Raw genomic sequence first — 70,342 nt, forward strand, 5'->3', positions numbered from 1 at the left:
TGAAAAGAGGGGTTTGGGCAAAGAAAGTGAGGTTTTGGCTGTTAAAAATGAAGCTTTGAGCATAAAAGAGGGCTTTGGACCCTAGCATTGTGGTTTGCGGCCCTAACTATAAGGCTTTGAGCATTAAAAGAGGGGTTTGGGTGCTTTAAAGTAAGTCCTTGGGACGTGAAAATGAGGGTATGTCCCTAAAAAGGAGGGGTTTGGACCCTAAAAGTGAGGTTTGCAGTCCTAACTATAAGTCTTTGATGTTAAAAGAGGTGTTTGGGTGTTTTAAAGTGAGATTTGGGGACCTGAAAATGAGGCACTGAGCGTTAAAAGAGGGGTTTGGACCCTGAAAGTTTGGCTTTGAGTGTTAAAACTGAGGCTTTGAGTGTTAAAAGAGGGCTTTAGGTCCTAAAAGTGAGGGTTTGGCTGTTAGAAATGAGGCATTGAATTTTAAAACCAAGGTTTGGACCCTAGCAGTGAGGTTTGCGGCCCTAACTATAAGGCTTTGAGCATTAAAAGAGGGGTTTGCGTGCTTTAAAGTATGTCTTTGGGTGCTGAAAATGAGGCTTTGAGCCTTAAAAGAGGGCTTTGGGCATTAATAATGATGTTTTGGTACCTGAAAGTGAAGGCCTGGATGCTAAAAGCAGGGGGTTTCTGACCTAAAAATGAGGCACTGAGCATTAAAAGAGGGGTTTGGACCCTGAAAGTGAAGGTTTGGATGATAAAAATGAGTTTTTGAAGCTTAATAGAGGGGTTTGGACTCTAAGAATTACTATTTGGAACAAAACAATGATGGTTTGACCATAAAAAGTCCAAGTTCGATGCTAAAAATGAGGGTTTGGGACCTAAAAAAAAGGCAGTGAGCGTTAAAAGAGGGGTTTGGGTAATAGAAGTAAGGGTTTGGAATTTAAAAAAGAGGGTTTGTCCCTGAAAAGGAGGGGTTTGGACCCTAAAAGTGAGGTTTGCAGTCCTAACTCTAAGTCTTTGATGTTAAAAGAGGTGTTTGGGTGTTTTAAAGTGAGTTTTGGGGACCTGGAAATGAGGCACTGAGCGTTAAGAGAGGCGTTTGGACCCTGAAAGTGCGGTTTTGGGTGTTAAAACTGAGGCTTTGAGTGTTAAAAGAGGGCTTTAGGTCCTAAAAGTGAGGGTTTGGCTGTTAAAAATGAGGCACTGAGCTTTGAGAGGTTTGGACCCTAGCAGTGAGGTTTGTGGTCCTAACTATAAGGCTTTGAGCATTAAAAGAGGGGTTTGGGTGCTTTAAAGTAAGTCCTTGGGACGTGAAAATGAGGGTATGTCCCTAAAAAGGAGGGGTTTGGACCCTGAAAGTGAGGGTTTGGCATCTAAAATAGAGGCTTTGAGCCTTAAAAGAGGGATTTGGACGTTAAAAATGAGATTTTGCTCCATAAAAGTAAGGGGTTTGGATGCTAAAAATGAGGGTTTGGGAACTAAAAGTGAGGCTTTGAGCCTTGAAAGAGGGGTTTGGACGCTGAAAGTGAGGTTTGCGGTCCCAACTCTAAGTCTTTGGTGTTAAAAGAGGGGTTTGGGTGTTTTAAAGTGAGTCTTTGGGTGCTGAAAATGAGGCTTTGAGCCTTAAAAGAGGGCTTTGGGCATTAATAATGATGGTTTGGTTCCTGAAAGTGAAGGCCTGGATGCTAAAAGCAAGGGTTTCTGACCTAAAAATGAGGCACTGAGCATTAAAAGAGGGGTTTGGACCCTGAAAGTGAAGGTTTGGATGATAAAAATGAGGCTTTGAGACTTAAAATCGAGGGGCTGGACTCTAAAAGTCATGATTTGTACTAGAACGAGAGTTTGACAATTACAAGTCCGGGTTCAGTGCTAAGAGTGAGGGTTTGGGACCTAAAAATGAGGCACTGAGCGTTAAAAGAGAGGTTTGGACCCTGAAAGTGCGGCTTTGGGTGTTAAAACCGAGGCTTTGGGAGTTAAAAGAGGGCTTTAGGTCCTAAAAGTGAGGGTTTGCTGTTAAAAATGAGGCTTTGAGCGTTAAAACCGGTTTGGCCCCTACAAGTGAGATTTGCAGTCTTACTCTAAAAGGCTTTGAGGTTAAAAGAGGCTTTGGGTGCTTTAAAGTGCGTCTTTGGGAGGTATAAATGAGGCATTGAGCATTAAAAGAGGGGTTTGGGCAAAGAAAGTGAGGTTTTGGCTGTTAAAAATGAAGCTTTGAGCATAAAAGAGGGCTTTGGAGCCTAGCATTGTGGTTTGCGGCCCTAACTATAAGGCTTTGAGCATTAAAAGAGGGGTTTGGGTGCTTTAAAGTAAGTCCTTGGGACATGAAAATGAGGGTATGTCCCTAAAAAGGAGGGGTTTGGACCCTAAAAGTGAGGTTTGCAGTCCTAACTCTAAGTCTTTGATGTTAAAAGAGGTGTTTGGGTGTTTTAAAGTGAGTTTTGGGGACCTGGAAATGAGGCACTGAGCATTAAAAGAGGGGTTTGGACCCTGAAAGTTTGGCTTTGAGTGTTAAAACTGAGGCTTTGAGTGTTAAAAGAGGGCTTTAGGTCCTAAAAGTGAGGGTTTGGCTGTTAGAAATGAGGCACTGAATTTTAAAACCAAGGTTTGGACCCTAGCAGTGAGGTTTGTGGTCCTAACTATAAGGCTTTGAGCATTAAAAGAGGGGTTTGGGTGTTTTAAAGTGAGTCTTTGGGTGCTGAAAATGAGGCTTTGAGCCTTAAAAGAGGGCTTTGGGCATTAATAATGATGGTTTGGTACCTGAAAGTGAAGGCCTGGATGCTAAAAGCAGGGGGTTTCTGACCTAAAAATGAGGCACTGAGCATTAAAAGAGGGGTTTGGACCCTGAAAGTGAAGGTTTGGATGATAAAAATGAGTTTTTGAAGCTTAATAGAGGGGTTTGGACTCTAAAAATTACTATTTGGAACAAAACAATGATGGTTTGACCATAAAAAGTCCAAGTTCGATGCTAGAAGCAGAGGGTTTGGGACCTAAAAATGAGGCAGTGAGCGTTAAAAGAGGGGTTTGGGTAATAGAAGTAAGGGTTTGGAATTTAAAAAAGAGGGTTTGTCCCTGAAAAGGAGGGGTTTGGACCCTAAAAGTGAGGTTTGCAGTCCTAACTCTAAGTCTTTGATGTTAAAAGAGGTGTTTGGGTGTTTTAAAGTGAGTTTTGGGGACCTGAAAATGAGGCACTGAGCGTTAAGAGAGGCGTTTGGACCCTGAAAGTGCGGTTTTGGGTGTTAAAACTGAGGCTTTGAGTGTTAAAAGAGGGCTTTAGGTCCTAAAAGTGAGGGTTTGGCTGTTAGAAATGAGGCACTGAGCTTTAAGAGAGAGGTTTGGACCCTAGCAGTGAGGTTTGTGGTCCTAACTATAAGGCTTTGAGCATTAAAAGAGGGGTTTGGGTGCTTTAAAGTGCGTCTTTGGGACGTGAAAATGAGGGTATGTCCCTAAAAAGGAGGGGTTTGGACCCTGAAAGTGAGGGTTTGGCATCTAAAATAGAGGCTTTGAGCCTTAAAAGAGGGATTTGGACGTTAAAAATGAGATTTTGCTCCATAAAAGTAAGGGGTTTGGATGCTAAAAATGAGGGTTTGGGAACTAAAAGTGAGGCTTTGAGCCTTGAAAGAGGGGTTTGGACGCTGAAAGTGAGGTTTGCGGTCCCAACTCTAAGTCTTTGATGTTAAAAGAGGGGTTTGGGTGTTTTAAAGTGAGCCTTTGGGTGCTGAAAATGAGGCTTTGAGCCTTAAAAGAGGGCTTTGGCCATTAATAATGATGGTTTGGTTCCTGAAAGTGAAGGCCTGGATGCTAAAAGCAAGGGTTTCTGACCTAAAAATGAGGCACTGAGCATTAAAAGAGGGGTTTGGACCCTGAAAGTGAAGGTGTGAGAAACTGAACTAAGGTATTGTTTATTAAGACTTATGTTAAGCTCAATGTAAAGCATGCGAAGAATACCTCCCAGGCGTGCTTATGCAAGATAACCATCAGATGTCCAAACTTATCGACAGAGATAAGACAAGCAACCCCATATCACCAGGAAGCAGGAAACGACCCCCTAACAACAACTGAAGCATGCGAAAAGTACCTCCACTATCTCATTGAACATGGAAGTAAAGATGTATAAAGAGAGACTGTTTGAACTGCTCAGTACGGCAGTTGGCGGAGCGCAGACTCCCCTGCCGTCCAGCGCTGTATTTGCTCATATTCTACTTGCTACAATTAATAAAATTCTAATTGGATTATGATCCATTGTGGTCTCAATTTATGACAAAGGTTTGGATGATAAAAATGAGGCTTTGAGGCTTAAAATCGAGGGGCTGGACTCTAAAAGTCATGATTTGTACTAGAACGAGAGTTTGACAATTACAAGTCCGGGTTCAGTGCTAAGAGTGAGGGTTTGGGACCTAAAAATGAGGCACTGAGCGTTAAAAGAGAGGTTTGGACCCTGAAAGTGCGGCTTTGGGTGTTAAAACCGAGGCTTTGGGAGTTAAAAGAGGGCTTTAGGTCCTAAAAGTGAGGGTTTGCTGTTAAAAATGAGGCTTTGAGCGTTAAAACCGTTTTGGCCCCTACAAGTGAGATTTGCAGTCTTACTCTAAAAGGCTTTGAGGTTAAAAGAGGCTTTGGGTGCTTTAAAGTGCGTCTTTGGGAGGTATAAATGAGGCATTGAGCATTAAAAGAGGGGTTTGGGCAAAGAAAGTGAGGTTTTGGCTGTTAAAAATGAAGCTTTGAGCATAAAAGAGGGCTTTGGAGCCTAGCATTGTGGTTTGCGGCCCTAACTATAAGGCTTTGAGCATTAAAAGAGGGGTTTGGGTGCTTTAAAGTAAGTCCTTGGGACATGAAAATGAGGGTATGTCCCTAAAAAGGAGGGGTTTGGACCCTAAAAGTGAGGTTTGCAGTCCTAACTCTAAGTCTTTGATGTTAAAAGAGGTGTTTGGGTGTTTTAAAGTGAGTTTTGGGGACCTGAAATTGAGGCACTGAGCGTTAAAAGAGGGGTTTGGACCCTGAAAGTGCGGTTTTGGGTGTTAAAACTGAGGCTTTGAGTGTTAAAAGAGGGCTTTAGGTCCTAAAAGTGAGGGTTTGGCTGTTAGAAATGAGGCACTGAGCTTTAAGAGAGAGGTTTGGACCCTAGCAGTGAGGTTTGCTGTCCTAACTATAAGGCTTTGAGCATTAAAAGAGGGGTTTGGGTGCTTTAAAGTGCGTCTTTGGGACGTGAAAATGAGGGTATGTCCCTAAAAAGGAGGGGTTTGGACCCTGAAAGTGAGGGTTTGGGATCTAAAATAGAGGCTTTGAGCCTTAAAAGAGGGATTTGGACGTTAAAAATGAGATTTTGCTCCATAAAAGTAAGGGGTTTGGATGCTAAAAATGAGGGTTTGGGAACTAAAAGTGAGGCTTTGAGCCTTGAAAGAGGGGTTTGGACGCTGAAAGTGAGGTTTGCGGTCCCAACTCTAAGTCTTTGGTGTTAAAAGAGGGGTTTGGGTGTTTTAAAGTGAGCCTTTGGGTGCTGAAAATGAGGCTTTGAGCCTTAAAAGAGGGCTTTGGGCATTAATAATGATGGTTTGGTTCCTGAAAGTGAAGGCCTGGATGCTAAAAGCAAGGGTTTCTGACCTAAAAATGAGGCACTGAGCATTAAAAGAGGGGTTTGGACCCTGAAAGTGAAGGTTTGGATGATAAAAATGAGGCTTTGAGACTTAAAATCGAGGGGCTGGACTCTAAAAGTCATGATTTGTACTAGAACGAGAGTTTGACAATTACAAGTCCGGGTTCAGTGCTAAGAGTGAGGGTTTGGGACCTAAAAATGAGGCACTGAGCGTTAAAAGAGAGGTTTGGACCCTGAAAGTGCGGCTTTGGGTGTTAAAACCGAGGCTTTGGGAGTTAAAAGAGGGCTTTAGGTCCTAAAAGTGAGGGTTTGCTGTTAAAAATGAGGCTTTGAGCGTTAAAACCGGTTTGGCCCCTACAAGTGAGATTTGCAGTCTTACTCTAAAAGGCTTTGAGGTTAAAAGAGGCTTTGGGTGCTTTAAAGTGCGTCTTTGGGAGGTATAAATGAGGCATTGAGCATGAAAAGAGGGGTTTGGGCAAAGAAAGTGAGGTTTTGGCTGTTAAAAATGAAGCTTTGAGCATAAAAGAGGGCTTTGGAGCCTAGCATTGTGGTTTGCGGCCCTAACTATAAGGCTTTGAGCATTAAAAGAGGGGTTTGGGTGCTTTAAAGTAAGTCCTTGGGACGTGAAAATGAGGGTATGTCCCTAAAAAGGAGGGGTTTGGACCCTAAAAGTGAGGTTTGCAGTCCTAACTATAAGTCTTTGATGTTAAAAGAGGTGTTTGGGTGTTTTAAAGTGAGATTTGGGGACCTGAAAATGAGGCACTGAGCGTTAAAAGAGGGGTTTGGACCCTGAAAGTTTGGCTTTGAGTGTTAAAACTGAGGCTTTGAGTGTTAAAAGAGGGCTTTAGGTCCTAAAAGTGAGGGTTTGGCTGTTAGAAATGAGGCATTGAATTTTAAAACCAAGGTTTGGACCCTAGCAGTGAGGTTTGCGGCCCTAACTATAAGGCTTTGAGCATTAAAAGAGGGGTTTGCGTGCTTTAAAGTATGTCTTTGGGTGCTGAAAATGAGGCTTTGAGCCTTAAAAGAGGGCTTTGGGCATTAATAATGATGTTTTGGTACCTGAAAGTGAAGGCCTGGATGCTAAAAGCAGGGGGTTTCTGACCTAAAAATGAGGCACTGAGCATTAAAAGAGGGGTTTGGACCCTGAAAGTGAAGGTTTGGATGATAAAAATGAGTTTTTGAAGCTTAATAGAGGGGTTTGGACTCTAAGAATTACTATTTGGAACAAAACAATGATGGTTTGACCATAAAAAGTCCAAGTTCGATGCTAAAAATGAGGGTTTGGGACCTAAAAAAAAGGCAGTGAGCGTTAAAAGAGGGGTTTGGGTAATAGAAGTAAGGGTTTGGAATTTAAAAAAGAGGGTTTGTCCCTGAAAAGGAGGGGTTTGGACCCTAAAAGTGAGGTTTGCAGTCCTAACTCTAAGTCTTTGATGTTAAAAGAGGTGTTTGGGTGTTTTAAAGTGAGTTTTGGGGACCTGGAAATGAGGCACTGAGCGTTAAGAGAGGCGTTTGGACCCTGAAAGTGCGGTTTTGGGTGTTAAAACTGAGGCTTTGAGTGTTAAAAGAGGGCTTTAGGTCCTAAAAGTGAGGGTTTGGCTGTTAAAAATGAGGCACTGAGCTTTGAGAGGTTTGGACCCTAGCAGTGAGGTTTGTGGTCCTAACTATAAGGCTTTGAGCATTAAAAGAGGGGTTTGGGTGCTTTAAAGTAAGTCCTTGGGACGTGAAAATGAGGGTATGTCCCTAAAAAGGAGGGGTTTGGACCCTGAAAGTGAGGGTTTGGCATCTAAAATAGAGGCTTTGAGCCTTAAAAGAGGGATTTGGACGTTAAAAATGAGATTTTGCTCCATAAAAGTAAGGGGTTTGGATGCTAAAAATGAGGGTTTGGGAACTAAAAGTGAGGCTTTGAGCCTTGAAAGAGGGGTTTGGACGCTGAAAGTGAGGTTTGCGGTCCCAACTCTAAGTCTTTGATGTTAAAAGAGGGGTTTGGGTGTTTTAAAGTGAGTCTTTGGGTGCTGAAAATGAGACTTTGAGCCTTAAAAGAGGGCTTTGGCCATTAATAATGATGGTTTGGTTCCTGAAAGTGAAGGCCTGGATGCTAAAAGCAAGGGTTTCTGACCTAAAAATGAGGCACTGAGCATTAAAAGAGGGGTTTGGACCCTGAAAGTGAAGGTGTGAGAAACTGAACTAAGGTATTGTTTATTAAGACTTATGTTAAGCTCAATGTAAAGCATGCGAAGAATACCTCCCAGGCGTGCTTATGCAAGATAACCATCAGATGTCCAAACTTATCGACAGAGATAAGACAAGCAACCCCATATCACCAGGAAGCAGGAAACGACCCCCTAACAACAACTGAAGCATGCGAAAAGTACCTCCACTATCTCATTGAACATGGAAGTAAAGATGTATAAAGAGAGACTGTTTGAACTGCTCAGTACGGCAGTTGGCGGAGCGCAGACTCCCCTGCCGTCCAGCGCTGTATTTGCTCATATTCTACTTGCTACAATTAATAAAATTCTAATTGGATTATGATCCATTGTGGTCTCAATTTATGACAATTTGGTGCCGTGACTCGGATAAGGAACGGTGAGCTTCTGTCCTCCGGGGAGGCGCCCCGCGGCAATCCGCGGCCCCGCGACCGACAGCTTACATCAACCTTACCGACGAACCTAAATTCTAGAATGATGAGCAAAGGAGAAACCGGTAAAATCCCATAAAAATTCTGTGCACGGGAGTCCGGACGAAGACGCAGGGCGCGTAAGTATATGGCGAATTTGTTCGCGGGTTTACCGTTCGGGCGGGATTGGGTTTCCTGGAATATAACGAGTGAGAGGTTCGCTATATTGAACCAGGCGAGTGCGGACCCTTAAGTACTGCGTTTCCCATCTCCCGCGAGGGACTGGGCCAGGAACAAGGGGAACGAGTGAGTGCACGCTTGTGGATATTCCAGAAGATGGGGGCGAAGGGCAGCAAGCCTTCGACTCCCATGGGAAGGGTACCCACTGTACCTAAGAATACCCCTCTGGCATATATCCTAGACAATTGGAGATATTTCCCTGGAACCCTAGGGAAAGATAAACAGAAAATGATAAAATATTGTACTAGGATATGGGGAGGGAAGAAGATTTCTAAAGATGTCGTTTGGCCAGTCTATGGGTCAGAAGAGGATTGGGTCAGACAACAATTAAACCTCTGGGTTAACAATAAAAAAACCCCTTAACCCAGAAGAGAGTCAGTATGCGGAAGTGTGGCTAGAAAGACCGGGAGCTAGACTTTATCCACTGAATGAAGTAAAAACTGAACAAAAGAAAAAGAAGGAAGAGTTAGACGAAACCCTTCTAACCCCCCCTCCTTATATTTCTCCTCCTGCTCCCGCAGCCCCTTCAGAGGTCCCCAGAGCGCCCACTCCCCCACCAGAATCGGAACAAGGGTCTCCCCCTCCTCCTAGACGCGTAACTAGGAGTCAAAAAGGGGCAGCTCAGATGTATCCTTTAAGGGAAATGCCCATGGGGGGACCCCAACCTGTGATTGGATATATTTTTGTGCCCCTAAGTTCGGCTGACCTACGAGATTTTAAAAGAACCGAGATGGGAAACCTAATTGAAGACCCACTCGGAGTGGCAGAAAGATTAGATCAATTTTTGGGACCAAACCTTTATACTTGAGATGAGATGCAATCTATCCTTGGTCAATTATTTACTACCGAGGAAAGAGATATGATTAGACGAGCAGGAATGAGACTGTGGAATGCTCAGCATGCCCAGGGACCCCAAGCAGATATTAAATGGCCACTCCAAAGACCTAATTGGGATAATCAGGATCCGGTGCATAGAACTCATATGCAGGACCTGAGAACTATAGTAATTCAAGGGATTAGAGAAGCAGTACCCCGTGGCCAGAATATCAATAAAGCATTTAATGAAATACAAAAGAAAGATGAGAGCCCTACTGAGTGGCTGGAACGACTGAGGAAAGCCCTTCAGCTGTATTCTGGGGTAAATCCAGACGACCCTTTAGGGCAAGCGCTCCTCAAAACTCCGTTTGTGGCAAAATCATGGGAAGATATCAGAAAGAAGATTGAAAAGTTAGAGGACTGGCAGAATAGAGGGTTGGATGAATTATTGAGGGAAGCTCAGAAAGTCTACGTAAAGCGGGAAGAAGAGAGCAGCAAGCGACAAGTAAAAATGATGGTAGCAGCAGTCAGAGAGGATCGCAAAGGGCGGACTGGTGAACACAGATCTGCTGGAACGAAACAAGGGAACGTGGAAGTAAAGAAGGAACAGAGATGTTGTTTTTACTGTGGAAAGAAGGGACATATAAAGACGAATTGCAGAGAAAGGATCAGGGATGAGGAAATATTAAAAACGGAATAGGAGAGTCAGGGGCTCTATATCTTAGGGGACCGGAGTCATCATGAGCCCTTGATAAAATTAAAAATAGGTCCCCATAAACAAGAGTTCACCTTTTTAGTAGACACTGGGGCTGAGAAATCGACTATTAGGCAAATACCTGAGGGATGTAAAGTTTCCCCTGAAAAAGTACAAGTAATTGGGGCAAAAGGAGAATTTAAGACAATAGAATCGGGCCCCCTGAGTGCCAGCTGGTCGGCTCAAGCCTGTGAGCTGTACGCATTGTGGAAAGCCTTAGTGTCACTGAAGGGAAAGGATGGAACTATATATACAGACTCACGCTATGCGTTCGGAGTAGTACATACCTTTGGGAAAATATGGGAGGAAAGAGGATTTGTTAACTCACAGGGAAAAGAACTGATACACCCAGAATTAATTCGGCGAGTTCTGGGGGCATTGAAAATACCAAATAAAATAGCAGTTGTACATATAAAGGGACACCAGCGAGGCACGAGTTATCAAGTTAGAGGAAATAATGCAGCTGATACAGAAGCAAAACGAGTAGCAGGCAATTATAGTACGATTTTGACTATGCAACAAGTACCTGTTAGTAATAATTTGAGTTTTGAGTCTGCAGAAAAGGAAAAACTAGAACAAATGGGAGCTAAGGAACAAGATGAAACAGCTGTCCGGACTGCTGAGCGTGGATGGACTCATGCTAGTCGCATTAAAGGCCCAGTGACGAGACCCCACTGGAAAGTAATCAGTACTCCAGGTGACACCGAGATAACTCTGAAAAGATAACGTAATGATAAGAACTTTAGTTGATTATTTTGCCGCATTACCTTTTGGTATAAAGTGTATATTGCTGTTTATATTTGCTATAATTATCTTTTTTTAATCTATTATATATGGAAGCGTACAAAGTGTGTTGAAGGAAATTGCTAAACTTATGTAGTAACACAATATTGAATATAGAGGAAAAGCTAATAAGCACTTTAGATATACAAATTAGATGCAATCATTTGAACTGCGATTGTTATCCATTTGCTCGTTGCAAGTGTAAGGTATGCCAGGATAAATGGTGGACACACTGTGAATATGGATACCCTCCGATAGGAGTTTGCACACAGTGTTGGAAAACCCAAAGAACTCTCACTGAGTGGAAATTAAAAACAATTAGAGTCGGAACAAGAAATTATTCGAGGATCCCATGAATGGTGGAAAGTTTTGCCAAAGGAATAAACCCTTAGTATTATTGTTACCATTCCAACGAATCAATCCCCTTTGTGGTTGAAATTTTGGCTACAAAGTGCAGAAGGGAAGTACTAGCTGTGTCTTGCTTAGTCCCATTAGTTAAAGCTGCAAAGTGGGAGGCCTATATAAACAGGCAGAAAGCCTGAAACAGCTGTTCTCCTGAAGATTTCCCTTGCTGCCAAGAAGATGGTACACCCCGTGGCTCGAAGCAACCGAGTCGACGGGCGAGGCAGAGGAGGAACAAACTGTGGAGAAAAGAACCAGAACAATGAGACGCAAAAGCAGCTATGGTCGAACTTCCCCAAGACTGGTAAAAGTGTACTTAAATTGGAAAAATTGACAGACACCCTTTTTCCTGGTATATCGTTAGTTTTATTATCGATAATAGCCCAAACTCCGGAAAAGGTTAGATCAACGTAAAAAAGATCGTGAAGCGGGCAAGTTATGGTATGAAAGCTGGTTTAATGTTTCACCTTGGCTAACCACTTTGTTGTCTGCTTTAGCAGGACCGCTTATTATGTTGATTCTGGGACTTATATTTGGACCTTGTATATTACGCTGTATTTTACATTTTATTAAAGAACGGTTTGACCCAGCTAAATTGCTTATTTTGACTACAAGGTCTGAAGCAAAATATAAGAGTGTATCTATTAATGAAGATGATGATTGTTGTGAATGCATTATGCCACATAAGAACTATGATTGTAATTGTGAGATATTACCTTGTGAGTGTTATGATAAATGTCGGAATTGTGGAAGAAGATTTGCCTGCAGTGCCGAAAATGAAAGTAGTGTCTAATAAACAATAATAGGATAAAAAGAAAAAGGGGGGATTGTGAGAAACTGAACTAAGGTATTGTTTATTAAGACTTATGTTAAGCTCAATGTAAAGCATGCGAAGAATACCTCCCAGGCGTGCTTATGCAAGATAACCATCAGATGTCCAAACTTATCGACAGAGATAAGACAAGCAACCCCATATCACCAGGAAGCAGGAAACGACCCCCTAACAACAACTGAAGCATGCGAAAAGTACCTCCACTATCTCATTGAACATGGAAGTAAAGATGTATAAAGAGAGACTGTTTGAACTGCTCAGTACGGCAGTTGGCGGAGCGCAGACTCCCCTGCCGTCCAGCGCTGTATTTGCTCATATTCTACTTGCTACAATTAATAAAATTCTAATTGGATTATGATCCATTGTGGTCTCAATTTATGACAAAGGTTTGGATGATAAAAATGAGGCTTTGAGGCTTAAAATCGAGGGGCTGGACTCTAAAAGTCATGATTTGTACTAGAACGAGAGTTTGACAATTACAAGTCCGGGTTCAGTGCTAAGAGTGAGGGTTTGGGACCTAAAAATGAGGCACTGAGCGTTAAAAGAGAGGTTTGGACCCTGAAAGTGCGGCTTTGGGTGTTAAAACCGAGGCTTTGGGAGTTAAAAGAGGGCTTTAGGTCCTAAAAGTGAGGGTTTGCTGTTAAAAATGAGGCTTTGAGCGTTAAAACCGGTTTGGCCCCTACAAGTGAGATTTGCAGTCTTACTCTAAAAGGCTTTGAGGTTAAAAGAGGCTTTGGGTGCTTTAAAGTGCGTCTTTGGGAGGTATAAATGAGGCATTGAGCATTAAAAGAGGGGTTTGGGCAAAGAAAGTGAGGTTTTGGCTGTTAAAAATGAAGCTTTGAGCATAAAAGAGGGCTTTGGAGCCTAGCATTGTGGTTTGCGGCCCTAACTATAAGGCTTTGAGCATTAAAAGAGGGGTTTGGGTGCTTTAAAGTAAGTCCTTGGGACATGAAAATGAGGGTATGTCCCTAAAAAGGAGGGGTTTGGACCCTAAAAGTGAGGTTTGCAGTCCTAACTCTAAGTCTTTGATGTTAAAAGAGGTGTTTGGGTGTTTTAAAGTGAGTTTTGGGGACCTGAAAATGAGGCACTGAGCGTTAAAAGAGGGGTTTGGACCCTGAAAGTTTGGCTTTGAGTGTTAAAACTGAGGCTTTGAGTGTTAAAAGAGGGCTTTAGGTCCTAAAAGTGAGGGTTTGGCTGTTAAAAATGAGGCACTGAGCTTTAAGAGAGAGGTTTGGACCCTAGCAGTGAGGTTTGTGGTCCTAACTATAAGGCTTTGAGCATTAAAAGAGGGGTTTGGGTGCTTTAAAGTGCGTCTTTGGGACGTGAAAATGAGGGTATGTCCCTAAAAAGGAGGGGTTTGGACCCTGAAAGTGAGGGTTTGGCATCTAAAATAGAGGCTTTGAGCCTTAAAAGAGGGATTTGGACGTTAAAAATGAGATTTTGCTCCATAAAAGTAAGGGGTTTGGATGCTAAAAATGAGGGTTTGGGAACTAAAAGTGAGGCTTTGAGCCTTGAAAGAGGGGTTTGGACGCTGAAAGTGAGGTTTGCGGTCCCAACTCTAAGTCTTTGGTGTTAAAAGAGGGGTTTGGGTGTTTTAAAGTGAGCCTTTGGGTGCTGAAAATGAGGCTTTGAGCCTTAAAAGAGGGCTTTGGGCATTAATAATGATGGTTTGGTTCCTGAAAGTGAAGGCCTGGATGCTAAAAGCAAGAGTTTCTGACCTAAAAATGAGGCACTGAGCATTAAAAGAGGGGTTTGGACCCTGAAAGTGAAGGTTTGGATGATAAAAATGAGGCTTTGAGACTTAAAATCGAGGGGCTGGACTCTAAAAGTCATGATTTGTACTAGAACGAGAGTTTGACAATTACAAGTCCGGGTTCAGTGCTAAGAGTGAGGGTTTGGGACCTAAAAATGAGGCACTGAGCGTTAAAAGAGAGGTTTGGACCCTGAAAGTGCGGCTTTGGGTGTTAAAACCGAGGCTTTGGGAGTTAAAAGAGGGCTTTAGGTCCTAAAAGTGAGGGTTTGCTGTTAAAAATGAGGCTTTGAGCGTTAAAACCGGTTTGGCCCCTACAAGTGAGATTTGCAGTCTTACTCTAAAAGGCTTTGAGGTTAAAAGAGGCTTTGGGTGCTTTAAAGTGCGTCTTTGGGAGGTATAAATGAGGCATTGAGCATGAAAAGAGGGGTTTGGGCAAAGAAAGTGAGGTTTTGGCTGTTAAAAATGAAGCTTTGAGCATAAAAGAGGGCTTTGGACCCTAGCATTGTGGTTTGCGGCCCTAACTATAAGGCTTTGAGCATTAAAAGAGGGGTTTGGGTGCTTTAAAGTAAGTCCTTGGGACGTGAAAATGAGGGTATGTCCCTAAAAAGGAGGGGTTTGGACCCTAAAAGTGAGGTTTGCAGTCCTAACTATAAGTCTTTGATGTTAAAAGAGGTGTTTGGGTGTTTTAAAGTGAGATTTGGGGACCTGAAAATGAGGCACTGAGCGTTAAAAGAGGGGTTTGGACCCTGAAAGTTTGGCTTTGAGTGTTAAAACTGAGGCTTTGAGTGTTAAAAGAGGGCTTTAGGTCCTAAAAGTGAGGGTTTGGCTGTTAGAAATGAGGCATTGAATTTTAAAACCAAGGTTTGGACCCTAGCAGTGAGGTTTGCGGCCCTAACTATAAGGCTTTGAGCATTAAAAGAGGGGTTTGCGTGCTTTAAAGTATGTCTTTGGGTGCTGAAAATGAGGCTTTGAGCCTTAAAAGAGGGCTTTGGGCATTAATAATGATGTTTTGGTACCTGAAAGTGAAGGCCTGGATGCTAAAAGCAGGGGGTTTCTGACCTAAAAATGAGGCACTGAGCATTAAAAGAGGGGTTTGGACCCTGAAAGTGAAGGTTTGGATGATAAAAATGAGTTTTTGAAGCTTAATAGAGGGGTTTGGACTCTAAGAATTACTATTTGGAACAAAACAATGATGGTTTGACCATAAAAAGTCCAAGTTCGATGCTAAAAATGAGGGTTTGGGACCTAAAAAAAAGGCAGTGAGCGTTAAAAGAGGGGTTTGGGTAATAGAAGTAAGGGTTTGGAATTTAAAAAAGAGGGTTTGTCCCTGAAAAGGAGGGGTTTGGACCCTAAAAGTGAGGTTTGCAGTCCTAACTCTAAGTCTTTGATGTTAAAAGAGGGGTTTGGGTGTTTTAAAGTGAGTTTTGGGGACCTGGAAATGAGGCACTGAGCGTTAAGAGAGGCGTTTGGACCCTGAAAGTGCGGTTTTGGGTGTTAAAACTGAGGCTTTGAGTGTTAAAAGAGGGCTTTAGGTCCTAAAAGTGAGGGTTTGGCTGTTAAAAATGAGGCACTGAGCTTTGAGAGGTTTGGACCCTAGCAGTGAGGTTTGTGGTCCTAACTATAAGGCTTTGAGCATTAAAAGAGGGGTTTGGGTGCTTTAAAGTAAGTCCTTGGGACGTGAAAATGAGGGTATGTCCCTAAAAAGGGTTTGGACCCTGAAAGTGAGGGTTTGGCATCTAAAATAGAGGCTTTGAGCCTTAAAAGAGGGATTTGGACGTTAAAAATGAGATTTTGCTCCATAAAAGTAAGGGGTTTGGATGCTAAAAATGAGGGTTTGGGAACTAAAAGTGAGGCTTTGAGCCTTGAAAGAGGGGTTTGGACGCTGAAAGTGAGGTTTGCGGTCCCAACTCTAAGTCTTTGGTGTTAAAAGAGGGGTTTGGGTGTTTTAAAGTGAGCCTTTGGGTGCTGAAAATGAGGCTTTGAGCCTTAAAAGAGGGCTTTGGGCATTAATAATGATGGTTTGGTTCCTGAAAGTGAAGGCCTGGATGCTAAAAGCAAGGGTTTCTGACCTAAAAATGAGGCACTGAGCATTAAAAGAGGGGTTTGGACCCTGAAAGTGAAGGTTTGGATGATAAAAATGAGGCTTTGAGACTTAAAATCGAGGGGCTGGACTCTAAAAGTCATGATTTGTACTAGAACGAGAGTTTGACAATTACAAGTCCGGGTTCAGTGCTAAGAGTGAGGGTTTGGGACCTAAAAATGAGGCACTGAGCGTTAAAAGAGAGGTTTGTACCCTGAAAGTGCGGCTTTGGGTGTTAAAACCGAGGCTTTGGGAGTTAAAAGAGGGCTTTAGGTCCTAAAAGTGAGGGTTTGCTGTTAAAAATGAGGCTTTGAGCGTTAAAACCGGTTTGGCCCCTAAAAGTGAGATTTGCAGTCTTACTCTAAAAGGCTTTGAGGTTAAAAGAGGCTTTGGGTGCTTTAAAGTGCGTCTTTGGGAGGTATAAATGAGGCATTGAGCATGAAAAGAGGGGTTTGGGCAAAGAAAGTGAGGTTTTGGCTGTTAAAAATGAAGCTTTGAGCATAAAAGAGGGCTTTGGAGCCTAGCATTGTGGTTTGCGGCCCTAACTATAAGGCTTTGAGCATTAAAAGAGGGGTTTGGGTGCTTTAAAGTAAGTCCTTGGGACATGAAAATGAGGGTATGTCCCTAAAAAGGAGGGGTTTGGACCCTAAAAGTGAGGTTTGCAGTCCTAACTATAAGGCTTTGATGTTAAAAGAGGTGTTTGGGTGTTTTAAAGTGAGATTTGGGGACCTGAAATTGAGGCACTGAGCGTTAAAAGAGGGGTTTGGACCCTGAAAGTGCGGGTTTGGGTGTTAAAACTGAGGCTTTGAGTGTTAAAAGAGGGCTTTAGGTCCTAAAAGTGAGGGTTTGGCTGTTAAAAATGAGGCACTGAGCTTTAAGAGAGAGGTTTGGACCCTAGCAGTGAGGTTTGTGGTCCTAACTATAAGGCTTTGAGCATTAAAAGAGGGGTTTGGGTGCTTTAAAGTGCGTCTTTGGGACGTGAAAATGAGGGTATGTCCCTAAAAAGGAGGGGTTTGGACCCTGAAAGTGAGGGTTTGGCATCTAAAATAGAGGCTTTGAGCCTTAAAAGAGGGATTTGGACGTTAAAAATGAGATTTTGCTCCATAAAAGTAAGGGGTTTGGATGCTAAAAATGAGGGTTTGGGAACTAAAAGTGAGGCTTTGAGCCTTGAAAGAGGGGTTTGGACGCTGAAAGTGAGGTTTGCGGTCCCAACTCTAAGTCTTTGGTGTTAAAAGAGGGGTTTGGGTGTTTTAAAGTGAGTCTTTGGGTGCTGAAAATGAGGCTTTGAGCCTTAAAAGAGGGCTTTGGGCATTAATAATGATGGATTGGTACCTGAAAGTGAAGGCCTGGATGCTAAAAGCAAGGGTTTCTGACCTAAAAATGAGGCACTGAGCATTAAAAGAGGGGTTTGGACCCTGAAAGTGAAGGTTTGGATGATAAAAATGAGGCTTTGAGACTTAAAATCGAGGGGCTGGACTCTAAAAGTCATGATTTGTACTAGAACGAGAGTTTGACAATTAAAAGTCCGGGTTCAGTGCTAAGAGTGAGGGTTTGGGACCTAAAAATGAGGCACTGAGCGTTAAAAGAGAGGTTTGGACCCTGAAAGTGCGGCTTTGGGTGTTAAAACCGAGGCTTTGGGAGTTAAAAGAGGGCTTTAGGTCCTAAAAGTGAGGGTTTGCTGTTAAAAATGAGGCTTTGAGCGTTAAAACCGGTTTGGCCCCTACAAGTGAGATTTGCAGTCTTACTCTAAAAGGCTTTGAGGTTAAAAGAGGCTTTGGGTGCTTTAAAGTGCGTCTTTGGGAGGTATAAATGAGGCATTGAGCATGAAAAGAGGGGTTTGGGCAAAGAAAGTGAGGTTTTGGCTGTTAAAAATGAAGCTTTGAGCATAAAAGAGGGCTTTGGAGCCTAGCATTGTGGTTTGCGGCCCTAACTATAAGGCTTTGAGCATTAAAAGAGGGGTTTGGGTGCTTTAAAGTAAGTCCTTGGGACATGAAAATGAGGGTATGTCCCTAAAAAGGAGGGGTTTGGACCCTAAAAGTGAGGTTTGCAGTCCTAACTATAAGTCTTTGATGTTAAAAGAGGTGTTTGGGTGTTTTAAAGTGAGATTTGGGGACCTGAAAATGAGGCACTGAGCGTTAAAAGAGGGGTTTGGACCCTGAAAGTTTGGCTTTGAGTGTTAAAACTGAGGCTTTGAGTGTTAAAAGAGGGCTTTAGGTCCTAAAAGTGAGGGTTTGGCTGTTAGAAATGAGGCATTGAATTTTAAAACCAAGGTTTGGACCCTAGCAGTGAGGTTTGCGGCCCTAACTATAAGGCTTTGAGCATTAAAAGAGGGGTTTGCGTGCTTTAAAGTATGTCTTTGGGTGCTGAAAATGAGGCTTTGAGCCTTAAAAGAGGGCTTTGGGCATTAATAATGATGTTTTGGTACCTGAAAGTGAAGGCCTGGATGCTAAAAGCAGGGGGTTTCTGACCTAAAAATGAGGCACTGAGCATTAAAAGAGGGGTTTGGACCCTGAAAGTGAAGGTTTGGATGATAAAAATGAGTTTTTGAAGCTTAATAGAGGGGTTTGGACTCTAAGAATTACTATTTGGAACAAAACAATGATGGTTTGACCATAAAAAGTCCAAGTTCGATGCTAAAAATGAGGGTTTGGGACCTAAAAAAAAGGCAGTGAGCGTTAAAAGAGGGGTTTGGGTAATAGAAGTAAGGGTTTGGAATTTAAAAAAGAGGGTTTGTCCCTGAAAAGGAGGGGTTTGGACCCTAAAAGTGAGGTTTGCAGTCCTAACTCTAAGTCTTTGATGTTAAAAGAGGTGTTTGGGTGTTTTAAAGTGAGTTTTGGGGACCTGGAAATGAGGCACTGAGCATTAAAAGAGGCGTTTGGACCCTGAAAGTGCGGTTTTGGGTGTTAAAACCGAGGCTTTGAGTGTTAAAAGAGGGCTTTAGGTCCTAAAAGTGAGGGTTTGGCTGTTAAAAATGAGGCACTGAGCTTTGAGAGTTTTGGACCCTAGCAGTGAGGTTTGCAGTCCTAACTATAAGGCTTTGAGCATTAAAAGAGGGGTTTGGGTGCTTTAAAGTGCGTCTTTGGGTGCTGAAAATGAGGGTATGTCCCTAAAAAGGAGGGGTTTGGACCCTGAAAGTGAGGGTTTGGCATCTAAAATAGAGGCTTTGAGCCTTAAAAGAGGGATTTGGACGTTAAAAATGAGATTTTGCTCCATAAAAGTAAGGGGTTTGGATGCTAAAAATGAGGGTTTGGGAACTAAAAGTGAGGCTTTGAGCCTTGAAAGAGGGGTTTGGACGCTGAAAGTGAGGTTTGCGGTCCCAACTCTAAGTCTTTGGTGTTAAAAGAGGGGTTTGGGTGTTTTAAAGTGAGTCTTTGGGTGCTGAAAATGAGGCTTTGAGCCTTAAAAGAGGGCTTTGGGCATTAATAATGATGGTTTGGTTCCTGAAAGTGAAGGCCTGGATGCTAAAAGCAGGGGGTTTCTGACCTAAAAATGAGGCACTGAGCATTAAAAGAGGGGTTTGGACCCTGAAAGTGAAGGTTTGGATGATAAAAATGAGGCTTTGAGACTTAAAATCGAGGGGCTGGACTCTAAAAGTCATGATTTGTACTAGAACGAGAGTTTGACAATTACAAGTCCGGGTTCAGTGCTAAGAGTGAGGGTTTGGGACCTAAAAATGAGGCACTGAGCGTTAAAAGAGAGGTTTGGACCCTGAAAGTGCGGCTTTGGGTGTTAAAACCGAGGCTTTGGGAGTTAAAGGAGGGCTTTAGGTCCTAAAAGTGAGGGTTTGCTGTTAAAAATGAGGCTTTGAGCGTTAAAACCGGTTTGGCCCCTACAAGTGAGATTTGCAGTCTTACTCTAAAAGGCTTTGAGGTTAAAAGAGGCTTTGGGTGCTTTAAAGTGCGTCTTTGGGAGGTATAAATGAGGCATTGAGCATGAAAAGAGGGGTTTGGGCAAAGAAAGTGAGGTTTTGGCTGTTAAAAATGAAGCTTTGAGCATAAAAGAGGGCTTTGGAGCCTAGCATTGTGGTTTGCGGCCCTAACTATAAGGCTTTGAGCATTAAAAGAGGGGTTTGGGTGCTTTAAAGTAAGTCCTTGGGACATGAAAATGAGGGTATGTCCCTAAAAAGGAGGGGTTTGGACCCTAAAAGTGAGGTTTGCAGTCCTAACTCTAAGTCTTTGATGTTAAAAGAGGTGTTTGGGTGTTTTAAAGTGAGTTTTGGGGACCTGGAAATGAGGCACTGAGCATTAAAAGAGGGGTTTGGACCCTGGAAGTTTGGCTTTGAGTGTTAAAACTGAGGCTTTGAGTGTTAAAAGAGGGCTTTAGGTCCTAAAAGTGAGGGTTTGGCTGTTAGAAATGAGGCACTGAATTTTAAAACCAAGGTTTGGACCCTAGCAGTGAGGTTTGTGGTCCTAACTATAAGGCTTTGAGCATTAAAAGAGGGGTTTGGGTGTTTTAAAGTGAGTCTTTGGGTGCTGAAAATGAGGCTTTGAGCCTTAAAAGAGGGCTTTGGGCATTAATAATGATGGTTTGGTACCTGAAAGTGAAGGCCTGGATGCTAAAAGCAGGGGGTTTCTGACCTAAAAATGAGGCACTGAGCATTAAAAGAGGGGTTTGGACCCTGAAAGTGAAGGTTTGGATGATAAAAATGACTTTTTGAAGCTTAATAGAGGGGTTTGGACTCTAAAAATTACTATTTGGAACAAAACAATGATGGTTTGACCATAAAAAGTCCAAGTTCGATGCTAGAAGCAGAGGGTTTGGGACCTAAAAATGAGGCAGTGAGCGTTAAAAGAGGGGTTTGGGTAATAGAAGTAAGGGTTTGGAATTTAAAAAAGAGGGTTTGTCCCTGAAAAGGAGGGGTTTGGACCCTAAAAGTGAGGTTTGCAGTCCTAACTCTAAGTCTTTGATGTTAAAAGAGGTGTTTGGGTGTTTTAAAGTGAGTTTTGGGGACCTGAAAATGAGGCACTGAGCGTTAAGAGAGGCGTTTGGACCCTGAAAGTGCGGTTTTGGGTGTTAAAACTGAGGCTTTGAGTGTTAAAAGAGGGCTTTAGGTCCTAAAAGTGAGGGTTTGGCTGTTAGAAATGAGGCACTGAGCTTTAAGAGAGAGGTTTGGACCCTAGCAGTGAGGTTTGTGGTCCTAACTATAAGGCTTTGAGCATTAAAAGAGGGGTTTGGGTGCTTTAAAGTGCGTCTTTGGGACGTGAAAATGAGGGTATGTCCCTAAAAAGGAGGGGTTTGGACCCTGAAAGTGAGGGTTTGGCATCTAAAATAGAGGCTTTGAGCCTTAAAAGAGGGATTTGGACGTTAAAAATGAGATTTTGCTCCATAAAAGTAAGGGGTTTGGATGCTAAAAATGAGGGTTTGGGAACTAAAAGTGAGGCTTTGAGCCTTGAAAGAGGGGTTTGGACGCTGAAAGTGAGGTTTGCGGTCCCAACTCTAAGTCTTTGATGTTAAAAGAGGGGTTTGGGTGTTTTAAAGTGAGTCTTTGGGTGCTGAAAATGAGACTTTGAGCCTTAAAAGAGGGCTTTGGCCATTAATAATGATGGTTTGGTTCCTGAAAGTGAAGGCCTGGATGCTAAAAGCAAGGGTTTCTGACCTAAAAATGAGGCACTGAGCATTAAAAGAGGGGTTTGGACCCTGAAAGTGAAGGTGTGAGAAACTGAACTAAGGTATTGTTTATTAAGACTTATGTTAAGCTCAATGTAAAGCATGCGAAGAATACCTCCCAGGCGTGCTTATGCAAGATAACCATCAGATGTCCAAACTTATCGACAGAGATAAGACAAGCAACCCCATATCACCAGGAAGCAGGAAACGACCCCCTAACAACAACTGAAGCATGCGAAAAGTACCTCCACTATCTCATTGAACATGGAAGTAAAGATGTATAAAGAGAGACTGTTTGAACTGCTCAGTACGGCAGTTGGCGGAGCGCAGACTCCCCTGCCGTCCAGCGCTGTATTTGCTCATATTCTACTTGCTACAATTAATAAAATTCTAATTGGATTATGATCCATTGTGGTCTCAATTTATGACAATTTGGTGCCGTGACTCGGATAAGGAACGGTGAGCTTCTGTCCTCCGGGGAGGCGCCCCGCGGCAATCCGCGGCCCCGCGACCGACAGCTTACCTCAACCTTACCGACGAACCTAAATTCTAGAATGATGAGCAAAGGAGAAACCGGTAAAATCCCATAAAAATTCTGTGCACGGGAGTCCGGACGAAGACGCAGGGTGCGTAAGTATATTGCGAATTTGGTCGCAGGTTTACCGTTCGGGCGGGATTGGGTTTCCTGGAATATAACGAGTGAGAGGTTCGCTATATTGAACCAGGCGAGTGCGGACCCTTAAGTACTGCGTTTCCCATCTCCCGCGAGGGACTGGGCCAGGAACAAGGGGAACGAGTGAGTGCACACTTGTGGATATTCCAGAAGATGGGGGCGAAGGGCAGCAAGCCTTCGACTCCCATGGGAAGGGTACCCACTGTACCTAAGAATACCCCTCTGGCATATATCCTAGACAATTGGAGATATTTCCCTGGAACCCTAGGGAAAGATAAACAGAAAATGATAAAATATTGTACTAGGATATGGGGAGGGAAGAAGATTTCTAAAGATGTCGTTTGGCCAGTCTATGGGTCAGAAGAGGATTGGGTCAGACAACAATTAAACCTCTGGGTTAACAATAAAAAAACCCCTTAACCCAGAAGAGAGTCAGTATGCGGAAGTGTGGCTAGAAAGACCGGGAGCTAGACTTTATCCACTGAATGAAGTAAAAACTGAACAAAAGAAAAAGAAGGAAGAGTTAGACGAAACCCTTCTAACCCCCCCTCCTTATATTTCTCCTCCTGCTCCCGCAGCCCCTTCAGAGGTCCCCAGAGTGCCCACTCCCCCACCAGAATCGGAACAAGGGTCTCCCCCTCCTCCTAGACGCGTAACTAGGAGTCAAAAAGGGGCAGCTCAGATGTATCCTTTAAGGGAAATGCCCATGGGGGGACCCCAACCTGTGATTGGATATATTTTTGTGCCCCTAAGTTCGGCTGACCTACGAGATTTTAAAAGAACCGAGATGGGAAACCTAATTGAAGACCCACTCGGAGTGGCAGAAAGATTAGATCAATTTTTGGGACCAAACCTTTATACTTGGGATGAGATGCAATCTATCCTTGGTCAATTATTTACTACCGAGGAAAGAGATATGATTAGACGAGCAGGAATGAGACTGTGGAATGCTCAGCATGCCCAGGGACCCCAAGCAGATATTAAATGGCCACTCCAAAGACCTAATTGGGATAATCAGGATCCGGTGCATAGAACTCATATGCAGGACCTGAGAACTATAGTAATTCAAGGGATTAGAGAAGCAGTACCCCGTGGCCAGAATATCAATAAAGCATTTAATGAAATACAAAAGAAAGATGAGAGCCCTACTGAGTGGCTGGAACGACTGAGGAAAGCCCTTCAGCTGTATTCTGGGGTAAATCCAGACGACCCTTTAGGGCAAGCGCTCCTCAAAACTCCGTTTGTGGCAAAATCATGGGAAGATATCAGAAAGAAGATTGAAAAGTTAGAGGACTGGCAGAATAGAGGGTTGGATGAATTATTGAGGGAAGCTCAGAAAGTCTACGTAAAGCGGGAAGAAGAGAGCAGCAAGCGACAAGTAAAAATGATGGTAGCAGCAGTCAGAGAGGATCGCAAAGGGCGGACTGGTGAACACAGATCTGCTGGAACGAAACAAGGGAACGTGGAAGTAAAGAAGGAACAGAGATGTTGTTTTTACTGTGGAAAGAAGGGACATATAAAGACGAATTGCAGAGAAAGGATCAGGGATGAGGAAATATTAAAAACGGAATAGGAGAGTCAGGGGCTCTATATCTTAGGGGACCGGAGTCATCATGAGCCCTTGATAAAATTAAAAATAGGTCCCCATAAACAAGAGTTCACCTTTTTAGTAGACACTGGGGCTGAGAAATCGACTATTAGGCAAATACCTGAGGGATGTAAAGTTTCCCCTGAAAAAGTACAAGTAATTGGGGCAAAAGGAGAATTTAAGACAATAGAATCGGGCCCCCTGAGTGCCAGCTGGTCGGCTCAAGCCTGTGAGCTGTACGCATTGTGGAAAGCCTTAGTGTCACTGAAGGGAAAGGATGGAACTATATATACAGACTCACGCTATGCGTTCGGAGTAGTACATACCTTTGGGAAAATATGGGAGGAAAGAGGATTTGTTAACTCACAGGGAAAAGAACTGATACACCCAGAATTAATTCGGCGAGTTCTGGGGGCATTGAAAATACCAAATAAAATAGCAGTTGTACATATAAAGGGACACCAGCGAGGCACGAGTTATCAAGTTAGAGGAAATAATGCAGCTGATACAGAAGCAAAACGAGTAGCAGGCAATTATAGTACGATTTTGACTATGCAACAAGTACCTGTTAGTAATAATTTGAGTTTTGAGTCTGCAGAAAAGGAAAAACTAGAACAAATGGGAGCTAAGGAACAAGATGAAACAGCTGTCCGGACTGCTGAGCGTGGATGGACTCATGCTAGTCGCATTAAAGGCCCAGTGACGAGACCCCACTGGAAAGTAATCAGTACTCCAGGTGACACCAAGATAACTCTGAAAAGATAACGTAATGATAAGAACTTTAGTTGATTATTTTGCCGCATTACCTTTTGGTATAAAGTGTATATTGCTGTTTATATTTGCTATAATTATCTTTTTTTAATCTATTATATATGGAAGCGTACAAAGTGTGTTGAAGGAAATTGCTAAACTTATGTAGTAACACAATATTGAATATAGAGGAAAAGCTAATAAGCACTTTAGATATACAAATTAGATGCAATCATTTGAACTGCGATTGTTATCCATTTGCTCGTTGCAAGTGTAAGGTATGCCAGGATAAATGGTGGACACACTGTGAATATGGATACCCTCCGATAGGAGTTTGCACACAGTGTTGGAAAACCCAAAGAACTCTCACTGAGTGGAAATTAAAAACAATTAGAGTCGGAACAAGAAATTATTCGAGGATCCCATGAATGGTGGAAAGTTTTGCCAAAGGAATAAACCCTTAGTATTATTGTTACCATTCCAACGAATCAATCCCCTTTGTGGTTGAAATTTTGGCTACAAAGTGCAGAAGGGAAGTACTAGCTGTGTCTTGCTTAGTCCCATTAGTTAAAGCTGCAAAGTGGGAGGCCTATATAAACAGGCAGAAAGCCTGAAACAGCTGTTCTCCTGAAGATTTCCCTTGCTGCCGAGAAGATGGTACACCCCGTGGCTCGAAGCAACCGAGTCGACGGGCGAGGCAGAGGAGGAACAAACTGTGGAGAAAAGAACCAGAACAATGAGACGCAAAAGCAGCTATGGTCGAACTTCCCCAAGACTGGTAAAAGTGTACTTAAATTGGAAAAATTGACAGACACCCTTTTTCCTGGTATATCGTTAGTTTTATTATCGATAATAGCCCAAACTCCGGAAAAGGTTAGATCAACGTAAAAAAGATCGTGAAGCGGGCAAGTTATGGTATGAAAGCTGGTTTAATGTTTCACCTTGGCTAACCACTTTGTTGTCTGCTTTAGCAGGACCGCTTATTATGTTGATTCTGGGACTTATATTTGGACCTTGTATATTACGCTGTATTTTACATTTTATTAAAGAACGGTTTGACCCAGCTAAATTGCTTATTTTGACTACAAGGTCTGAAGCAAAATATAAGAGTGTATCTATTAATGAAGATGACGATTGTTGTGAATGCATTATGCCACATAAGAACTATGATTGTAATTGTGAGATATTACCTTGTGAGTGTTATGATAAATGTCGGAATTGTGGAAGAAGATTTGCCTGCAGTGCCGAAAATGAAAGTAGTGTCTAATAAACAATAATAGGATAAAAAGAAAAAGGGGGGATTGTGAGAAACTGAACTAAGGTATTGTTTATTAAGACTTATGTTAAGCTCAATGTAAAGCATGCGAAGAATACCTCCCAGGCGTGCTTATGCAAGATAACCATCAGATGTCCAAACTTATCGACAGAGATAAGACAAGCAACCCCATATCACCAGGAAGCAGGAAACGACCCCCTAACAACAACTGAAGCATGCGAAAAGTACCTCCACTATCTCATTGAACATGGAAGTAAAGATGTATAAAGAGAGACTGTTTGAACTGCTCAGTACGGCAGTTGGCGGAGCGCAGACTCCCCTGCCGTCCAGCGCTGTATTTGCTCATATTCTACTTGCTACAATTAATAAAATTCTAATTGGATTATGATCCATTGTGGTCTCAATTTATGACAAAGGTTTGGATGATAAAAATGAGGCTTTGAGACTTAAAATCGAGGGGCTGGACTCTAAAAGTCATGATTTGTACTAGAACGAGAGTTTGACAATTACAAGTCCGGGTTCAGTGCTAAGAGTGAGGGTTTGGGACCTAAAAATGAGGCACTGAGCGTTAAAAGAGAGGTTTGGACCCTGAAAGTGCGGCTTTGGGTGTTAAAACCGAGGCTTTGGGAGTTAAAAGAGGGCTTTAGGTCCTAAAAGTGAGGGTTTGCTGTTAAAAATGAGGCTTTGAGCGTTAAAACCGGTTTGGCCCCTACAAGTGAGATTTGCAGTCTTACTCTAAAAGGCTTTGAGGTTAAAAGAGGCTTTGGGTGCTTTAAAGTGCGTCTTTGGGAGGTATAAATGAGGCATTGAGCATTAAAAGAGGGGTTTGGGCAAAGAAAGTGAGGTTTTGGCTGTTAAAAATGAAGCTTTGAGCATAAAAGAGGGCTTTGGAGCCTAGCATTGTGGTTTGCGGCCCTAACTATAAGGCTTTGAGCATTAAAAGAGGGGTTTGGGTGCTTTAAAGTAAGTCCTTGGGACATGAAAATGAGGGTATGTCCCTAAAAAGGAGGGGTTTGGACCCTAAAAGTGAGGTTTGCAGTCCTAACTATAAGTCTTTGATGTTAAAAGAGGTGTTTGGGTGTTTTAATGTGAGATTTGGGGACCTGAAATTGAGGCACTGAGCGTTAAAAGAGGGGTTTGGACCCTGAAAGTGCGGTTTTGGGTGTTAAAACTGAGGCTTTGAGTGTTAAAAGAGGGCTTTAGGTCCTAAAAGTGAGGGTTTCGCTGTTAAAAATGAGGCACTGAGCTTTAAGAGAGAGGTTTGGACCCTAGCAGTGAGGTTTGTGGTCCTAACTATAAGGCTTTGAGCATTAAAAGAGGGGTTTGGGTGCTTTAAAGTGCGTCTTTGGGACGTGAAAATGAGGGTATGTCCCTAAAAAGGAGGGGTTTGGACCCTGAAAGTGAGGGTTTGGCATCTAAAATAGAGGCTTTGAGCCTTAAAAGAGGGATTTGGACGTTAAAAATGAGATTTTGCTCCATAAAAGTAAGGGGTTTGGATGCTAAAAATGAGGGTTTGGGAACTAAAAGTGAGGCTTTGAGCCTTGAAAGAGGGGTTTGGATGCTGAAAGTGAGGTTTGCGGTCCCAACTCTAAGTCTTTGGTGTTAAAAGAGGGGTTTGGGTGTTTTAAAGTGAGCCTTTGGGTGCTGAAAATGAGGCTTTGAGCCTTAAAAGAGGGCTTTGGGCATTAATAATGATGGTTTGGTTCCTGAAAGTGAAGGCCTGGATGCTAAAAGCAAGGGTTTCTGACCTAAAAATGAGGCACTGAGCATTAAAAGAGGGGTTTGGACCCTGAAAGTGAAGGTTTGGATGATAAAAATGAGGCTTTGAGACTTAAAATCGAGGGGCTGGACTCTAAAAGTCATGATTTGTACTAGAACGAGAGTTTGACAATTACAAGTCCGGGTTCAGTGCTAAGAGTGAGGGTTTGGGACCTAAAAATGAGGCACTGAGCGTTAAAAGAGAGGTTTGGACCCTGAAAGTGCGGCTTTGGGTGTTAAAACCGAGGCTTTGGGAGTTAAAAGAGGGCTTTAGGTCCTAAAAGTGAGGGTTTGCTGTTAAAAATGAGGCTTTGAGCGTTAAAACCGGTTTGGCCCCTACAAGTGAGATTTGCAGTCTTACTCTAAAAGGCTTTGAGGTTAAAAGAGGCTTTGGGTGCTTTAAAGTGCGTCTTTGGGAGGTATAAATGAGGCATTGAGCATGAAAAGAGGGGTTTGGGCAAAGAAAGTGAGGTTTTGGCTGTTAAAAATGAAGCTTTGAGCATAAAAGAGGGCTTTGGAGCCTAGCATTGTGGTTTGCGGCCCTAACTATAAGGCTTTGAGCATTAAAAGAGGGGTTTGGGTGCTTTAAAGTAAGTCCTTGGGACGTGAAAATGAGGGTATGTCCCTAAAAAGGAGGGGTTTGGACCCTAAAAGTGAGGTTTGCAGTCCTAACTCTAAGTCTTTGATGTTAAAAGAGGTGTTTGGGTGTTTTAAAGTGAGATTTGGGGACCTGAAAATGAGGCACTGAGCGTTAAAAGAGGGGTTTGGACCCTGAAAGTTTGGCTTTGAGTGTTAAAACTGAGGCTTTGAGTGTTAAAAGAGGGCTTTAGGTCCTAAAAGTGAGGGTTTGGCTGTTAGAAATGAGGCATTGAATTTTAAAACCAAGGTTTGGACCCTAGCAGTGAGGTTTGCGGCCCTAACTATAAGGCTTTGAGCATTAAAAGAGGGGTTTGCGTGCTTTAAAGTATGTCTTTGGGTGCTGAAAATGAGGCTTTGAGCCTTAAAAGAGGGCTTTGGGCATTAATAATGATGTTTTGGTACCTGAAAGTGAAGGCCTGGATGCTAAAAGCAGGGGGTTTCTGACCTAAAAATGAGGCACTGAGCATTAAAAGAGGGGTTTGGACCCTGAAAGTGAAGGTTTGGATGATAAAAATGAGTTTTTGAAGCTTAATAGAGGGGTTTGGACTCTAAGAATTACTATTTGGAACAAAACAATGATGGTTTGACCATAAAAAGTCCAAGTTCGATGCTAAAAATGAGGGTTTGGGACCTAAAAAAAAGGCAGTGAGCGTTAAAAGAGGGGTTTGGGTAATAGAAGTAAGGGTTTGGAATTTAAAAAAGAGGGTTTGTCCCTGAAAAGGAGGGGTTTGGACCCTAAAAGTGAGGTTTGCAGTCCTAACTCTAAGTCTTTGATGTTAAAAGAGGTGTTTGGGTGTTTTAAAGTGAGTTTTGGGGACCTGGAAATGAGGCACTGAGCGTTAAGAGAGGCGTTTGGACCCTGAAAGTGCGGTTTTGGGTGTTAAAACTGAGGCTTTGAGTGTTAAAAGAGGGCTTTAGGTCCTAAAAGTGAGGGTTTGGCTGTTAAAAATGAGGCACTGAGCTTTGAGAGGTTTGGACCCTAGCAGTGAGGTTTGTGGTCCTAACTATAAGGCTTTGAGCATTAAAAGAGGGGTTTGGGTGCTTTAAAGTAAGTCCTTGGGACGTGAAAATGCGGGTATGTCCCTAAAAAGGAGGGGTTTGGACCCTGAAAGTGAGGGTTTGGCATCTAAAATAGAGGCTTTGAGCCTTAAAAGAGGGATTTGGACGTTAAAAATGAGATTTTGCTCCATAAAAGTAAGGGGTTTGGATGCTAAAAATGAGGGTTTGGGAACTAAAAGTGAGGCTTTGAGCCTTGAAAGAGGGGTTTGGACGCTGAAAGTGAGGTTTGCGGTCCCAACTCTAAGTCTTTGATGTTAAAAGAGGGGTTTGGGTGTTTTAAAGTGAGTCTTTGGGTGCTGAAAATGAGGCTTTGAGCCTTAAAAGAGGGCTTTGGCCATTAATAATGATGGTTTGGTTCCTGAAAGTGAAGGCCTGGATGCTAAAAGCAAGGGTTTCTGACCTAAAAATGAGGCACTGAGCATTAAAAGAGGGGTTTGGACCCTGAAAGTGAAGGTTTGGATGATAAAAATGAGGCTTTGAGACTTAAAATCGAGGGGCTGGACTCTAAAAGTCATGATTTGTACTAGAACGAGAGTTTGACAATTAAAAGTCCGGGTTCAGTGCTAAGAGTGAGGGTTTGGGACCTAAAAATGAGGCACTGAGCGTTAAAAGAGAGGTTTGGACCCTGAAAGTGCGGCTTTGGGTGTTAAAACCGAGGCTTTGGGAGTTAAAAGAGGGCTTTAGGTCCTAAAAGTGAGGGTTTGCTGTTAAAAATGAGGCTTTGAGCGTTAAAACCGGTTTGGCCCCTACAAGTGAGATTTGCAGTCTTACTCTAAAAGGCTTTGAGGTTAAAAGAGGCTTTGGGTGCTTTAAAGTGCGTCTTTGGGAGGTATAAATGAGGCATTGAGCATGAAAAGAGGGGTTTGGGCAAAGAAAGTGAGGTTTTGGCTGTTAAAAATGAAGCTTTGAGCATAAAAGAGGGCTTTGGAGCCTAGCATTGTGGTTTGCGGCCCTAACTATAAGGCTTTGAGCATTAAAAGAGGGGTTTGGGTGCTTTAAAGTAAGTCCTTGGGACATGAAAATGAGGGTATGTCCCTAAAAAGGAGGGGTTTGGACCCTAAAAGTGAGGTTTGCAGTCCTAACTCTAAGTCTTTGATGTTAAAAGAGGTGTTTGGGTGTTTTAAAGTGAGTTTTGGGGACCTGGAAATGAGGCACTGAGCATTAAAAGAGGCGTTTGGACCCTGAAAGTTTGGCTTTGAGTGTTAAAACTGAGGCTTTGAGTGTTAAAAGAGGGCTTTAGGTCCTAAAAGTGAGGGTTTGGCTGTTAGAAATGAGGCACTGAATTTTAAAACCAAGGTTTGGACCCTAGCAGTGAGGTTTGTGGTCCTAACTATAAGGCTTTGAGCATTAAAAGAGGGGTTTGGGTGTTTTAAAGTGAGTCTTTGGGTGCTGAAAATGAGGCTTTGAGCCTTAAAAGAGGGCTTTGGGCATTAATAATGATGGTTTGGTTCCTGAAAGTGAAGGCCTGGATGCTAAAAGCAGGGGGTTTCTGACCTAAAAATGAGGCACTGAGCATTAAAAGAGGGGTTTGGACCCTGAAAGTGAAGGTTTGGATGATAAAAATGAGTTTTTGAAGCTTAATAGAGGGGTTTGGACTCTAAAAATTACTATTTGGAACAAAACAATGATGGTTTGACCATAAAAAGTCCAAGTTCGATGCTAGAAGCAGAGGGTTTGGGACCTAAAAATGAGGCAGTGAGCGTTAAAAGAGGGGTTTGGGTAATAGAAGTAAGGGTTTGGAATTTAAAAAAGAGGGTTTGTCCCTGAAAAGGAGGGGTTTGGACCCTAAAAGTGAGGTTTGCAGTCCTAACTCTAAGTCTTTGATGTTAAAAGAGGTGTTTGGGTGTTTTAAAGTGAGTTTTGGGGACCTGAAAATGAGGCACTGAGCGTTAAGAGAGGCGTTTGGACCCTGAAAGTGCGGTTTTGGGTGTTAAAACTGAGGCTTTGAGTGTTAAAAGAGGGCTTTAGGTCCTAAAAGTGAGGGTTTGGCTGTTAGAAATGAGGCACTGAGCTTTAAGAGAGAGGTTTGGACCCTAGCAGTGAGGTTTGTGGTCCTAACTATAAGGCTTTGAGCATTAAAAGAGGGGTTTGGGTGCTTTAAAGTGCGTCTTTGGGACGTGAAAATGAGGGTATGTCCCTAAAAAGGAGGGGTTTGGACCCTGAAAGTGAGGGTTTGGCATCTAAAATAGAGGCTTTGAGCCTTAAAAGAGGGATTTGGACGTTAAAAATGAGATTTTGCTCCATAAAAGTAAGGGGTTTGGATGCTAAAAATGAGGGTTTGGGAACTAAAAGTGAGGCTTTGAGCCTTGAAAGAGGGGTTTGGACGCTGAAAGTGAGGTTTGCGGTCCCAACTCTAAGTCTTTGATGTTAAAAGAGGGGTTTGGGTGTTTTAAAGTGAGCCTTTGGGTGCTGAAAATGAGGCTTTGAGCCTTAAAAGAGGGCTTTGGCCATTAATAATGATGGTTTGGTTCCTGAAAGTGAAGGCCTGGATGCTAAAAGCAAGGGTTTCTGACCTAAAAATGAGGCACTGAGCATTAAAAGAGGGGTTTGGACCCTGAAAGTGAAGGTGTGAGAAACTGAACTAAGGTATTGTTTATTAAGACTTATGTTAAGCTCAATGTAAAGCATGCGAAGAATACCTCCCAGGCGTGCTTATGCAAGATAACCATCAGATGTCCAAACTTATCGACAGAGATAAGACAAGCAACCCCATATCACCAGGAAGCAGGAAACGACCCCCTAACAACAACTGAAGCATGCGAAAAGTACCTCCACTATCTCATTGAACATGGAAGTAAAGATGTATAAAGAGAGACTGTTTGAACTGCTCAGTACGGCAGTTGGCGGAGCGCAGACTCCCCTGCCGTCCAGCGCTGTATTTGCTCATATTCTACTTGCTACAATTAATAAAATTCTAATTGGATTATGATCCATTGTGGTCTCAATTTATGACAAAGGTTTGGATGATAAAAATGAGGCTTTGAGGCTTAAAATCGAGGGGCTGGACTCTAAAAGTCATGATTTGTACTAGAACGAGAGTTTGACAATTACAAGTCCGGGTTCAGTGCTAAGAGTGAGGGTTTGGGACCTAAAAATGAGGCACTGAGCGTTAAAAGAGAGGTTTGGACCCTGAAAGTGCGGCTTTGGGTGTTAAAACCGAGGCTTTGGGAGTTAAAAGAGGGCTTTAGGTCCTAAAAGTGAGGGTTTGCTGTTAAAAATGAGGCTTTGAGCGTTAAAACCGGTTTGGCCCCTACAAGTGAGATTTGCAGTCTTACTCTAAAAGGCTTTGAGGTTAAAAGAGGCTTTGGGTGCTTTAAAGTGCGTCTTTGGGAGGTATAAATGAGGCATTGAGCATGAAAAGAGGGGTTTGGGCAAAGAAAGTGAGGTTTTGGCTGTTAAAAATGAAGCTTTGAGCATAAAAGAGGGCTTTGGAGCCTAGCATTGTGGTTTGCGGCCCTAACTATAAGGCTTTGAGCATTAAAAGAGGGGTTTGGGTGCTTTAAAGTAAGTCCTTGGGACATGAAAATGAGGGTATGTCCCTAAAAAGGAGGGGTTTGGACCCTAAAAGTGAGGTTTGCAGTCCTAACTCTAAGTCTTTGATGTTAAAAGAGGTGTTTGGGTGTTTTAAAGTGAGTTTTGGGGACCTGAAATTGAGGCACTGAGCGTTAAAAGAGGGGTTTGGACCCTGAAAGTGCGGTTTTGGGTGTTAAAACTGAGGCTTTGAGTGTTAAAAGAGGGCTTTAGGTCCTAAAAGTGAGGGTTTGGCTGTTAGAAATGAGGCACTGAGCTTTAAGAGAGAGGTTTGGACCCTAGCAGTGAGGTTTGCTGTCCTAACTATAAGGCTTTGAGCATTAAAAGAGGGGTTTGGGTGCTTTAAAGTGCGTCTTTGGGACGTGAAAATGAGGGTATGTCCCTAAAAAGGAGGGGTTTGGACCCTGAAAGTGAGGGTTTGGCATCTAAAATAGAGGCTTTGAGCCTTAAAAGAGGGATTTGGACGTTAAAAATGAGATTTTGCTCCATAAAAGTAAGGGGTTTGGATGCTAAAAATGAGGGTTTGGGAACTAAAAGTGAGGCTTTGAGCCTTGAAAGAGGGGTTTGGACGCTGAAAGTGAGGTTTGCGGTCCCAACTCTAAGTCTTTGGTGTTAAAAGAGGGGTTTGGGTGTTTTAAAGTGAGCCTTTGGGTGCTGAAAATGAGGCTTTGAGCCTTAAAAGAGGGCTTTGGGCATTAATAATGATGGTTTGGTTCCTGAAAGTGAAGGCCTGGATGCTAAAAGCAAGGGTTTCTGACCTAAAAATGAGGCACTGAGCATTAAAAGAGGGGTTTGGACCCTGAAAGTGAAGGTTTGGATGATAAAAATGAGGCTTTGAGACTTAAAATCGAGGGGCTGGACTCTAAAAGTCATGATTTGTACTAGAACGAGAGTTTGACAATTACAAGTCCGGGTTCAGTGCTAAGAGTGAGGGTTTGGGACCTAAAAATGAGGCACTGAGCGTTAAAAGAGAGGTTTGGACCCTGAAAGTGCGGCTTTGGGTGTTAAAACCGAGGCTTTGGGAGTTAAAAGAGGGCTTTAGGTCCTAAAAGTGAGGGTTTGCTGTTAAAAATGAGGCTTTGAGCGTTAAAACCGGTTTGGCCCCTACAAGTGAGATTTGCAGTCTTACTCTAAAAGGCTTTGAGGTTAAAAGAGGCTTTGGGTGCTTTAAAGTGCGTCTTTGGGAGGTATAAATGAGGCATTGAGCATGAAAAGAGGGGTTTGGGCAAAGAAAGTGAGGTTTTGGCTGTTAAAAATGAAGCTTTGAGCATAAAAGAGGGCTTTGGACCCTAGCATTGTGGTTTGCGGCCCTAACTATAAGGCTTTGAGCATTAAAAGAGGGGTTTGGGTGCTTTAAAGTAAGTCCTTGGGACGTGAAAATGAGGGTATGTCCCTAAAAAGGAGGGGTTTGGACCCTAAAAGTGAGGTTTGCAGTCCTAACTATAAGTCTTTGATGTTAAAAGAGGTGTTTGGGTGTTTTAAAGTGAGATTTGGGGACCTGAAAATGAGGCACTGAGCGTTAAAAGAGGGGTTTGGACCCTGAAAGTTTGGCTTTGAGTGTTAAAACTGAGGCTTTGAGTGTTAAAAGAGGGCTTTAGGTCCTAAAAGTGAGGGTTTGGCTGTTAGAAATGAGGCATTGAATTTTAAAACCAAGGTTTGGACCCTAGCAGTGAGGTTTGCGGCCCTAACTATAAGGCTTTGAGCATTAAAAGAGGGGTTTGCGTGCTTTAAAGTATGTCTTTGGGTGCTGAAAATGAGGCTTTGAGCCTTAAAAGAGGGCTTTGGGCATTAATAATGATGTTTTGGTACCTGAAAGTGAAGGCCTGGATGCTAAAAGCAGGGGGTTTCTGACCTAAAAATGAGGCACTGAGCATTAAAAGAGGGGTTTGGACCCTGAAAGTGAAGGTTTGGATGATAAAAATGAGTTTTTGAAGCTTAATAGAGGGGTTTGGACTCTAAGAATTACTATTTGGAACAAAACAATGATGGTTTGACCATAAAAAGTCCAAGTTCGATGCTAAAAATGAGGGTTTGGGACCTAAAAAAAAGGCAGTGAGCGTTAAAAGAGGGGTTTGGGTAATAGAAGTAAGGGTTTGGAATTTAAAAAAGAGGGTTTGTCCCTGAAAAGGAGGGGTTTGGACCCTAAAAGTGAGGTTTGCAGTCCTAACTCTAAGTCTTTGATGTTAAAAGAGGTGTTTGGGTGTTTTAAAGTGAGTTTTGGGGACCTGGAAATGAGGCACTGAGCGTTAAGAGAGGCGTTTGGACCCTGAAAGTGCGGTTTTGGGTGTTAAAACTGAGGCTTTGAGTGTTAAAAGAGGGCTTTAGGTCCTAAAAGTGAGGGTTTGGCTGTTAAAAATGAGGCACTGAGCTTTGAGAGGTTTGGACCCTAGCAGTGAGGTTTGTGGTCCTAACTATAAGGCTTTGAGCATTAAAAGAGGGGTTTGGGTGCTTTAAAGTAAGTCCTTGGGACGTGAAAATGAGGGTATGTCCCTAAAAAGGAGGGGTTTGGACCCTGAAAGTGAGGGTTTGGCATCTAAAATAGAGGCTTTGAGCCTTAAAAGAGGGATTTGGACGTTAAAAATGAGATTTTGCTCCATAAAAGTAAGGGGTTTGGATGCTAAAAATGAGGGTTTGGGAACTAAAAGTGAGGCTTTGAGCCTTGAAAGAGGGGTTTGGACGCTGAAAGTGAGGTTTGCGGTCCCAACTCTAAGTCTTTGATGTTAAAAGAGGGGTTTGGGTGTTTTAAAGTGAGTCTTTGGGTGCTGAAAATGAGGCTTTGAGCCTTAAAAGAGGGCTTTGGCCATTAATAATGATGGTTTGGTTCCTGAAAGTGAAGGCCTGGATGCTAAAAGCAAGGGTTTCTGACCTAAAAATGAGGCACTGAGCATTAAAAGAGGGGTTTGGACCCTGAAAGTGAAGGTGTGAGAAACTGAACTAAGGTATTGTTTATTAAGACTTATGTTAAGCTCAATGTAAAGCATGCGAAGAATACCTCCCAGGCGTGCTTATGCAAGATAACCATCAGATGTCCAAACTTATCGACAGAGATAAGACAAGCAACCCCATATCACCAGGAAGCAGGAAACGACCCCCTAACAACAACTGAAGCATGCGAAAAGTACCTCCACTATCTCATTGAACATGGAAGTAAAGATGTATAAAGAGAGACTGTTTGAACTGCTCAGTACGGCAGTTGGCGGAGCGCAGACTCCCCTGCCGTCCAGCGCTGTATTTGCTCATATTCTACTTGCTACAATTAATAAAATTCTAATTGGATTATGATCCATTGTGGTCTCAATTTATGACAATTTGGTGCCGTGACTCGGATAAGGAACGGTGAGCTTCTGTCCTCCGGGGAGGCGCCCCGCGGCAATCCGCGGCCCCGCGACCGACAGCTTACCTCAACCTTACCGACGAACCTAAATTCTAGAATGATGAGCAAAGGAGAAACCGGTAAAATCCCATAAAAATTCTGTGCACGGGAGTCCGGACGAAGACGCAGGGCGCGTAAGTATATGGCGAATTTGTTCGCGGGTTTACCGTTCGGGCGGGATTGGGTTTCCTGGAATATAACGAGTGAGAGGTTCGCTATATTGAACCAGGCGAGTGCGGACCCTTAAGTACTGCGTTTCCCATCTCCCGCGAGGGACTGGGCCAGGAACAAGGGGAACGAGTGAGTGCACGCTTGTGGATATTCCAGAAGACGGGGGCGAAGGGCAGCAAGCCTTCGACTCCCATGGGAAGGGTACCCACTGTACCTAAGAATACCCCTCTGGCATATATCCTAGACAATTGGAGATATTTCCCTGGAACCCTAGGGAAAGATAAACAGAAAATGATAAAATATTGTACTAGGATATGGGGAGGGAAGAAGATTTCTAAAGATGTCGTTTGGCCAGTCTATGGGTCAGAAGAGGATTGGGTCAGACAACAATTAAACCTCTGGGTTAACAATAAAAAAACCCCTTAACCCAGAAGAGAGTCAGTATGCGGAAGTGTGGCTAGAAAGACCGGGAGCTAGACTTTATCCACTGAATGAAGTAAAAACTGAACAAAAGAAAAAGAAGGAAGAGTTAGACGAAACCCTTCTAACCCCCCCTCCTTATATTTCTCCTCCTGCTCCCGCAGCCCCTTCAGAGGTCCCCAGAGTGCCCACTCCCCCACCAGAATCGGAACAAGGGTCTCCCCCTCCTCCTAGACGCGTAACTAGGAGTCAAAAAGGGGCAGCTCAGATGTATCCTTTAAGGGAAATGCCCATGGGGGGACCCCAACCTGTGATTGGATATATTTTTGTGCCCCTAAGTTCGGCTGACCTACGAGATTTTAAAAGAACCGAGATGGGAAACCTAATTGAAGACCCACTCGGAGTGGCAGAAAGATTAGATCAATTTTTGGGACCAAACCTTTATACTTGAGATGAGATGCAATCTATCCTTGGTCAATTATTTACTACCGAGGAAAGAGATATGATTAGACGAGCAGGAATGAGACTGTGGAATGCTCAGCATGCCCAGGGACCCCAAGCAGATATTAAATGGCCACTCCAAAGACCTAATTGGGATAATCAGGATCCGGTGCATAGAACTCATATGCAGGACCTGAGAACTATAGTAATTCAAGGGATTAGAGAAGCAGTACCCCGTGGCCAGAATATCAATAAAGCATTTAATGAAATACAAAAGAAAGATGAGAGCCCTACTGAGTGGCTGGAACGACTGAGGAAAGCCCTTCAGCTGTATTCTGGGGTAAATCCAGACGACCCTTTAGGGCAAGCGCTCCTCAAAACTCCGTTTGTGGCAAAATCATGGGAAGATATCAGAAAGAAGATTGAAAAGTTAGAGGACTGGCAGAATAGAGGGTTGGATGAATTATTGAGGGAAGCTCAGAAAGTCTACGTAAAGCGGGAAGAAGAGAGCAGCAAGCGACAAGTAAAAATGATGGTAGCAGCAGTCAGAGAGGATCGCAAAGGGCAGACTGGTGAACACAGATCTGCTGGAGCGAAACAAGGGAACGTGGAAGTAAAGAAGGAACAGAGATGTTGTTTTTACTGTGGAAAGAAGGGACATATAAAGACGAATTGCAGAGAAAGGATCAGGGATGAGGAAATATTAAAAACGGAATAGGAGAGTCAGGGGCTCTATATCTTAGGGGACCGGAGTCATCATGAGCCCTTGATAAAATTAAAAATAGGTCCCCATAAACAAGAGTTCACCTTTTTAGTAGACACTGGGGCTGAGAAATCGACTATTAGGCAAATACCTGAGGGATGTAAAGTTTCCCCTGAAAAAGTACAAGTAATTGGGGCAAAAGGAGAATTTAAGACAATAGAATCGGGCCCCCTGAGTGCCAGCTGGTCGGCTCAAGCCTGTGAGCTGTACGCATTGTGGAAAGCCTTAGTGTCACTGAAGGGAAAGGATGGAACTATATATACAGACTCACGCTATGCGTTCGGAGTAGTACATACCTTTGGGAAAATATGGGAGGAGAGAGGATTTGTTAACTCACAGGGAAAAGAACTGATACACCCAGAATTAATTCGGCGAGTTCTGGGGGCATTGAAAATACCAAATAAAATAGCAGTTGTACATATAAAGGGACACCAGCGAGGCACGAGTTATCAAGTTAGAGGAAATAATGCAGCTGATACAGAAGCAAAACGAGTAGCAGGCAATTATAGTACGATTTTGACTATGCAACAGGTGCCTGTTAGTAATAATTTGAGTTTTGAGTCTGCAGAAAAGGAAAAACTAGAACAAATGGGAGCTAAGGAACAAGATGAAACAGCTGTCCGGACTGCTGAGCGTGGATGGACTCATGCTAGTCGCATTAAAGGCCCAGTGACGAGACCCCACTGGAAAGTAATCAGTACTCCAGGTGACACCGAGATAACTCTGAAAAGATAACGTAATGATAAGAACTTTAGTTGATTATTTTGCCGCATTACCTTTTGGTATAAAGTGTATATTGCTGTTTATATTTGCTATAATTATCTTTTTTTAATCTATTATATATGGAAGCGTACAAAGTGTGTTGAAGGAAATTGCTAAACTTATGTAGTAACACAATATTGAATATAGAGGAAAAGCTAATAAGCACTTTAGATATACAAATTAGATGCAATCATTTGAACTGCGATTGTTATCCATTTGCTCGTTGCAAGTGTAAGGTATGCCAGGATAAATGGTGGACACACTGTGAATATGGATACCCTCCGATAGGAGTTTGCACACAGTGTTGGAAAACCCAAAGAACTCTCACTGAGTGGAAATTAAAAACAATTAGAGTCGGAACAAGAAATTATTCGAGGATCCCATGAATGGTGGAAAGTTTTGCCAAAGGAATAAACCCTTAGTATTATTGTTACCATTCCAACGAATCAATCCCCTTTGTGGTTGAAATTTTGGCTACAAAGTGCAGAAGGGAAGTACTAGCTGTGTCTTGCTTAGTCCCATTAGTTAAAGCTGCAAAGTGGGAGGCCTATATAAACAGGCAGAAAGCCTGAAACAGCTGTTCTCCTGAAGATTTCCCTTGCTGCCGAGAAGATGGTACACCCCGTGGCTCGAAGCAACCGAGTCGACGGGCGAGGCAGAGGAGGAACAAACTGTGGAGAAAAGAACCAGAACAATGAGACGCAAAAGCAGCTATGGTCGAACTTCCCCAAGACTGGTAAAAGTGTACTTAAATTGGAAAAATTGACAGACACCCTTTTTCCTGGTATATCGTTAGTTTTATTATCGATAATAGCCCAAACTCCGGAAAAGGTTAGATCAACGTAAAAAAGATCGTGAAGCGGGCAAGTTATGGTATGAAAGCTGGTTTAATGTTTCACCTTGGCTAACCACTTTGTTGTCTGCTTTAGCAGGACCGCTTATTATGTTGATTCTGGGACTTATATTTGGACCTTGTATATTACGCTGCATTTTACATTTTATTAAAGAACGGTTTGACCCAGCTAAATTGCTTATTTTGACTACAAGGTCTGAAGCAAAATATAAGAGTGTATCTATTAATGAAGATGACGATTGTTGTGAATGCATTATGCCACATAAGAACTATGATTGTAATTGTGAGATATTACCTTGTGAGTGTTATGATAAATGTCGGAATTGTGGAAGAAGATTTGCCTGCAGTGCCGAAAATGAAAGTAGTGTCTAATAAACAATAATAGGATAAAAAGAAAAAGGGGGGATTGTGAGAAACTGAACTAAGGTATTGTTTATTAAGACTTATGTTAAGCTCAATGTAAAGCATGCGAAGAATACCTCCCAGGCGTGCTTATGCAAGATAACCATCAGATGTCCAAACTTATCGACAGAGATAAGACAAGCAACCCCATATCACCAGGAAGCAGGAAACGACCCCCTAACAACAACTGAAGCATGCGAAAAGTACCTCCACTATCTCATTGAACATGGAAGTAAAGATGTATAAAGAGAGACTGTTTGAACTGCTCAGTACGGCAGTTGGCGGAGCGCAGACTCCCCTGCCGTCCAGCGCTGTATTTGCTCATATTCTACTTGCTACAATTAATAAAATTCTAATTGGATTATGATCCATTGTGGTCTCAATTTATGACAAAGGTTTGGATGATAAAAATGAGGCTTTGAGGCTTAAAATCGAGGGGCTGGACTCTAAAAGTCATGATTTGTACTAGAACGAGAGTTTGACAATTACAAGTCCGGGTTCAGTGCTAAGAGTGAGGGTTTGGGACCTAAAAATGAGGCACTGAGCGTTAAAAGAGAGGTTTGGACCCTGAAAGTGCGGCTTTGGGTGTTAAAACCGAGGCTTTGGGAGTTAAAAGAGGGCTTTAGGTCCTAAAAGTGAGGGTTTGCTGTTAAAAATGAGGCTTTGAGCGTTAAAACCGGTTTGGCCCCTACAAGTGAGATTTGCAGTCTTACTCTAAAAGGCTTTGAGGTTAAAAGAGGCTTTGGGTGCTTTAAAGTGCGTCTTTGGGAGGTATAAATGAGGCATTGAGCATTAAAAGAGGGGTTTGGGCAAAGAAAGTGAGGTTTTGGCTGTTAAAAATGAAGCTTTGAGCATAAAAGAGGGCTTTGGAGCCTAGCATTGTGGTTTGCGGCCCTAACTATAAGGCTTTGAGCATTAAAAGAGGGGTTTGGGTGCTTTAAAGTAAGTCCTTGGGACATGAAAATGAGGGTATGTCCCTAAAAAGGAGGGGTTTGGACCCTAAAAGTGAGGTTTGCAGTCCTAACTCTAAGTCTTTGATGTTAAAAGAGGTGTTTGGGTGTTTTAAAGTGAGTTTTGGGGACCTGAAAATGAGGCACTGAGCGTTAAGAGAGGCGTTTGGACCCTGAAAGTTTGGCTTTGAGTGTTAAAACTGAGGCTTTGAGTGTTAAAAGAGGGCTTTAGGTCCTAAAAGTGAGGGTTTGGCTGTTAAAAATGAGGCACTGAGCTTTAAGAGAGAGGTTTGGACCCTAGCAGTGAGGTTTGTGGTCCTAACTATAAGGCTTTGAGCATTAAAAGAGGGGTTTGGGTGCTTTAAAGTGCGTCTTTGGGACGTGAAAATGAGGGTATGTCCCTAAAAAGGAGGGGTTTGGACCCTGAAAGTGAGGGTTTGGCATCTAAAATAGAGGCTTTGAGCCTTAAAAGAGGGATTTGGACGTTAAAAATGAGATTTTGCTCCATAAAAGTAAGGGGTTTGGATGCTAAAAATGAGGGTTTGGGAACTAAAAGTGAGGCTTTGAGCCTTGAAAGAGGGGTTTGGACGCTGAAAGTGAGGTTTGCGGTCCCAACTCTAAGTCTTTGGTGTTAAAAGAGGGGTTTGGGTGTTTTAAAGTGAGCCTTTGGGTGCTGAAAATGAGGCTTTGAGCCTTAAAAGAGGGCTTTGGGCATTAATAATGATGGTTTGGTTCCTGAAAGTGAAGGCCTGGATGCTAAAAGCAAGAGTTTCTGACCTAAAAATGAGGCACTGAGCATTAAAAGAGGGGTTTGGACCCTGAAAGTGAAGGTTTGGATGATAAAAATGAGGCTTTGAGACTTAAAATCGAGGGGCTGGACTCTAAAAGTCATGATTTGTACTAGAACGAGAGTTTGACAATTACAAGTCCGGGTTCAGTGCTAAGAGTGAGGGTTTGGGACCTAAAAATGAGGCACTGAGCGTTAAAAGAGAGGTTTGGACCCTGAAAGTGCGGCTTTGGGTGTTAAAACCGAGGCTTTGGGAGTTAAAAGAGGGCTTTAGGTCCTAAAAGTGAGGGTTTGCTGTTAAAAATGAGGCTTTGAGCGTTAAAACCGGTTTGGCCCCTACAAGTGAGATTTGCAGTCTTACTCTAAAAGGCTTTGAGGTTAAAAGAGGCTTTGGGTGCTTTAAAGTGCGTCTTTGGGAGGTATAAATGAGGCATTGAGCATGAAAAGAGGGGTTTGGGCAAAGAAAGTGAGGTTTTGGCTGTTAAAAATGAAGCTTTGAGCATAAAAGAGGGCTTTGGAGCCTAGCATTGTGGTTTGCGGCCCTAACTATAAGGCTTTGAGCATTAAAAGAGGGGTTTGGGTGCTTTAAAGTAAGTCCTTGGGACGTGAAAATGAGGGTATGTCCCTAAAAAGGAGGGGTTTGGACCCTAAAAGTGAGGTTTGCAGTCCTAACTATAAGTCTTTGATGTTAAAAGAGGTGTTTGGGTGTTTTAAAGTGAGATTTGGGGACCTGAAAATGAGGCACTGAGCGTTAAAAGAGGGGTTTGGACCCTGAAAGTTTGGCTTTGAGTGTTAAAACTGAGGCTTTGAGTGTTAAAAGAGGGCTTTAGGTCCTAAAAGTGAGGGTTTGGCTGTTAGAAATGAGGCATTGAATTTTAAAACCAAGGTTTGGACCCTAGCAGTGAGGTTTGCGGCCCTAACTATAAGGCTTTGAGCATTAAAAGAGGGGTTTGCGTGCTTTAAAGTATGTCTTTGGGTGCTGAAAATGAGGCTTTGAGCCTTAAAAGAGGGCTTTGGGCATTAATAATGATGTTTTGGTACCTGAAAGTGAAGGCCTGGATGCTAAAAGCAGGGGGTTTCTGACCTAAAAATGAGGCACTGAGCATTAAAAGAGGGGTTTGGACCCTGAAAGTGAAGGTTTGGATGATAAAAATGAGTTTTTGAAGCTTAATAGAGGGGTTTGGACTCTAAGAATTACTATTTGGAACAAAACAATGATGGTTTGACCATAAAAAGTCCAAGTTCGATGCTAAAAATGAGGGTTTGGGACCTAAAAAAAAGGCAGTGAGCGTTAAAAGAGGGGTTTGGGTAATAGAAGTAAGGGTTTGGAATTTAAAAAAGAGGGTTTGTCCCTGAAAAGGAGGGGTTTGGACCCTAAAAGTGAGGTTTGCAGTCCTAACTCTAAGTCTTTGATGTTAAAAGAGGTGTTTGGGTGTTTTAAAGTGAGTTTTGGGGACCTGGAAATGAGGCACTGAGCGTTAAAAGAGGCGTTTGGACCCTGAAAGTGCGGTTTTGGGTGTTAAAACCGAGGCTTTGAGTGTTAAAAGAGGGCTTTAGGTCCTAAAAGTGAGGGTTTGGCTGTTAAAAATGAGGCACTGAGCTTTGAGAGTTTTGGACCCTAGCAGTGAGGTTTGCAGTCCTAACTATAAGGCTTTGAGCATTAAAAGAGGGGTTTGGGTGCTTTAAAGTGCGTCTTTGGGTGCTGAAAATGAGGGTATGTCCCTAAAAAGGAGGGGTTTGGACCCTGAAAGTGAGGGTTTGGCATCTAAAATAGAGGCTTTGAGCCTTAAAAGAGGGATTTGGACGTTAAAAATGAGATTTTGCTCCATAAAAGTAAGGGGTTTGGATGCTAAAAATGAGGGTTTGGGAACTAAAAGTGAGGCTTTGAGCCTTGAAAGAGGGGTTTGGACGCTGAAAGTGAGGTTTGCGGTCCCAACTCTAAGTCTTTGGTGTTAAAAGAGGGGTTTGGGTGTTTTAAAGTGAGTCTTTGGGTGCTGAAAATGAGGCTTTGAGCCTTAAAAGAGGGCTTTGGGCATTAATAATGATGGATTGGTACCTGAAAGTGAAGGCCTGGATGCTAAAAGCAGGGGGTTTCTGACCTAAAAATGAGGCACTGAGCATTAAAAGAGGGGTTTGGACCCTGAAAGTGAAGGTTTGGATGATAAAAATGAGGCTTTGAGACTTAAAATCGAGGGGCTGGACTCTAAAAGTCATGATTTGTACTAGAACGAGAGTTTGGCAATTAAAAGTCCGGGTTCAGTGCTAAGAGTGAGGGTTTGGGACCTAAAAATGAGGCAGTGAGCGTTAAAAGAGAGGTTTGGACCCTGAAAGTGCGGCTTTGGGTGTTAAAACCGAGGCTTTGGGAGTTAAAAGAGGGCTTTAGGTCCTAAAAGTGAGGGTTTGCTGTTAAAAATGAGGCTTTGAGCGTTAAAACCGGTTTGGCCCCTACAAGTGAGATTTGCAGTCTTACTCTAAAAGGCTTTGAGGTTAAAAGAGGCTTTGGGTGCTTTAAAGTGCGTCTTTGGGAGGTATAAATGAGGCATTGAGCATGAAAAGAGGGGTTTGGGCAAAGAAAGTGAGGTTTTGGCTGTTAAAAATGAAGCTTTGAGCATAAAAGAGGGCTTTGGAGCCTAGCATTGTGGTTTGCGGCCCTAACTATAAGGCTTTGAGCATTAAAAGAGGGGTTTGGGTGCTTTAAAGTAAGTCCTTGGGACATGAAAATGAGGGTATGTCCCTAAAAAGGAGGGGTTTGGACCCTAAAAGTGAGGTTTGCAGTCCTAACTCTAAGTCTTTGATGTTAAAAGAGGTGTTTGGGTGTTTTAAAGTGAGTTTTGGGGACCTGGAAATGAGGCACTGAGCATTAAAAGAGGGGTTTGGACCCTGGAAGTTTGGCTTTGAGTGTTAAAACTGAGGCTTTGAGTGTTAAAAGAGGGCTTTAGGTCCTAAAAGTGAGGGTTTGGCTGTTAGAAATGAGGCACTGAATTTTAAAACCAAGGTTTGGACCCTAGCAGTGAGGTTTGTGGTCCTAACTATAAGGCTTTGAGCATTAAAAGAGGGGTTTGGGTGTTTTAAAGTGAGTCTTTGGGTGCTGAAAATGAGGCTTTGAGCCTTAAAAGAGGGCTTTGGGCATTAATAATGATGGTTTGGTACCTGAAAGTGAAGGCCTGGATGCTAAAAGCAGGGGGTTTCTGACCTAAAAATGAGGCACTGAGCATTAAAAGAGGGGTTTGGACCCTGAAAGTGAAGGTTTGGATGATAAAAATGACTTTTTGAAGCTTAATAGAGGGGTTTGGACTCTAAAAATTACTATTTGGAACAAAACAATGATGGTTTGACCATAAAAAGTCCAAGTTCGATGCTAGAAGCAGAGGGTTTGGGACCTAAAAATGAGGCAGTGAGCGTTAAAAGAGGGGTTTGGGTAATAGAAGTAAGGGTTTGGAATTTAAAAAAGAGGGTTTGTCCCTGAAAAGGAGGGGTTTGGACCCTAAAAGTGAGGTTTGCAGTCCTAACTCTAAGTCTTTGATGTTAAAAGAGGTGTTTGGGTGTTTTAAAGTGAGTTTTGGGGACCTGGAAATGAGGCACTGAGCGTTAAGAGAGGCGTTTGGACCCTGAAAGTGCGGTTTTGGGTGTTAAAACTGAGGCTTTGAGTGTTAAAAGAGGGCTTTAGGTCCTAAAAGTGAGGGTTTGGCTGTTAAAAATGAGGCACTGAGCTTTGAGAGGTTTGGACCCTAGCAGTGAGGTTTGTGGTCCTAACTATAAGGCTTTGAGCATTAAAAGAGGGGTTTGGGTGCTTTAAAGTAAGTCCTTGGGACGTGAAAATGAGGGTATGTCCCTAAAAAGGGTTTGGACCCTGAAAGTGAGGGTTTGGCATCTAAAATAGAGGCTTTGAGCCTTAAAAGAGGGATTTGGACGTTAAAAATGAGATTTTGCTCCATAAAAGTAAGGGGTTTGGATGCTAAAAATGAGGGTTTGGGAACTAAAAGTGAGGCTTTGAGCCTTGAAAGAGGGGTTTGGACGCTGAAAGTGAGGTTTGCGGTCCCAACTCTAAGTCTTTGGTGTTAAAAGAGGGGTTTGGGTGTTTTAAAGTGAGCCTTTGGGTGCTGAAAATGAGGCTTTGAGCCTTAAAAGAGGGCTTTGGGCATTAATAATGATGGTTTGGTTCCTGAAAGTGAAGGCCTGGATGCTAAAAGCAAGGGTTTCTGACCTAAAAATGAGGCACTGAGCATTAAAAGAGGGGTTTGGACCCTGAAAGAGAAGGTTTGGATCATAAAAATGAGGCTTTGAGACTTAAAATCGAGGGGCTGGAATCTAAAAGTCATGATTTGTACTAGAACGAGAGTTTGACAATTACAAGTCCGGGTTCAGTGCTAAGAGTGAGGGTTTGGGACCTAAAAATGAGGCACTGAGCGTTAAAAGAGAGGTTTGGACCCTGAAAGTGCGGCTTTGGGTGTTAAAACCGAGGCTTTGGGAGTTAAAAGAGGGCTTTAGGTCCTAAAAGTGAGGGTTTGCTGTTAAAAATGAGGCTTTGAGCGTTAAAACCGGTTTGGCCCCTACAAGTGAGATTTGCAGTCTTACTCTAAAAGGCTTTGAGGTTAAAAGAGGCTTTGGGTGCTTTAAAGTGCGTCTTTGGGAGGTATAAATGAGGCATTGAGCATGAAAAGAGGGGTTTGGGCAAAGAAAGTGAGGTTTTGGCTGTTAAAAATGAAGCTTTGAGCATAAAAGAGGGCTTTGGAGCCTAGCATTGTGGTTTGCGGCCCTAACTATAAGGCTTTGAGCATTAAAAGAGGGGTTTGGGTGCTTTAAAGTAAGTCCTTGGGACATGAAAATGAGGGTATGTCCCTAAAAAGGAGGGGTTTGGACCCTAAAAGTGAGGTTTGCAGTCCTAACTATAAGGCTTTGATGTTAAAAGAGGTGTTTGGGTGTTTTAAAGTGAGATTTGGGGACCTGAAATTGAGGCACTGAGCGTTAAAAGAGGGGTTTGGACCCTGAAAGTGCGGGTTTGGGTGTTAAAACTGAGGCTTTGAGTGTTAAAAGAGGGCTTTAGGTCCTAAAAGTGAGGGTTTGGCTGTTAAAAATGAGGCACTGAGCTTTAAGAGAGAGGTTTGGACCCTAGCAGTGAGGTTTGTGGTCCTAACTATAAGGCTTTGAGCATTAAAAGAGGGGTTTGGGTGCTTTAAAGTGCGTCTTTGGGACGTGAAAATGAGGGTATGTCCCTAAAAAGGAGGGGTTTGGAGCCTAAAAGTGAGGGTTTGGGATCTAAAATAGAGGCTTTGAGCCTTAAAAGAGGGATTTGGACGTTAAAAATGAGATTTTGCTCCATAAAAGTAAGGGGTTTGGATGCTAAAAATGAGGGTTTGGGAACTAAAAGTGAGGCTTTGAGCCTTGAAAGAGGGGTTTGGACGCTGAAAGTGAGGTTTGCGGTCCCAACTCTAAGTCTTTGGTGTTAAAAGAGGGGTTTGGGTGTTTTAAAGTGAGTCTTTGGGTGCTGAAAATGAGGCTTTGAGCCTTAAAAGAGGGCTTTGGGCATTAATAATGATGGATTGGTACCTGAAAGTGAAGGCCTGGATGCTAAAAGCAAGGGTTTCTGACCTAAAAATGAGGCACTGAGCATTAAAAGAGGGGTTTGGACCCTGAAAGTGAAGGTTTGGATGATAAAAATGAGGCTTTGAGACTTAAAATCGAGGGGCTGGACTCTAAAAGTCATGATTTGTACTAGAACGAGAGTTTGACAATTAAAAGTCCGGGTTCAGTGCTAAGAGTGAGGGTTTGGGACCTAAAAATGAGGCACTGAGCGTTAAAAGAGAGGTTTGGACCCTGAAAGTGCGGCTTTGGGTGTTAAAACCGAGGCTTTGGGAGTTAAAAGAGGGCTTTAGGTCCTAAAAGTGAGGGTTTGCTGTTAAAAATGAGGCTTTGAGCGTTAAAACCGGTTTGGCCCCTACAAGTGAGATTTGCAGTCTTACTCTAAAAGGCTTTGAGGTTAAAAGAGGCTTTGGGTGCTTTAAAGTGCGTCTTTGGGAGGTATAAATGAGGCATTGAGCATGAAAAGAGGGGTTTGGGCAAAGAAAGTGAGGTTTTGGCTGTTAAAAATGAAGCTTTGAGCATAAAAGAGGGCTTTGGAGCCTAGCATTGTGGTTTGCGGCCCTAACTATAAGGCTTTGAGCATTAAAAGAGGGGTTTGGGTGCTTTAAAGTAAGTCCTTGGGACGTGAAAATGAGGGTATGTCCCTAAAAAGGAGGGGTTTGGACCCTAAAAGTGAGGTTTGCAGTCCTAACTATAAGTCTTTGATGTTAAAAGAGGTGTTTGGGTGTTTTAAAGTGAGATTTGGGGACCTGAAAATGAGGCACTGAGCGTTAAAAGAGGGGTTTGGACCCTGAAAGTTTGGCTTTGAGTGTTAAAACTGAGGCTTTGAGTGTTAAAAGAGGGCTTTAGGTCCTAAAAGTGAGGGTTTGGCTGTTAGAAATGAGGCATTGAATTTTAAAACCAAGGTTTGGACCCTAGCAGTGAGGTTTGCGGCCCTAACTATAAGGCTTTGAGCATTAAAAGAGGGGTTTGCGTGCTTTAAAGTATGTCTTTGGGTGCTGAAAATGAGGCTTTGAGCCTTAAAAGAGGGCTTTGGGCATTAATAATGATGTTTTGGTACCTGAAAGTGAAGGCCTGGATGCTAAAAGCAGGGGGTTTCTGACCTAAAAATGAGGCACTGAGCATTAAAAGAGGGGTTTGGACCCTGAAAGTGAAGGTTTGGATGATAAAAATGAGTTTTTGAAGCTTAATAGAGGGGTTTGGACTCTAAGAATTACTATTTGGAACAAAACAATGATGGTTTGACCATAAAAAGTCCAAGTTCGATGCTAAAAATGAGGGTTTGGGACCTAAAAAAAAGGCAGTGAGCGTTAAAAGAGGGGTTTGGGTAATAGAAGTAAGGGTTTGGAATTTAAAAAAGAGGGTTTGTCCCTGAAAAGGAGGGGTTTGGACCCTAAAAGTGAGGTTTGCAGTCCTAACTCTAAGTCTTTGATGTTAAAAGAGGTGTTTGGGTGTTTTAAAGTGAGTTTTGGGGACCTGGAAATGAGGCACTGAGCATTAAAAGAGGCGTTTGGACCCTGAAAGTGCGGTTTTGGGTGTTAAAACCGAGGCTTTGAGTGTTAAAAGAGGGCTTTAGGTCCTAAAAGTGAGGGTTTGGCTGTTAAAAATGAGGCACTGAGCTTTGAGAGTTTTGGACCCTAGCAGTGAGGTTTGCAGTCCTAACTATAAGGCTTTGAGCATTAAAAGAGGGGTTTGGGTGCTTTAAAGTGCGTCTTTGGGTGCTGAAAATGAGGGTATGTCCCTAAAAAGGAGGGGTTTGGACCCTGAAAGTGAGGGTTTGGCATCTAAAATAGAGGCTTTGAGCCTTAAAAGAGGGATTTGGACGTTAAAAATGAGATTTTGCTCCATAAAAGTAAGGGGTTTGGATGCTAAAAATGAGGGTTTGGGAACTAAAAGTGAGGCTTTGAGCCTTGAAAGAGGGGTTTGGACGCTGAAAGTGAGGTTTGCGGTCCCAACTCTAAGTCTTTGGTGTTAAAAGAGGGGTTTGGGTGTTTTAAAGTGAGTCTTTGGGTGCTGAAAATGAGGCTTTGAGCCTTAAAAGAGGGCTTTGGGCATTAATAATGATGGATTGGTACCTGAAAGTGAAGGCCTGGATGCTAAAAGCAAGGGTTTCTGACCTAAAAATGAGGCACTGAGCATTAAAAGAGGGGTTTGGACCCTGAAAGTGAAGGTTTGGATGATAAAAATGAGGCTTTGAGACTTAAAATCGAGGGGCTGGACTCTAAAAGTCATGATTTGTACTAGAACGAGAGTTTGACAATTAAAAGTCCGGGTTCAGTGCTAAGAGTGAGGGTTTGGGACCTAAAAATGAGGCACTGAGCGTTAAAAGAGAGGTTTGGACCCTGAAAGTGCGGCTTTGGGTGTTAAAACCGAGGCTTTGGGAGTTAAAGGAGGGCTTTAGGTCCTAAAAGTGAGGGTTTGCTGTTAAAAATGAGGCTTTGAGCGTTAAAACCGGTTTGGCCCCTACAAGTGAGATTTGCAGTCTTACTCTAAAAGGCTTTGAGGTTAAAAGAGGCTTTGGGTGCTTTAAAGTGCGTCTTTGGGAGGTATAAATGAGGCATTGAGCATTAAAAGAGGGGTTTGGGCAAAGAAAGTGAGGTTTTGGCTGTTAAAAATGAAGCTTTGAGCATAAAAGAGGGCTTTGGAGCCTAGCATTGTGGTTTGCGGCCCTAACTATAAGGCTTTGAGCATTAAAAGAGGGGTTTGGGTGCTTTAAAGTAAGTCCTTGGGACATGAAAATGAGGGTATGTCCCTAAAAAGGAGGGGTTTGGACCCTAAAAGTGAGGTTTGCAGTCCTAACTCTAAGTCTTTGATGTTAAAAGAGGTGTTTGGGTGTTTTAAAGTGAGTTTTGGGGACCTGGAAATGAGGCACTGAGCATTAAAAGAGGGGTTTGGACCCTGGAAGTTTGGCTTTGAGTGTTAAAACTGAGGCTTTGAGTGTTAAAAGAGGGCTTTAGGTCCTAAAAGTGAGGGTTTGGCTGTTAGAAATGAGGCACTGAATTTTAAAACCAAGGTTTGGACCCTAGCAGTGAGGTTTGTGGTCCTAACTATAAGGCTTTGAGCATTAAAAGAGGGGTTTGGGTGTTTTAAAGTGAGTCTTTGGGTGCTGAAAATGAGGCTTTGAGCCTTAAAAGAGGGCTTTGGGCATTAATAATGATGGTTTGGTTCCTGAAAGTGAAGGCCTGGATGCTAAAAGCAGGGGGTTTCTGACCTAAAAATGAGGCACTGAGCATTAAAAGAGGGGTTTGGACCCTGAAAGTGAAGGTTTGGATGATAAAAATGACTTTTTGAAGCTTAATAGAGGGGTTTGGACTCTAAAAATTACTATTTGGAACAAAACAATGATGGTTTGACCATAAAAAGTCCAAGTTCGATGCTAGAAGCAGAGGGTTTGGGACCTAAAAATGAGGCAGTGAGCGTTAAAAGAGGGGTTTGGGTAATAGAAGTAAGGGTTTGGAATTTAAAAAAGAGGGTTTGTCCCTGAAAAGGAGGGGTTTGGACCCTAAAAGTGAGGTTTGCAGTCCTAACTCTAAGTCTTTGATGTTAAAAGAGGTGTTTGGGTGTTTTAAAGTGAGTTTTGGGGACCTGAAAATGAGGCACTGAGCGTTAAGAGAGGCGTTTGGACCCTGAAAGTGCGGTTTTGGGTGTTAAAACTGAGGCTTTGAGTGTTAAAAGAGGGCTTTAGGTCCTAAAAGTGAGGGTTTGGCTGTTAAAAATGAGGCACTGAGCTTTAAGAGAGAGGTTTGGACCCTAGCAGTGAGGTTTGTGGTCCTATCTATAAGGCTTTGAGCATTAAAAGAGGGGTTTGGGTGCTTTAAAGTGCGTCTTTGGGACGTGAAAATGAGGGTATGTCCCTAAAAAGGAGGGGTTTGGACCCTGAAAGTGAGGGTTTGGCATCTAAAATAGAGGCTTTGAGCCTTAAAAGAGGGATTTGGACGTTAAAAATGAGATTTTGCTCCATAAAAGTAAGGGGTTTGGATGCTAAAAATGAGGGTTTGGGAACTAAAAGTGAGGCTTTGAGCCTTGAAAGAGGGGTTTGGACGCTGAAAGTGAGGTTTGCGGTCCCAACTCTAAGTCTTTGATGTTAAAAGAGGGGTTTGGGTGTTTTAAAGTGAGTCTTTGGGTGCTGAAAATGAGACTTTGAGCCTTAAAAGAGGGCTTTGGCCATTAATAATGATGGTTTGGTTCCTGAAAGTGAAGGCCTGGATGCTAAAAGCAAGGGTTTCTGACCTAAAAATGAGGCACTGAGCATTAAAAGAGGGGTTTGGACCCTGAAAGTGAAGGTGTGAGAAACTGAACTAAGGTATTGTTTATTAAGACTTATGTTAAGCTCAATGTAAAGCATGCGAAGAATACCTCCCAGGCGTGCTTATGCAAGATAACCATCAGATGTCCAAACTTATCGACAGAGATAAGACAAGCAACCCCATATCACCAGGAAGCAGGAAACGACCCCCTAACAACAACTGAAGCATGCGAAAAGTACCTCCACTATCTCATTGAACATGGAAGTAAAGATGTATAAAGAGAGACTGTTTGAACTGCTCAGTACGGCAGTTGGCGGAGCGCAGACTCCCCTGCCGTCCAGCGCTGTATTTGCTCATATTCTACTTGCTACAATTAATAAAATTCTAATTGGATTATGATCCATTGTGGTCTCAATTTATGACAATTTGGTGCCGTGACTCGGATAAGGAACGGTGAGCTTCTGTCCTCCGGGGAGGCGCCCCGCGGCAATCCGCGGCCCCACGACCAACAGCTTACCTCAACCTTACCGACGAACCTAAATTCTAGAATGATGAGCAAAGGAGAAACCGGTAAAATCCCATAAAAATTCTGTGCACGGGAGTCCGGACGAAGACGCAGGGTGCGTAAGTATATTGCGAATTTGGTCGCAGGTTTACCGTTCGGGCGGGATTGGGTTTCCTGGAATATAACGAGTGAGAGGTTCGCTATATTGAACCAGGCGAGTGCGGACCCTTAAGTACTGCGTTTCCCATCTCCCGCGAGGGACTGGGCCAGGAACAAGGGGAACGAGTGAGTGCACACTTGTGGATATTCCAGAAGATGGGGGCGAAGGGCAGCAAGCCTTCGACTCCCATGGGAAGGGTACCCACTGTACCTAAGAATACCCCTCTGGCATATATCCTAGACAATTGGAGATATTTCCCTGGAACCCTAGGGAAAGATAAACAGAAAATGATAAAATATTGTACTAGGATATGGGGAGGGAAGAAGATTTCTAAAGATGTCGTTTGGCCAGTCTATGGGTCAGAAGAGGATTGGGTCAGACAACAATTAAACCTCTGGGTTAACAATAAAAAAACCCCTTAACCCAGAAGAGAGTCAGTATGCGGAAGTGTGGCTAGAAAGACCGGGAGCTAGACTTTATCCACTGAATGAAGTAAAAACTGAACAAAAGAAAAAGAAGGAAGAGTTAGACGAAACCCTTCTAACCCCCCCTCCTTATATTTCTCCTCCTGCTCCCGCAGCCCCTTCAGAGGTCCCCAGAGCACCCACCCCCCCACCAGAATCGGAACAAGGGTCTCCCCCTCCTCCTAGACGCGTAACTAGGAGTCAAAAAGGGGCAGCTCAGATGTATCCTTTAAGGGAAATGCCCATGGGGGGACCCCAACCTGTGATTGGATATATTTTTGTGCCCCTAAGTTCGGCTGACCTACGAGATTTTAAAAGAACCGAGATGGGAAACCTAATTGAAGACCCACTCGGAGTGGCAGAAAGATTAGATCAATTTTTGGGACCAAACCTTTATACTTGGGATGAGATGCAATCTATCCTTGGTCAATTATTTACTACCGAGGAAAGAGATATGATTAGACGAGCAGGAATGAGACTGTGGAATGCTCAGCATGCCCAGGGACCCCAAGCAGATATTAAATGGCCACTCCAAAGACCTAATTGGGATAATCAGGATCCGGTGCATAGAACTCATATGCAGGACCTGAGAACTATAGTAATTCAAGGGATTAGAGAAGCAGTACCCCGTGGCCAGAATATCAATAAAGCATTTAATGAAATACAAAAGAAAGATGAGAGCCCTACTGAGTGGCTGGAACGACTGAGGAAAGCCCTTCAGCTGTATTCTGGGGTAAATCCAGACGACCCTTTAGGGCAAGCGCTCCTCAAAACTCCGTTTGTGGCAAAATCATGGGAAGATATCAGAAAGAAGATTGAAAAGTTAGAGGACTGGCAGAATAGAGGGTTGGATGAATTATTGAGGGAAGCTCAGAAAGTCTACGTAAAGCGGGAAGAAGAGAGCAGCAAGCGACAAGTAAAAATGATGGTAGCAGCAGTCAGAGAGGATCGCAAAGGGCAGACTGGTGAACACAGATCTGCTGGAACGAAACAAGGGAACGTGGAAGTAAAGAAGGAACAGAGATGTTGTTTTTACTGTGGAAAGAAGGGACATATAAAGACGAATTGCAGAGAAAGGATCAGGGATGAGGAAATATTAAAAACGGAATAGGAGAGTCAGGGGCTCTATATCTTAGGGGACCGGAGTCATCATGAGCCCTTGATAAAATTAAAAATAGGTCCCCATAAACAAGAGTTCACCTTTTTAGTAGACACTGGGGCTGAGAAATCGACTATTAGGCAAATACCTGAGGGATGTAAAGTTTCCCCTGAAAAAGTACAAGTAATTGGGGCAAAAGGAGAATTTAAGACAATAGAATCGGGCCCCCTGAGTGCCAGCTGGTCGGCTCAAGCCTGTGAGCTGTACGCATTGTGGAAAGCCTTAGTGTCACTGAAGGGAAAGGATGGAACTATATATACAGACTCACGCTATGCGTTCGGAGTAGTACATACCTTTGGGAAAATATGGGAGGAAAGAGGATTTGTTAACTCACAGGGAAAAGAACTGATACACCCAGAATTAATTCGGCGAGTTCTGGGGGCATTGAAAATACCAAATAAAATAGCAGTTGTACATATAAAGGGACACCAGCGAGGCACGAGTTATCAAGTTAGAGGAAATAATGCAGCTGATACAGAAGCAAAACGAGTAGCAGGCAATTATAGTACGATTTTGACTATGCAACAAGTACCTGTTAGTAATAATTTGAGTTTTGAGTCTGCAGAAAAGGAAAAACTAGAACAAATGGGAGCTAAGGAACAAGATGAAACAGCTGTCCGGACTGCTGAGCGTGGATGGACTCATGCTAGTCGCATTAAAGGCCCAGTGACGAGACCCCACTGGAAAGTAATCAGTACTCCAGGTGACACCAAGATAACTCTGAAAAGATAACGTAATGATAAGAACTTTAGTTGATTATTTTGCCGCATTACCTTTTGGTATAAAGTGTATATTGCTGTTTATATTTGCTATAATTATCTTTTTTTAATCTATTATATATGGAAGCGTACAAAGTGTGTTGAAGGAAATTGCTAAACTTATGTAGTAACACAATATTGAATATAGAGGAAAAGCTAATAAGCACTTTAGATATACAAATTAGATGCAATCATTTGAACTGCGATTGTTATCCATTTGCTCGTTGCAAGTGTAAGGTATGCCAGGATAAATGGTGGACACACTGTGAATATGGATACCCTCCGATAGGAGTTTGCACACAGTGTTGGAAAACCCAAAGAACTCTCACTGAGTGGAAATTAAAAACAATTAGAGTCGGAACAAGAAATTATTCGAGGATCCCATGAATGGTGGAAAGTTTTGCCAAAGGAATAAACCCTTAGTATTATTGTTACCATTCCAACGAATCAATCCCCTTTGTGGTTGAAATTTTGGCTACAAAGTGCAGAAGGGAAGTACTAGCTGTGTCTTGCTTAGTCCCATTAGTTAAAGCTGCAAAGTGGGAGGCCTATATAAACAGGCAGAAAGCCTGAAACAGCTGTTCTCCTGAAGATTTCCCTTGCTGCCGAGAAGATGGTACACCCCGTGGCTCGAAGCAACCGAGTCGACGGGCGAGGCAGAGGAGGAACAAACTGTGGAGAAAAGAACCAGAACAATGAGACGCAAAAGCAGCTATGGTCGAACTTCCCCAAGACTGGTAAAAGTGTACTTAAATTGGAAAAATTGACAGACACCCTTTTTCCTGGTATATCGTTAGTTTTATTATCGATAATAGCCCAAACTCCGGAAAAGGTTAGATCAACGTAAAAAAGATCGTGAAGCGGGCAAGTTATGGTATGAAAGCTGGTTTAATGTTTCACCTTGGCTAACCACTTTGTTGTCTGCTTTAGCAGGACCGCTTATTATGTTGATTCTGGGACTTATATTTGGACCTTGTATATTACGCTGCATTTTACATTTTATTAAAGAACGGTTTGACCCAGCTAAATTGCTTATTTTGACTACAAGGTCTGAAGCAAAATATAAGAGTGTATCTATTAATGAAGATGACGATTGTTGTGAATGCATTATGCCACATAAGAACTATGATTGTAATTGTGAGATATTACCTTGTGAGTGTTATGATAAATGTCGGAATTGTGGAAGAAGATTTGCCTGCAGTGCCGAAAATGAAAGTAGTGTCTAATAAACAATAATAGGATAAAAAGAAAAAGGGGGGATTGTGAGAAACTGAACTAAGGTATTGTTTATTAAGACTTATGTTAAGCTCAATGTAAAGCATGCGAAGAATACCTCCCAGGCGTGCTTATGCAAGATAACCATCAGATGTCCAAACTTATCGACAGAGATAAGACAAGCAACCCCATATCACCAGGAAGCAGGAAACGACCCCCTAACAACAACTGAAGCATGCGAAAAGTACCTCCACTATCTCATTGAACATGGAAGTAAAGATGTATAAAGAGAGACTGTTTGAACTGCTCAGTACGGCAGTTGGCGGAGCGCAGACTCCCCTGCCGTCCAGCGCTGTATTTGCTCATATTCTACTTGCTACAATTAATAAAATTCTAATTGGATTATGATCCATTGTGGTCTCAATTTATGACAAAGGTTTGGATGATAAAAATGAGGCTTTGAGGCTTAAAATCGAGGGGCTGGACTCTAAAAGTCATGATTTGTACTAGAACGAGAGTTTGACAATTACAAGTCCGGGTTCAGTGCTAAGAGTGAGGGTTTGGGACCTAAAAATGAGGCACTGAGCGTTAAAAGAGAGGTTTGGACCCTGAAAGTGCGGCTTTGGGTGTTAAAACCGAGGCTTTGGGAGTTAAAAGAGGGCTTTAGGTCCTAAAAGTGAGGGTTTGCTGTTAAAAATGAGGCTTTGAGCGTTAAAACCGGTTTGGCCCCTGAAAGTGAGATTTGCAGTCTTACTCTAAAAGGCTTTGAGGTTAAAAGAGGCTTTGGGTGCTTTAAAGTGCGTCTTTGGGAGGTATAAATGAGGCATTGAGCATGAAAAGAGGGGTTTGGGCAAAGAAAGTGAGGTTTTGGCTGTTAAAAATGAAGCTTTGAGCATAAAAGAGGGCTTTGGAGCCTAGCATTGTGGTTTGCGGCCCTAACTATAAGGCTTTGAGCATTAAAAGAGGGGTTTGGGTGCTTTAAAGTAAGTCCTTGGGACATGAAAATGAGGGTATGTCCCTAAAAAGGAGGGGTTTGGACCCTAAAAGTGAGGTTTGCAGTCCTAACTATAAGGCTTTGATGTTAAAAGAGGTGTTTGGGTGTTTTAATGTGAGATTTGGGGACCTGAAATTGAGGCACTGAGCGTTAAAAGAGGGGTTTGGACCCTGAAAGTGCGGTTTTGGGTGTTAAAACTGAGGCTTTGAGTGTTAAAAGAGGGCTTTAGGTCCTAAAAGTGAGGGTTTGGCTGTTAAAAATGAGGCACTGAGCTTTAAGAGAGAGGTTTGGACCCTGGCAGTGAGGTTTGTGGTCCTAACTATAAGGCTTTGAGCATTAAAAGAGGGGTTTGGGTGCTTTAAAGTGCGTCTTTGGGACGTGAAAATGAGGGTATGTCCCTAAAAAGGAGGGGTTTGGACCCTGAAAGTGAGGGTTTGGCATCTAAAATAGAGGCTTTGAGCCTTAAAAGAGGGATTTGGACGTTAAAAATGAGATTTTGCTCCATAAAAGTAAGGGGTTTGGATGCTAAAAATGAGGGTTTGGGAACTAAAAGTGAGGCTTTGAGCCTTGAAAGAGGGGTTTGGACGCTGAAAGTGAGGTTTGCGGTCCCAACTCTAAGTCTTTGATGTTAAAAGAGGGGTTTGGGTGTTTTAAAGTGAGTCTTTGGGTGCTGAAAATGAGGCTTTGAGCCTTAAAAGAGGGCTTTGGGCATTAATAATGATGGTTTGGTTCCTGAAAGTGAAGGCCTGGATGCTAAAAGCAAGGGTTTCTGACCTAAAAATGAGGCACTGAGCATTAAAAGAGGGGTTTGGACCCTGAAAGTGAAGGTTTGGATGATAAAAATGAGGCTTTGAGACTTAAAATCGAGGGGCTGGACTCTAAAAGTCATGATTTGTACTAGAACGAGAGTTTGACAATTAAAAGTCCGGGTTCAGTGCTAAGAGTGAGGGTTTGGGACCTAAAAATGAGGCACTGAGCGTTAAAAGAGAGGTTTGGACCCTGAAAGTGCGGCTTTGGGTGTTAAAACCGAGGCTTTGGGAGTTAAAAGAGGGCTTTAGGTCCTAAAAGTGAGGGTTTGCTGTTAAAAATGAGGCTTTGAGCGTTAAAACCGGTTTGGCCCCTACAAGTGAGATTTGCAGTCTTACTCTAAAAGGCTTTGAGGTTAAAAGAGGCTTTGGGTGCTTTAAAGTGCGTCTTTGGGAGGTATAAATGAGGCATTGAGCATGAAAAGAGGGGTTTGGGCAAAGAAAGTGAGGTTTTGGCTGTTAAAAATGAAGCTTTGAGCATAAAAGAGGGCTTTGGAGCCTAGCATTGTGGTTTGCGGCCCTAACTATAAGGCTTTGAGCATTAAAAGAGGGGTTTGGGTGCTTTAAAGTAAGTCCTTGGGACATGAAAATGAGGGTATGTCCCTAAAAAGGAGGGGTTTGGACCCTAAAAGTGAGGTTTGCAGTCCTAACTATAAGTCTTTGATGTTAAAAGAGGTGTTTGGGTGTTTTAAAGTGAGATTTGGGGACCTGAAAATGAGGCACTGAGCATTAAAAGAGGGGTTTGGACCCTGAAAGTTTGGCTTTGAGTGTTAAAACTGAGGCTTTGAGTGTTAAAAGAGGGGTTTAGGTCCTAAAAGTGAGGGTTTGGCTGTTAGAAATGAGGCATTGAATTTTAAAACCAAGGTTTGGACCCTAGCAGTGAGGTTTGCGGCCCTAACTATAAGGCTTTGAGCATTAAAAGAGGGGTTTGCGTGCTTTAAAGTATGTCTTTGGGTGCTGAAAATGAGGCTTTGAGCCTTAAAAGAGGGCTTTGGGCATTAATAATGATGTTTTGGTACCTGAAAGTGAAGGCCTGGATGCTAAAAGCAGGGGGTTTCTGACCTAAAAATGAGGCACTGAGCATTAAAAGAGGGGTTTGGACCCTGAAAGTGAAGGTTTGGATGATAAAAATGAGTTTTTGAAGCTTAATAGAGGGGTATGGACTCTAAGAATTACTATTTGGAACAAAACAATGATGGTTTGACCATAAAAAGTCCAAGTTCGATGCTAAAAATGAGGGTTTGGGACCTAAAAAAAAGGCAGTGAGCGTTAAAAGAGGGGTTTGGGTAATAGAAGTAAGGGTTTGGAATTTACAAAAGAGGGTTTGTCCCTGAAAAGGAGGGGTTTGGACCCTAAAAGTGAGGTTTGCAGTCCTAACTCTAAGTCTTTGATGTTAAAAGAGGGGTTTGGGTGTTTTAAAGTGAGTTTTGGGGACCTGGAAATGAGGCACTGAGCGTTAAGAGAGGCGTTTGGACCCTGAAAGTGCGGTTTTGGGTGTTAAAACTGAGGCTTTGAGTGTTAAAAGAGGGCTTTAGGTCCTAAAAGTGAGGGTTTGGCTGTTAAAAATGAGGCACTGAGCTTTGAGAGGTTTGGACCCTAGCAGTGAGGTTTGCGGTCCTAACTATAAGGCTTTGAGCATTAAAAGAGGGGTTTGGGTGCTTTAAAGTAAGTCCTTGGGACGTGAAAATGAGGGTATGTCCCTAAAAAGGGTTTGGACCCTGAAAGTGAGGGTTTGGCATCTAAAATAGAGGCTTTGAGCCTTAAAAGAGGGATTTGGACGTTAAAAATGAGATTTTGCTCCATAAAAGTAAGGGGTTTGGATGCTAAAAATGAGGGTTTGGGAACTAAAAGTGAGGCTTTGAGCCTTGAAAGAGGGGTTTGGACGCTGAAAGTGAGGTTTGCGGTCCCAACTCTAAGTCTTTGATGTTAAAAGAGGGGTTTGGGTGTTTTAAAGTGAGTCTTTGGGTGCTGAAAATGAGGCTTTGAGCCTTAAAAGAGGGCTTTGGGCATTAATAATGATGGTTTGGTTCCTGAAAGTGAAGGCCTGGATGCTAAAAGCAAGGGTTTCTGACCTAAAAATGAGGCACTGAGCATTAAAAGAGGGGTTTGGACCCTGAAAGTGAAGGTGTGAGAAACTGAACTAAGGTATTGTTTATTAAGACTTATGTTAAGCTCAATGTAAAGCATGCGAAGAATACCTCCCAGGCGTGCTTATGCAAGATAACCATCAGATGTCCAAACTTATCGACAGAGATAAGACAAGCAACCCCATATCACCAGGAAGCAGGAAACGACCCCCTAACAACAACTGAAGCATGCGAAAAGTACCTCCACTATCTCATTGAACATGGAAGTAAAGATGTATAAAGAGAGACTGTTTGAACTGCTCAGTACGGCAGTTGGCGGAGCGCAGACTCCCCTGCCGTCCAGCGCTGTATTTGCTCATATTCTACTTGCTACAATTAATAAAATTCTAATTGGATTATGATCCATTGTGGTCTCAATTTATGACAATTTGGTGCCGTGACTCGGATAAGGAACGGTGAGCTTCTGTCCTCCGGGGAGGCGCCCCGCGGCAATCCGCGGCCCCGCGACCGACAGCTTACCTCAACCTTACCGACGAACCTAAATTCTAGAATGATGAGCAAAGGAGAAACCGGTAAAATCCCATAAAAATTCTGTGCACGGGAGTCCGGACGAAGACGCAGGGCGCGTAAGTATATGGCGAATTTGTTCGCGGGTTTACCGTTCGGGCGGGATTGGGTTTCCTGGAATATAACGAGTGAGAGGTTCGCTATATTGAACCAGGCGAGTGCGGACCCTTAAGTACTGCGTTTCCCATCTCCCGCGAGGGACTGGGCCAGGAACAAGGGGAACGAGTGAGTGCACGCTTGTGGATATTCCAGAAGATGGGGGCGAAGGGCAGCAAGCCTTTGACTCCCATGGGAAAGGTACCCACTGTACCTAAGAATACCCCTCTGGCATATATCCTAGACAATTGGAGATATTTCCCTGGAACCCTAGGGAAAGATAAACAGAAAATGATAAAATATTGTACTAGGATATGGGGAGGGAAGAAGATTTCTAAAGATGTCGTTTGGCCAGTCTATGGGTCAGAAGAGGATTGGGTCAGACAACAATTAAACCTCTGGGTTAACAATAAAAAAAACCCCTTAACCCAGAAGAGAGTCAGTATGCGGAAGTGTGGCTAGAAAGACCGAGAGCTAGACTTTATCCACTGAATGAAGTAAAAACTGAACAAAAGAAAAAGAAGGAAGAGTTAGACGAAACCCTTCTAACCCCCCTCCTTATATTTCTCCTCCTGCTCCCGCAGCCCCTTCAGAGGTCCCCAGAGTGCCCACTCCCCCACCAGAATCGGAACAAGGGTCTCCCCCTCCTCCTAGACGCGTAACTAGGAGTCAAAAAGGGGCAGCTCAGATGTATCCTTTAAGGGAAATGCCCATGGGGGGACCCCAACCTGTGATTGGATATATTTTTGTGCCCCTAAGTTCGGCTGACCTACGAGATTTTAAAAGAACCGAGATGGGAAACCTAATTGAAGACCCACTCGGAGTGGCAGAAAGATTAGATCAATTTTTGGGACCAAACCTTTATACTTGGGATGAGATGCAATCTATCCTTGGTCAATTATTTACTACCGAGGAAAGAGATATGATTAGACGAGCAGGAATGAGACTGTGGAATGCTCAGCATGCCCAGGGACCCCAAGCAGATATTAAATGGCCACTCCAAAGACCTAATTGGGATAATCAGGATCCGGTGCATAGAACTCATATGCAGGACCTGAGAACTCTAGTAATTCAAGGGATTAGAGAAGCAGTACCCCGTGGCCAGAATATCAATAAAGCATTTAATGAAATACAAAAGAAAGATGAGAGCCCTACTGAGTGGCTGGAACGACTGAGGAAAGCCCTTCAGCTGTATTCTGGGGTAAATCCAGACGACCCTTTAGGGCAAGCGCTCCTCAAAACTCCGTTTGTGGCAAAATCATGGGAAGATATCAGAAAGAAGATTGAAAAGTTAGAGGACTGGCAGAATAGAGGGTTGGATGAATTATTGAGGGAAGCTCAGAAAGTCTACGTAAAGCGGGAAGAAGAGAGCAGCAAGCGACAAGTAAAAATGATGGTAGCAGCAGTCAGAGAGGATCGCAAAGGGCAGACTGGTGAACACAGATCTGCTGGAACGAAACAAGGGAACGTGGAAGTAAAGAAGGAACAGAGATGTTGTTTTTACTGTGGAAAGAAGGGACATATAAAGACGAATTGCAGAGAAAGGATCAGGGATGAGGAAATATTAAAAACGGAATAGGAGAGTCAGGGGCTCTATATCTTAGGGGACCGGAGTCATCATGAGCCCTTGATAAAATTAAAAATAGGTCCCCATAAACAAGAGTTCACCTTTTTAGTAGACACTGGGGCTGAGAAATCGACTATTAGGCAAATACCTGAGGGATGTAAAGTTTCCCCTGAAAAAGTACAAGTAATTGGGGCAAAAGGAGAATTTAAGACAATAGAATCGGGCCCCCTGAGTGCCAGCTGGTCGGCTCAAGCCTGTGAGCTGTACGCATTGTGGAAAGCCTTAGTGTCACTGAAGGGAAAGGATGGAACTATATATACAGACTCACGCTATGCGTTCGGAGTAGTACATACCTTTGGGAAAATATGGGAGGAAAGAGGATTTGTTAACTCACAGGGAAAAGAACTGATACACCCAGAATTAATTCGGCGAGTTCTGGGGGCATTGAAAATACCAAATAAAATAGCAGTTGTACATATAAAGGGACACCAGCGAGGCACGAGTTATCAAGTTAGAGGAAATAATGCAGCTGATACAGAAGCAAAACGAGTAGCAGGCAATTATAGTACGATTTTGACTATGCAACAAGTACCTGTTAGTAATAATTTGAGTTTTGAGTCTGCAGAAAAGGAAAAACTAGAACAAATGGGAGCTAAGGAACAAGATGAAACAGCTGTCCGGACTGCTGAGCGTGGATGGACTCATGCTAGTCGCATTAAAGGCCCAGTGACGAGACCCCACTGGAAAGTAATCAGTACTCCAGGTGACACCAAGATAACTCTGAAAAGATAACGTAATGATAAGAACTTTAGTTGATTATTTTGCCGCATTACCTTTTGGTATAAAGTGTATATTGCTGTTTATATTTGCTATAATTATCTTTTTTTAATCTATTATATATGGAAGCGTACAAAGTGTGTTGAAGGAAATTGCTAAACTTATGTAGTAACACAATATTGAATATAGAGGAAAAGCTAATAAGCACTTTAGATATACAAATTAGATGCAATCATTTGAACTGCGATTGTTATCCATTTGCTCGTTGCAAGTGTAAGGTATGCCAGGATAAATGGTGGACACACTGTGAATATGGATACCCTCCGATAGGAGTTTGCACATAGTGTTGGAAAACCCAAAGAACTCTCACTGAGTGGAAATTAAAAACAATTAGAGTCGGAACAAGAAATTATTCGAGGATCCCATGAATGGTGGAAAGTTTTGCCAAAGGAATAAAGCCTTAGTATTATTGTTACCATTCCAACGAATCAATCCCCTTTGTGGTTGAAATTTTGGCTACAAAGTGCAGAAGGGAAGTACTAGCTGTGTCTTGCTTAGTCCCATTAGTTAAAGCTGCAAAGTGGGAGGCCTATATAAACAGGCAGAAAGCCTGAAACAGCTGTTCTCCTGAAGATTTCCCTTGCTGCCGAGAAGATGGTACACCCCGTGGCTCGAAGCAACCGAGTCGACGGGCGAGGCAGAGGAGGAACAAACTGTGGAGAAAAGAACCAGAACAATGAGACGCAAAAGCAGCTATGGTCGAACTTCCCCAAGACTGGTAAAAGTGTACTTAAATTGGAAAAATTGACAGACACCCTTTTTCCTGGTATATCGTTAGTTTTATTATCGATAATAGCCCAAACTCCGGAAAAGGTTAGATCAACGTAAAAAAGATCGTGAAGCGGGCAAGTTATGGTATGAAAGCTGGTTTAATGTTTCACCTTGGCTAACCACTTTGTTGTCTGCTTTAGCAGGACCGCTTATTATGTTGATTCTGGGACTTATATTTGGACCTTGTATATTACGCTGCATTTTACATTTTATTAAAGAACGGTTTGACCCAGCTAAATTGCTTATTTTGACTACAAGGTCTGAAGCAAAATATAAGAGTGTATCTATTAATGAAGATGACGATTGTTGTGAATGCATTATGCCACATAAGAACTATGATTGTAATTGTGAGATATTACCTTGTGAGTGTTATGATAAATGTCGGAATTGTGGAAGAAGATTTGCCTGCAGTGCCGAAAATGAAAGTAGTGTCTAATAAACAATAATAGGATAAAAAGAAAAAGGGGGGATTGTGAGAAACTGAACTAAGGTATTGTTTATTAAGACTTATGTTAAGCTCAATGTAAAGCATGCGAAGAATACCTCCCAGGCGTGCTTATGCAAGATAACCATCAGATGTCCAAACTTATCGACAGAGATAAGACAAGCAACCCCATATCACCAGGAAGCAGGAAACGACCCCCTAACAACAACTGAAGCATGCGAAAAGTACCTCCACTATCTCATTGAACATGGAAGTAAAGATGTATAAAGAGAGACTGTTTGAACTGCTCAGTACGGCAGTTGGCGGAGCGCAGACTCCCCTGCCGTCCAGCGCTGTATTTGCTCATATTCTACTTGCTACAATTAATAAAATTCTAATTGGATTATGATCCATTGTGGTCTCAATTTATGACAAAGGTTTGGATGATAAAAATGAGGCTTTGAGGCTTAAAATCGAGGGGCTGGACTCTAAAAGTCATGATTTGTACTAGAACGAGAGTTTGACAATTACAAGTCCGGGTTCAGTGCTAAGAGTGAGGGTTTGGGACCTAAAAATGAGGCACTGAGCGTTAAAAGAGAGGTTTGGACCCTGAAAGTGCGGCTTTGGGTGTTAAAACCGAGGCTTTGGGAGTTAAAAGAGGGCTTTAGGTCCTAAAAGTGAGGGTTTGCTGTTAAAAATGAGGCTTTGAGCGTTAAAACCGGTTTGGCCCCTACAAGTGAGATTTGCAGTCTTACTCTAAAAGGCTTTGAGGTTAAAAGAGGCTTTGGGTGCTTTAAAGTGCGTCTTTGGGAGGTATAAATGAGGCATTGAGCATTAAAAGAGGGGTTTGGGCAAAGAAAGTGAGGTTTTGGCTGTTAAAAATGAAGCTTTGAGCATAAAAGAGGGCTTTGGAGCCTAGCATTGTGGTTTGCGGCCCTAACTATAAGGCTTTGAGCATTAAAAGAGGGGTTTGGGTGCTTTAAAGTAAGTCCTTGGGACATGAAAATGAGGGTATGTCCCTAAAAAGGAGGGGTTTGGACCCTAAAAGTGAGGTTTGCAGTCCTAACTCTAAGTCTTTGATGTTAAAAGAGGTGTTTGGGTGTTTTAAAGTGAGATTTGGGGACCTGAAAATGAGGCACTGAGCGTTAAAAGAGGGGTTTGGACCCTGAAAGTTTGGCTTTGAGTGTTAAAACTGAGGCTTTGAGTGTTAAAAGAGGGCTTTAGGTCCTAAAAGTGAGGGTTTGGCTGTTAGAAATGAGGCATTGAATTTTAAAACCAAGGTTTGGACCCTAGCAGTGAGGTTTGCGGCCCTAACTATAAGGCTTTGAGCATTAAAAGAGGGGTTTGCGTGCTTTAAAGTAAGTCTTTGGGTGCTGAAAATGAGGCTTTGAGCCTTAAAAGAGGGCTTTGGGCATTAATAATGATGTTTTGGTACCTGAAAGTGAAGGCCTGGATGCTAAAAGCAGGGGGTTTCTGACCTAAAAATGAGGCACTGAGCATTAAAAGAGGGGTTTGGACCCTGAAAGTGAAGGTTTGGATGATAAAAATGAGTTTTTGAAGCTTAATAGAGGGGTTTGGACTCTAAGAATTACTATTTGGAACAAAACAATGATGGTTTGACCATAAAAAGTCCAAGTTCGATGCTAAAAATGAGGGTTTGGGACCTAAAAAAAAGGCAGTGAGCGTTAAAAGAGGGGTTTGGGTAATAGAAGTAAGGGTTTGGAATTTAAAAAAGAGGGTTTGTCCCTGAAAAGGAGGGGTTTGGACCCTAAAAGTGAGGTTTGCAGTCCTAACTCTAAGTCTTTGATGTTAAAAGAGGGGTTTGGGTGTTTTAAAGTGAGTTTTGGGGACCTGGAAATGAGGCACTGAGCATTAAAAGAGGCGTTTGGACCCTGAAAGTGCGGTTTTGGGTGTTAAAACCGAGGCTTTGAGTGTTAAAAGAGGGCTTTAGGTCCTAAAAGTGAGGGTTTGGCTGTTAAAAATGAGGCACTGAGCTTTGAGAGTTTTGGACCCTAGCAGTGAGGTTTGCAGTCCTAACTATAAGGCTTTGAGCATTAAAAGAGGGGTTTGGGTGCTTTAAAGTGCGTCTTTGGGTGCTGAAAATGAGGGTATGTCCCTAAAAAGGAGGGGTTTGGACCCTGAAAGTGAGGGTTTGGCATCTAAAATAGAGGCTTTGAGCCTTAAAAGAGGGATTTGGACGTTAAAAATGAGATTTTGCTCCATAAAAGTAAGGGGTTTGGATGCTAAAAATGAGGGTTTGGGAACTAAAAGTGAGGCTTTGAGCCTTGAAAGAGGGGTTTGGACGCTGAAAGTGAGGTTTGCGGTCCCAACTCTAAGTCTTTGGTGTTAAAAGAGGGGTTTGGGTGTTTTAAAGTGAGTCTTTGGGTGCTGAAAATGAGGCTTTGAGCCTTAAAAGAGGGCTTTGGGCATTAATAATGATGGTTTGGTTCCTGAAAGTGAAGGCCTGGATGCTAAAAGCAAGGGTTTCTGAACTAAAAATGAGGCACTGAGCATTAAAAGAGGGGTTTGGACCCTGAAAGTGAAGGTTTGGATGATAAAAATGAGGCTTTGAGACTTAAAATCGAGGGGCTGGACTCTAAAAGTCATGATTTCTACTAGAACGAGAGTTTGACAATTAAAAGTCCGGGTTCAGTGCTAAGAGTGAGGGTTTGGGACCTAAAAATGAGGCACTGAGCGTTAAAAGAGAGGTTTGGACCCTGAAAGTGCGGCTTTGGGTGTTAAAACCGAGGCTTTGGGAGTTAAAAGAGGGCTTTAGGTCCTAAAAGTGAGGGTTTGCTGTTAAAAATGAGGCTTTGAGCGTTAAAACCGGTTTGGCCCCTGAAAGTGAGATTTGCAGTCTTACTCTAAAAGGCTTTGAGGTTAAAAGAGGCTTTGGGTGCTTTAAAGTGCGTCTTTGGGAGGTATAAATGAGGCATTGAGCATGAAAAGAGGGGTTTGGGCAAAGAAAGTGAGGTTTTGGCTGTTAAAAATGAAGCTTTGAGCATAAAAGAGGGCTTTGGAGCCTAGCATTGTGGTTTGCGGCCCTAACTATAAGGCTTTGAGCATTAAAAGAGGGGTTTGGGTGCTTTAAAGTAAGTCCTTGGGACATGAAAATGAGGGTATGTCCCTAAAAAGGAGGGGTTTGGACCCTAAAAGTGAGGTTTGCAGTCCTAACTCTAAGTCTTTGATGTTAAAAGAGGTGTTTGGGTGTTTTAAAGTGAGATTTGGGGACCTGAAATTGAGGCACTGAGCGTTAAAAGAGGGGTTTGGACCCTGAAAGTTTGGCTTTGAGTGTTAAAACTGAGGCTTTGAGTGTTAAAAGAGGGCTTTAGGTCCTAAAAGTGAGGGTTTGGCTGTTAGAAATGAGGCACTGAGCTTTAAGAGAGAGGTTTGGACCCTAGCAGTGAGGTTTGTGGTCCTAACTATAAGGCTTTGAGCATTAAAAGAGGGGTTTGGGTGCTTTAAAGTAAGTCCTTGGGACGTGAAAATGAGGGTATGTCCCTAAAAAGGAGGGGTTTGGACCCTGAAAGTGAGGGTTTGGCATCTAAAATAGAGGCTTTGAGCCTTAAAAGAGGGATTTGGACGTTAAAAATGAGATTTTGCTCCATAAAAGTAAGGGGTTTGGATGCTAAAAATGAGGGTTTGAGAACTAAAAGTGAGGCTTTGAGCCTTGAAAGAGGGGTTTGGACGCTGAAAGTGAGGTTTGCGGTCCCAACTCTAAGTCTTTGGTGTTAAAAGAGGGGTTTGGGTGTTTTAAAGTGAGTCTTTGGGTGCTGAAAATGAGGCTTTGAGCCTTAAAAGAGGGCTTTGGGCATTAATAATGATGGTTTGGTTCCTGAAAGTGAAGGCCTGGATGCTAAAAGCAAGGGTTTCTGACCTAAAAATGAGGCACTGAGCATTAAAAGAGGGGTTTGGACCCTGAAAGTGAAGGTTTGGATGATAAAAATGAGGCTTTGAGACTTAAAATCGAGGGGCTGGACTCTAAAAGTCATGATTTGTACTAGAACGAGAGTTTGACAATTACAAGTCCGGGTTCAGTGCTAAGAGTGAGGGTTTGGGACCTAAAAATGAGGCAGTGAGCGTTAAAAGAGAGGTTTGGACCCTGAAAGTGCGGCTTTGGGTGTTAAAACCGAGGCTTTGGGAGTTAAAAGAGGGCTTTAGGTCCTAAAAGTGAGGGTTTGCTGTTAAAAATGAGGCTTTGAGCGTTAAAACCGGTTTGGCCCCTGAAAGTGAGATTTGCAGTCTTACTCTAAAAGGCTTTGAGGTTAAAAGAGGCTTTGGGTGCTTTAAAGTGCGTCTTTGGGAGGTATAAATGAGGCATTGAGCATTAAAAGAGGGGTTTGGGCAAAGAAAGTGAGGTTTTGGCTGTTAAAAATGAAGCTTTGAGCATAAAAGAGGGCTTTGGAGCCTAGCATTGTGGTTTGCGGCCCTAACTATAAGGCTTTGAGCATTAAAAGAGGGGTTTGGGTGCTTTAAAGTGCGTCTTTGGGTGCTGAAAATGAGGGTATGTCCCTAAAAAGGAGGGGTTTGGACCCTAAAAGTGAGGTTTGCAGTCCTAACTATAAGGCTTTGATGTTAAAAGAGGTGTTTGGGTGTTTTAAAGTGAGTTTTGGGGACCTGAAAATGAGGCACTGAGCGTTAAAAGAGGGGTTTGGACCCTGGAAGTTTGGCTTTGAGTGTTAAAACTGAGGCTTTGAGTGTTAAAAGAGGGCTTTAGGTCCTAAAAGTGAGGGTTTGGCTGTTAAAAATGAGGCACTGAGCTTTGAGAGTTTTGGACCCTAGCAGTGAGGTTTGTGGTCCTAACTATAAGGCTTTGAGCATTAAAAGAGGGGTTTGGGTGCTTTAAAGTGCGTCTTTGGGTGCTGAAAATGAGGGTATGTCCCTAAAAAGGAGGGTTTGGACCCTGAAAGTGAGGGTTTGGCATCTAAAATAGAGGCTTTGAGCCTTAAAAGAGGGATTTGGACGTTAAAAATGAGATTTTGCTCCATAAAAGTAAGGGGTTTGGATGCTAAAAATGAGGGTTTGGGAACTAAAAGTGAGGCTTTGAGCCTTGAAAGAGGGGTTTGGACGCTGAAAGTGAGGTTTGCGGTCCTAACTCTAAGTCTTTGATGTTAAAAGAGGGGTTTGGGTGTTTTAAAGTGAGTCTTTGGGTGCTGAAAATGAGGCTTTGAGCCTTAAAAGAGGGCTTTGGGCATTAATAATGATGGTTTGGTTCCTGAAAGTGAAGGCCTGGATGCTAAAAGCAAGGGTTTCTGACCTAAAAATGAGGCACTGAGCATTAAAAGAGGGGTTTGGACCCTGAAAGTGAAGGTTTGGATGATAAAAATGAGGCTTTGAGGCTTAAAATCGAGGGGCTGGACTCTAAAAGTCATGATTTGTACTAGAACGAGAGTTTGGCAATTAAAAGTCCGGGTTCAGTGCTAAGAGTGAGGGTTTGGGACCTAAAAATGAGGCACTGAGCGTTAAAAGAGAGGTTTGGACCCTGAAAGTGCGGCTTTGGGTGTTAAAACCGAGGCTTTGGGAGTTAAAAGAGGGCTTTAGGTCCTAAAAGTGAGGGTTTGCTGTTAAAAATGAGGCTTTGAGCGTTAAAACCGGTTTGGCCCCTGAAAGTGAGATTTGCAGTCTTACTCTAAAAGGCTTTGAGGTTAAAAGAGGCTTTGGGTGCTTTAAAGTGCGTCTTTGGGAGGTATAAATGAGGCATTGAGCATTAAAAGAGGGGTTTGGGCAAAGAAAGTGAGGTTTTGGCTTTAAAAATGAAGCTTTGAGCATAAAAGAGGGCTTTGGACCCTAGCATTGTGGTTTGTGGTCCTAACTATAAGGCTTTGAGCATTAAAAGAGGGGTTTGGGTGCTTTAAAGTAAGTCCTTGGGACATGAAAATGAGGGTATGTCCCTAAAAAGGAGGGGTTTGGACCCTAAAAGTGAGGTTTGCAGTCCTAACTCTAAGTCTTTGATGTTAAAAGAGGTGTTTGGGTGTTTTAAAGTGAGTTTTGGGGACCTGGAAATGAGGCACTGAGCATTAAAAGAGGCGTTTGGACCCTGAAAGTTTGGCTTTGAGTGTTAAAACTGAGGCTTTGAGTGTTAAAAGAGGGCTTTAGGTCCTAAAAGTGAGGGTTTGGCTGTTAGAAATGAGGCATTGAATTTTAAAACCAAGGTTTGGACCCTAGCAGTGAGGTTTGCAGTCCTAACTCTAAGGCTTTGATGTTAAAAGAGGGGTTTGGGTGTTTTAAAGTGAGTCTTTGGGTGCTGAAAATGAGGCTTTGAGCCTTAAAAGAGGGCTTTGGGCATTAATAATGATGTTTTGGTACCTGAAAGTGAAGGCCTGGATGCTAAAAGCAGGGGGTTTCTGACCTAAAAATGAGGCACTGAGCATTAAAAGAGGGGTTTGGACCCTGAAAGTGAAGGTTTGGATGATAAAAATGACATTTTGAAGCTTAATAGAGGGGTTTGGACTCTAAAAATTACTATTTGGAACAAAACAATGATGG

Source organism: Phalacrocorax carbo, unplaced genomic scaffold (genome assembly GCF_963921805.1).
Source record: "Phalacrocorax carbo unplaced genomic scaffold, bPhaCar2.1 SCAFFOLD_32, whole genome shotgun sequence".
NCBI lineage: Eukaryota > Metazoa > Chordata > Aves > Suliformes > Phalacrocoracidae > Phalacrocorax > Phalacrocorax carbo.